The sequence below is a fragment of the Chlamydotis macqueenii genome, chromosome 6 (assembly GCF_036417535.1).
Source record: "Chlamydotis macqueenii isolate bChlMac1 chromosome 6, bChlMac1.mat, whole genome shotgun sequence".
Taxonomy (NCBI): domain Eukaryota; kingdom Metazoa; phylum Chordata; class Aves; order Otidiformes; family Otididae; genus Chlamydotis; species Chlamydotis macqueenii.
In genome coordinates, this window is record NC_141561.1 from 23,755,881 (window position 1) to 23,827,969 (window position 72,089).

Sequence of the window (72,089 nt, forward strand, 5' to 3'; positions counted from 1 at the left end):
CATTCATAAAGAACCCCAAATCATCTTTAACATTCTAAAAATCAAGCATGAGGGCATTATTTTTTCTCAGCCTTTCACCTCACAACTGTGAGCAGTTCATTTGACTAGAGCTGTTATTTCCTGGCTTCGGGTACATTAGGATAAGATTAAGATATCTGAAGTTAGCTGGAAATTCTGATTACATGCAGCGCTTTTGCTGCGGAACCTGGGGCAACCAGAAATGGCTGAGCAACATCTGTGATCACCAAGCGATGTTTATGAACTCCTTCATCTGCAGATTACCCTGGGCTCCTGGAACTTAGGATACAAAGCTTGTTCCTCAGAAGCTGCTGGAGCTCAACTGCAGAGCAAGAGAATGTGGCTTATTTTCTAAAGAAACATTGGTGTTCTGATTTATATGACATTACTTTGACATTATAGTAATGACTTCCAGAAAAATGCTGATAATTGCAAGGTTGAAGAAACAAGTCTGAAGACAGTGCTGCCTTTTAGAACAATTATAATTTCATTAAAATAGGAACATAACTTAAAGATAGATTTTATTCTCTTTGATGATTTACTCATGCAAACTGCACATAAAAGAAAACAGTACAGTTTGTGAAACATGTCAAATGTAAAGACCCAAAATGCTAAGTACAGAAGTAGTGTGACATATGTCTCGAAACGGAATCCATGGTAGTACGACTAGTAACTTTTCTCTATTTGCTGAACACAGATTTTAATGGTTCTTTTTCCAGCCCCACTGTTAAATTCATTAACTGTTTACATGTCTCCCATACATTTATGTAGACTTATTTTACAAGCGCGACAGTTTTGTTATAAAAAAACTCCACTTATATAAATGATTTAAAAGCCTTTGTGTTTAGGAGAACAAATTGTAGTATAATCAATGAGGCCTTATCTAGTCCACCAAACGTACAATGAAAAGTGACTGTATAGCTTTCTTGCAGAATTCACATTTTGTGCCTTTGCAATTAATTTCCTTCTCACAAGAGGTCCACTGTATTTCACCATCCTGGAAACATTCAGTAACTTTTACAGCTTTTTACCTTGAAATTGGGAAAGTAAGACTTTTAAACACATGACGTTATCAACTCAACTTTCTTAGTTTTAAAATACAAAATATTTAGAATCCTTATTATTTTCATGCTTAAAGCCCTGCAATGATACATATATGACTTAGATACTTCTTTGTCCAGTTTTCATTATAGTATGGTTGTATATATATTGTAGAAATTATGATTTTCCTGTGGATCAAATATATTTTTAGATTTAAAACTGAATCAAATAGAAACTTGATGGCACTGATGCTTAAAAACACATAGCATAGTGTGGAGAAGGAAGAGCAAATGAACTACACAACCCATTATAAATGCATTAAATCTTTGTTATATACATAATGGAATCCTGCTTTACTGCCAGTTGCTACTATGCATCTGTTTTTGCTATTATACAAAGTTTTCCGACCTGAAAGCACACATCTACTTTTTTAAACAACTTAATCTATTGTAAAATATTGTACTGTATTTTGAACATGAGTACAGAATCAAAATAGATAATGGCACATTTAAAAAACCCAATATCCTACAGATGATTGGATAATGAGAAAAACTGTACCTACAATCATCTCATCAGAAACAAACTACATCATGGAATGTTAGTTATCCAAGTTCGCACAGTAAATAACATTTTAAAACTGCAATCACCTATCAGCCAGCATCACATTGAAGGCATCTTTAAACATTCAAGCAAAAGACTGCTGGCATTAACTACTGAACCATTCTCACGCACACACCACACACACCACATTATAATTACATTGTTTCCAAGATACGGTAGATACTGATTTTTTTTTTTCCACAAGAAAGGTATCAAAATTTTTGCTACTAAAAGATGACAGTGCTTACACAAGAATTAAGTACAAGTTAGCTTGCAAATACAAGACAATGACAAAAAAAAGTCTTGAGTTGTCTGAAGAAGGATTTTAGGCTTTTCTGGCATCCAAAACCATGAGTAAACTCTTTAGTCTGCGACTCAAAAATCCACAAAATATCAACCTACTTGGGAATACTAAGTATTCCATATTTGATAACCCTGTATTTTACAATATGCTTACTGGTTTCAGCCTAGCAACAAAGGGTAGTTACAGATATCTGTTCTGACTGGAGAAATAAAGCTCTCCTCCTCCCAGAATGAAAGTGTTGGAGGGGAAAAAAACCCACCTGACATCAATTTAAAATTAAAAAAAAGTAAAATCTATTTAGTAATGATCCTCATCTAGGACAGGTATGTGCATAAGAGTACTGTATCTCATATACTGTACTGGCCCTATTAAACAAATTCAAAACCCCAACAGTTAAAAAGCCAACCAAAATGCTATACATAAAACAACCCAAATGTTTTTCTCCCAATGTTCTTCCTCTCATAATGTGCAAAACAACAAAAAGGCAAAAAGACTAAAAGCAAATTTACTGTTACTGTCTTTCTCTTGCCTAGTGCTTTATGACCTTGCTAACGTTACAAAGTCAATAGGGACTATGCAGAACTTTGGTATAAAAATGTCACATAATATTACCATCACAGTCTTGGAGATGACCTTTAGTTATTCACCCCAATGTTTGTTGAAATAATACCAAATTAAAAATGAAATAAACCACATTGTACTGTACACACATTTTACACATTAAGCACAAAAAAAATAACTAGTAAAACTAATATTTAAAAAAAAACCAAAAGTCTTTTGCAAAGAGACTAGAACTGGTGTTCTGTCTCATCTTCACCTGCCAATCGTTAAAGCCAAATTTAAGTTGGATTTTTAAAAAGGAATAATTTTAAGCTACAATTTCTCCTAGTTGGAGACTGGTCTTTTGTTGATTTCCCTTTAAAGTCACAAATGTATATCTAAGAAACTGACGCAATGCAAGTTTTTAATCAACTTCCTGAAGGCTGCGACTGGGAGGGAGGCGCCATGACGATCTGGGAAAGCACTGGCTCTGTGCTCTGGTCCGCCATCTGGGTGAGAACGGAGGTGGCCACCGCTTCTGCCTTGGACGTTGAGCTTACGCCATTGGAAGTGCTGACAGAACTGTGCTGAATAGCTTCCGTGTGTGGACTGCTTGGCACTGATATGTCTTCCGAACTGTCATCTTTATCTGCAGCTGAAGAAGAAAAAAAAAAATAATTTTTTTTTCCCCCCCCGGAATGCACACCACCATGTCCTAGGTAACAGCAATCATCCCCTCAATAATTAAAATTCACAGTGTAACGCAGCACAAATTGCTAAACAATCTTATTTTATTTTTTCTTAAAGAAAATACTACTTTGTAAGCAAAATAATGTACTGCAGTATAGAATATCCAGGAAACAAGAACATTTTCACATCTTCAAAGTCATGATAAAAATTGTCCGATTTCCTGCCTAGAGTCCCACACCTAATTCTAATGATGAATGCTCGTGTCCATAAACAATATTTATAGATTAAAAATTACACCAGAGCTCTTGCTGCTGTATGAATTGGCTTTAGATTTTTAACATACACCATTCACTGTGTTTGCTTAGTAATCAAATGAGAATAATTCTATGTTCAGTAATTAATACTTGTGATCATGAATATGATATCTGAAAAAATATTATTTACACCACTATATTAATTGGACAATACTTCCACAAGTTTTCAACGCACATTCTTTCAACAGAGTGAAGTTCAGTAACTTCTTAGTATACAAATGCCTGTCAGTAAGATTTTAAATTTTTAAAACTGATTTTAATAATATCTTCAAGAATATTTCAAGGGGTCTCCACAAAACTGAAGTGAATTAGCCACACAGTTGCCCCCTCATCTTTGCCTTAAATCACGGAAAAATCACGGTCCAGATCAGAACTGGATCTACAGAAGTAACATGTGCTATACATTAGAAGGCTGAAAATTTACAGACTTCCATCACATGAACTTTCCTGAAGGCTACCAAGTTCTAGACAGGCTGTGTCACAAGAAAGAGCAAGCCATATTGGTGATGGAAGACAACTTGGGCTAGACTAAGCTATAGAAAAGATTTTTAAAATACCAAACAAAGCACAGTGGAGACTTTTGAAGAGGTACTAAAGTACTCTTTTAGAGCAGTCAAACATTGCTGCTATTTGCTTCTTAGCATTGCTCACCAATAGCTTTCAGTAAGGTAAGCAAAGAAAGAGGAATTTCAGTCTTCAGAAGAAAAAAAATCCCATCAAAACCAGAATGGGAGCAGGTTTGCAGGCATTGATGTGTGATCCAGAACTCCTTTCAGTCCCCTGATCATCACTAGGAAGGAAGCCTCATCAGGCCATGCACGGACTATAAAGAGACTCCAGTCTAGAAATGCTCATTTCCAGTGAGCCGGCCTTTGTGAATGTAATGTCCCCTGCAGTCCCTGAAGGACTGTCGCCTGTCCAGAACAGGCTGTACAAACATAGTGGTTTGAGTGGTTCAAATTATTTGAGGTCTGAAACTGGTTAGTCACCTTCTACCATTTCTTTTAAACTAACTAGAGAAAGACCACAAGAAACTCCATTTAACACCACCTACATTACAGCCTCTATTTATCTTCCTTTATATTCGGTTTTGTGGAAGAGTTCTTGAATATTATGATGTCCTTTTGAAAAAGATGAAAAAATACCTAAAACATTCTTTTCAATTTTTTTTTTTTTTTTTTACAACTCTAACTTTCACAATGCATTTTCTTCTCACAGCTTTCCACCTTTTTCCTGCTCCAAGTCCAGAAAAAGCCTGAGAAAATATAGCAGTAGTGGAGAAGACTTTTAGAAATAATCTGGTATAGAAGAGCTAAAATGGAAAATAAATGAACAGCATTTAGATCTCTCCCATGCATGGCACTTCTTCCCACCCCCACAATGTTTAAAGATGCATCCAGAACCAATAGCATCCTTCTTTGGGAAATAAAAAAAGTTTAAACTGGCTGAAAACTCAAACATTGCAACAGAAATTAATCCATACTGCCTCAAAGTGCAATAACCATTTTTCTGGTTTCCCTCTCCTGATGACATCCTCTTTTAAGCAGGCATAAGAATTTTTAAGTAAGGAAAATATGATCCCAAGAACAATCTTAGAAGAAGAAAGGGGTATCTGCACTGTCACACTTTTCACTTGGCCTGAGACAAAAATGTGCTGGGGAAATTAAAAAAAATCTTAAAACGTATGTAAAAGTAAGTGCCAAAAATACCCTGAAAAGCAATAGCTTATTTGTGCCTATTTAAGCGCATCATACGTGAAACCCCATTAAATTGTGGGCTTAGCTGTTAAAACATGGTCTGCATGTATAAACTAGCACTGTGTCAGCAGTGCACAATATTCAGCACTGCAGGAGCTCTGTAATCTGGTGTCTTCTATTTCTTCCAGAGGCAGACTGTTAAACCACTCAATACGTTTTTGAAGCAATTCAAGTTTGATTACTTGATGACCATAATATGTTTACTTAAAAATGAACAACATTTTATGAACACCATTTTCATGAACGTATTAACCGAAACAATTTTTTCCTCTCATAAATTGTACTGTGGGTATGTCACTTAACCAACATGCCTTTCTAACAATATTCACATGGAAATAATGTGACAAAATCCTTTCAGTGGGATGGCATTACAACCATCATTCATGTTAAACTTTTACTTTCAAGAAACTAGGTGGGCTATGCTTCCAATCTTCTTGCTTACTATTATTTTTTTTCTTTTGAAAATGTAGGCTTTTGCCACTGATTAGTATTTTAGTTCTTATTCATTTTGCATTCTTTAGTGAATTAGGAACACTACAGTACTTTTCTGAGTGCAGAAAATAAGCATTACCAAACAGACCATTTGTTAATTCTTCAATGAAGAAATCCTTAGCATGTAATTAGTTTGCCAGTTTAAGACTTACGTTCAAATATTTTTCATGCCAATTCAGGAACACACATGCTCAAAACATTAAAATTCAAGAAGCCTACAGTTTTCTGGGTTTTTTTTTTTTTGTTTGGTTTGTTTTTTTTTTTTAAAAAAAAAAAAACCTTGCATGCATGATATTATCCCCTAGTAGCTTCCATATGAAATTATGTTGTTCTGTCAGATGGGAGCCATAATGGCCTCATCCCTGCAGCAATCATTGTTAATATAAATCCCAAACATATTTCTATAGTGTTCCAATTTACTCCAAGATGCTATTTTCTGTCTTGTCAAAATGACTGGAGATCAAAGGACCAAGATTTATAAGCTCAAAACTGACAAAATCAGTATTCTAAATATATATATGGCAATAGAGAGTTGCTAAACCTCCTGAATCTTTTAAATTAAAAAATATTGCCCGTTCTGATGAAATTGCTTACAATGACTACAAGTAAAGATGGTGGCCATTAAGTTTTATCGCAAGCACCTGAGGATCTGTTTGCATGCAATACAAAATGTTCCTTTATTCTCCTGAATTACTGACACTGGCAAATTAAAATGAAGTGGCTACATATGGCAGAAACAATCTTCACATTTACAAATATCCTGAAATATCACTAAATCATAAAAACGAAAGCTGTGGGTTATATATTATGAATGTTGCCTAATGCATTCCCAGCTCAGTTATTTGTAACAAATTTGTGTACAATGGACAAAATTGGCCATTTATTCTACAGCAGCAGCAGCTGGTTCGGGCACTGTGTATCATATCCAAAAAGGAAGTTACAACTCAGGAATGCATAATTAACCTTTAAAATGCTGGAAGGATAAAAAACCAAATAAGCAAATTTAAGTAAAAATATCTATTCGGAAAAAATGCTACTGAAACCTCTCAGTATTCTCTTCAGTATTCGAGCTGCTTTTTACAATACCCTTTTTATAGAAAAGGAGTTGCTTAATGTGGAAATCAAAACAATCTAGAAGACACTGTACAGTAGGAGCCATGAACCTGCATCTTATTATTTTAACAGCTTGACTGATCCTGGATGTTATGGTAAATGAGGACAGCTGTTATATTACCTCTACTGAAATCTCATTACGATGAAGGAAAAAAAAAAACCCACAAGGACCTTTCACTGTACTAGGCTAAGATAAAGTATAAAAAATGGTTTATTATGTGCTCTCAATACTTTAATTATATTTTCCAAAGCAGGTGTAGTAACTGATAGTCCTTAAATGCTAATTATCATATACATTTATTAAACCAACATAAAACCTTCAATGTTATGCAACACTTAAAAATTTATTTCTAAATATCACATATTCATTCTTGTCTTTCAATAACCTTTGAGATTGTTTTAAAAAAAAGTATCTTTAGTGTAATATTAGAACTGCACTTCTCAATTTTAATGTTAATTCAGTTCACTTTGGCAGTATTTCACTGATGCAGCCTACGGCTATAGGTAATGGAACATTACTCACTATGATAGCCAGATTTCTTCTGCATGGCAGTCACAGGGCAATCTTTATGAGCCAGAAGAAGCTGTTTCAGCTGTGCCACTTCATTTCTCAGCAGGGTGACTTCATTCTAAAGGAGAAGAAAGTTATGTACTTTACCAGGCTCAAACTGCACACATTTTGAAGGTAAGTATTAAGTTTTACAGGATTTTCAGATGTTCATTTAGGGGTAGATAAAATACAAGAAGTTTCCATTTGGTATATATTGCAAAAATGTATACATTTCTTTTATCTCAGAATATGTAAATACTAGCTGAAACTTGGCTAACTTTATTTTATGATTTTCTTAAACTAGGAAATGCTTTTTTTTAAAATAAAACATGTTTTCCAGTTTGCATATGCAGAGTCTACATAAAAGTCTCATTCACATGATCCAGCTACTGTAAGACTCTTCTGCAAAGTTCTGTGATGAATTCTAATCAGAGTAAACCTACATTTAACTACCCACATTTTAACAGATGCCAAAGCCAATATTAAAAAAGGTAAAAAAAAAAAAAAAAGAAGATAAAAAAATTAGCCAATGCAGATTTATTTTTGCTGACTGTATTTATAGTTGGACTCAGAAAATCTAATGTACTGGAAAATAATTTAGTAAATGTTTGCTGATTTCCATATAAATTTTCTCTTTGGCAGCCATACATAAACATGTTGTGTAAAGGAATCATTGATAATAATGAAAAAATCCTGAAATGTCAGCTTGTATCACTAAAAGGGAGTATAATCTAGGAGACAGCACCTGCAGAACCTAGTGACTGGGTTCATTTCCAGGCTGTGCCTTCCCACTATTGGGTGACCTTGAGCAAGGACATTATACTTCTTTGTGCTTCAATTTTCCCATTTGTAAAATGGAGGACAGTGATACTTACCTTCCCTGTAAAACACTTTGATATCTATAGATGAGAAGCACTACATAACTGTATTATATGTGACAATCCAAATTAAGAATGGTACGGCATTTTGATAGACCCATTTTCACTTTAAAGAGTAGAAAAATGTTTACATATCTACAGAATAAAGTTATCCCCATATCCTGCCAGAATATATGCTTTTCATGGATTATTTTATTTTAAATATAAATCCTTCCCATTGATACTTGAAGTTATTTAAACTATAAAGAACCTTTGCACATTAGCATAATATACCACACACATTACATAATTGTTTGGTAAATACATATGTTTATGCACTTGAGAGCAAGTTAAAGAAAAAACAAACACAGGAAAATCGGATTGCAACTAAAATTATTTGGAAAAAATAAAACACAAGAAAGTCAACCTATTTACTTGTATTCAGAGAAGAGATGAATTGCAACCAAAGGGATTCCAAAGTAAGGAAAACAAATTTTAAGAACAGAATTTATTAGGTTTAATTACACCAAGTAACACACTTTATAAATACTGTTAACTAAAATACCAGATTTTTAAAAGAAAAGCTCCAATTTGCGTCCTTTACATTTAGAAGACAAAAAATTGTAAGCCTTTATACTTGCAAAATCCTCTTAAACTATTAAGGACTACTATTCTACTCAGTCATTTTATTGTGTCAAATATCTCTTTTAGAAACTTTATATTTAAAACAAAAGCAAGAACTGAAAGAAAGCACAAAATCTGACTTCATGGACATATCTAATGAAAGAAAAATGTGATTGCAAACAAAAAAGGTTGCAATGAAAAAGAAACCCAACCAAAAATCCCACAAATTCTCTTCCAGCTGACATTACATGTCCTGCAATCTGGGGCTGCTCAGAACGCACACTACTTCTGCCCCCAGCTTGCAGTCTCCCCTTAGTTCACCATGTTATTTACTGAGGAGCCACAAATCTGGATGCCGAGCAGGCAGCTGCACAGAATTGACATAGCTGGGGAAAAAATAAAAGTGCTGATGTGGTTTTGAGACATTTCTTGATAATCTACAGAAGCAGCAATGTCCAAGAATATGAAATATACTTCTGCTAGTTTAAAGGAACGCTGGCAAATTAAGTGATCAAATTGGGAAAAGGTTTTCAGCAATTTTCTACCTTCATCTCCCACATTTTAAGGAAGAATTTATACACAAACAGCACATACAAGTATGAAATCATTGTTTATCAGTGCAAGTAAAACTAATGTTTATGACAAGTTTTTGAAAATACTTTTTTCTGAATACATAGTTTAATGTCAGTTGTATTACAGATACTAAGAATTTTGCTAACAGAAATAGAAAAGCAAACATATTCTCCTACATTAAAGCACGGAGAAAAATGGAACAGCATTTCTATACTAAAAAATCCAAAAGCTGAGGTATTCTTATTGAATACATAGCTAGCATTGTTATTAACAGGAACACTGTATGCCAACAGCACTATATGCCATGCACAAATCAGTCCTGAAAGTAGAATAGTGTGTGTCTGCTAGACACATGGTACATGGAGTGTCACAGAAAGGCAATCCGTGGTTGTTATTTACATATTACCAGTAAGAACCACTTCTAACTGGTAATAAAAGGGAGGTTGTTAGAACCAACTCCCATACACACTGCAGTTTCTTATCATGTGTGCGACAACAGCAAGTTTTTCCATCTCATTCCAAACATGTTAACATGTGGTAGTCATTAAACATGTGGTTAACATGTTTGGAAACAGACTAACAGAAACACAAGGAATAAACACTTCAATAGCTGGCATGAAGAAAGATTATTTTGAGTTTTCAGACTGGAAAGGTCCTCCTCATTAATGAGATATTAGGTCAAGTGCAGGCATGAACATTTCTTTAAATAAGCATAAAATATACCTTATATGCTGTCCAGAAGAATTTTTATGTTCCTACATCTCAAAATGCTAACATTAGAAAGCAGGTTTCTGGAAGAAAGTGTATCTGTTTTTACCTGCACTCTATTTTTCAAAAGATACTTTCTCTTCTGTATTCTTATGAAGCTATACCACATAGTGTACAGCATGTTCTTCTGTATCTGCCTATTCCTCCCCAGATCCAAAATGCATATGTAATAGTGGGATCGGATTAACCCTTCCTCAGTAAGGAAGGTGTGGGACAATATATGTGAGATAAATTTACCAAAACTTTCATCAGAGACAGGTAGATGTGATTTATGGGGACAGGGTACTGTCTGTGGCCGAGTTAAACACTGCTCTTCCTGTTTCTTATGTCAACTTATGGGAAAGGACCTCTACTTACGGGCATTTCTTTCATAATTTAGCCTTCCTCAAGCAGCTTCTGCAGCATTAGTACAAACGACCACTTGATTGCTGATCCTTCCTTGTAAGGAAGACAGGCCATTATTCTACTGATACTTTGCCCTCTAAGATTACTAAAGCAACAGCAATCAAATACAGATCGTATAACGAACTTCGGCGTCTGATCCTGCAATATGATCGAGTGGCCACTGGGGACACACTGTCACTACTGCCTTAACATCTTACACAGCACACCATACCCTGCAGTATTGTGCAAAGCACAGAGGCAACACAATGTGGGATAGAAAACTTAAGATCAATAAACAAGTCAACACATTAGTGGAAAACACAGTCCACAAAAAAAGCAAACATAGTAGAGCCTCTAGTAAGGACAGCCGACCTAAATATGTTACTGGCATGATGTAAGAGATGGAAATTTTCCCTTTAGCAAAAATTTGAAAAATAATGCTTAAAAAGGAAATCGCATTAAAACATTTAAAAGAAGAAAGCAGGTAGAAGTTAATCTACAGAAAGTTGAAAACTACGGAACAAAATATATACGTCAACAAAGTAAACTTCAAAATCTGTATGTACTGTTAGAGAGTTTCCACAATCTTAAAAACCGTGACACTGACATTAGCAGCTTTGACACAGACATTACAAGAAAGCTACTAACTGCACTGAAAGAAGACAGAATTGTTAACGTGAAGCAATGCAATGCAATGTAGTCATTTTGATATTAACCTGCTTTTGGAAATGTGACATCTTGGTAAATTCAGCTGAGCAGGTCACTTAGATATTAAACAAAATATGAACTACTATATGCTAACGCTCAGTCTATAAAACTGTACTAAGGCAAAACTCCAAACTTATTTAATTTACTATTAAATATAAAGTAAGTAATCATGGGTCATTACTGCCCACCATGCTGATCAGCTGTGTTTGCCTGTCAAGTGAAGAATTATTATGGAAATATAGGATTGATTAATGTTTTCACATAAAGTACAGTTTAATTATTTCTCTGACATTCAATTTTCTTTACAAGTCATTCTGTTCTTCACAGTTAACGGTTTTGCTTTTGGCAAACAGTAAGAAAATTATTTTTCTTGAATTCACTATTACTGAGTTAACTCTTGGAAATCTGGAAATCTTTTGGTTATCGTACTTACATCGTTTTGGGTTATAAAAAAATGGTATGTATAAGTTAAAGGCAGTTCACATAATCCCAAAAATTACTTTCACAAAAAAAAAAAAGAAGCCAATTTTTTGTTCTTTGTTTTTCTTCCTGAAGATCTACCTTAACTTGTTCCCTTAGATTATTTAAGCTATAGTGAGTGCTACATACCATCTTGTAATTAATGGAAGTGAAGACTGTAACTGCATTAAAAAGGTGTCTAAAGACTGTGAATAGGTATGAGAAGACTATATAACTATATATTCCCAAGAAATTTAACTAATGCTGGTGCACAGTGTCATGATTCTTGGAACACAGGAAATTATTTCACATGGTGTGCTTAGGTAGGAATTTCTTATACTTTACAGTCTGGGATGCTGAGTATTTTTAAAGATATGAACATGAAGATGACTGATAGACTGTAATTTCGATTACACGATGAAAATAATCTCAACATGCCCTACTTTCACTGTTGGTCAAACTGGGATATCTTCTTTATTAAACAGCATGAAAAGAAGTTTTAATAGTAGGGAAAAGATCTGTGAATATGAGTCAGTGAACAGCTCTGATGAAAGAACAAGAAGTGAAACGTTCATATATCAAAATACTTCCATTGCATTTTCTAAATTAATGCTTCATTTAGGAAATGATATAATTTTTTTTATTTTGAAACAATACTTTGTGCCAATTCTCATGTGCTGCTGGAAAACACGAAGAAAGAATGCTTTAACATTTAACAGTAGTTTAAACAAAAGGGTAATGGATTGTTCTACAGGGGAGAAAGTGTGTTCACATGACAACTTTCCAAGATTTACAACCTCAGATGAGGTGTAAAATGCCTTGCAACATACACCAGACTACTCTCTTACAGTATCCTTCCCTCACTATAGGATTTACGCACACTGGGAGGGCAGTGTGGTGAAATTTGCACTGCCACTGCCTATGCTGTACCTGTTCTGTGGACAAAAGAGGCCTTCAGTTCCCAGTGATGTCAATCTGGCACCTTTCACGAGCACTACATTCACTTTAAAGGAAAAAAACTGATGTTAAAAAGAACCAAAGGAAATCAAACCAAATATTATTTAAATAACTCAAGCTGTGATACAAATTATTACGAGCAAGATGTTTTTCAGGTAAGGCTATTCTTTGCTAATAAGCCTTTACTCCAACACATCTTGTCATCCTTGTTTAGTATCACAGTCTGAAAGTTATTTAAAATGGAACAAAGGACAAAAGGATATGATCCTAAAGTTTACACATCTTGAAACCTGAGTATTCTCATATATTCTTATTTTACTGATATATGCAATTAGTGCTGAATTTTCAATTCTGACCTGAGCCACCAGTAACAAAACCATTTATATTTCAGATTTCACAAAAAGTTTAAGTTCCATCGATCCAGGATCGTCTAAGAATGGAAAAAAACTTACTCATTTTTACTTGAAATAAAAAGTATACCTGTAACTGGCCATTTAGCGAGCTCAGGTCCTCGGCTTTTTTCTCCAATGACTGCACCCAGACTTTCCGTTTCTGTCGGCATCTGGAAGCAGCAGCCCGGTTGCGCTCCAGAAACTTTCTTCTTTTCTCATCAGGGTCTTCATTGGCAGCTCTTCTTCGCCGACCACCTGTATTTGGTGTTTGTGGCGTGGGCTGAGCTGGTGATGCCTGAAAACAGTAAAAAGTATTAAAGAAGTTAGCAGTGTAAAACTATTCATGACTTAACCTAGAGTACTAGTATAATTACGCATCACATCCTCAGAAAAGCATTCAGAACACTTCTAAATGTATTCAGGTCATATAATTTCTTTTGTGGAAAGCTATGTCATTTAAGTCTACAGCTCTGTACTAAAACTTATTACTGTGTGTACACTCCTTACCATGTTACATTAACATGTTACCTTTTAATCATGGCTCTAGGTTTGGTTTAAAATTGCACTAAAAGAAGCCACTTACTTCACAGGGTTAAATTTATGACACTTACATTTGGCAACTAAATAAAGCCTGGAAGCAATACTTCTTTAGATGGACTCTCAGAAATTCTTTTATGGATTCTGATGGCACAAATATTTACAAAAGGTAACTTTAAAAAACTCTTCCTCTCAAAATAGCTTTTAAAAGTTACATTTAGCAGGAAACAAATTTTCTACTTTTGACCCTTTCCCAAATACTCTTCCCACAAACCTACTTACAACCAAAATACCACACAAGTGTTTATGTGCAATACATAGAAGCTGTTTCACAAATGCTGTCAGTGCTGATACTCACTGATCCCTGGATCTCCAGATAGCAATTTCCTACTTGTTGACGTGTTCCCCACGACTGCATACCAATTTCCCTTATATCCACCCACATATTATGACAGGATCAAAATATTTCAGTATTTTAAATTATACATTATATGTCTTTCATAGCTGTACACAACCCTAGGCAAAGATTTAATGAATTACAATAACAACATAACGTATCTGAAAATCCTTTAAAGTGATAGACAGAACTATCTACATGACATATTCACGGATGCACTTGCACATTCAGTCTAGCACAGTAAGAAAGTAACAAAATAACCAAAAGAAAGTCACAAAATAACCAAACAGCAAGCTTTTAATCTTAAAAATTCTGCTATGTGATATTTCAAAAATATTATTTTAAAAAACTTAAGGGAGCATGGGAGAACAGCAGTCTTAAGAAGGATATTTTACAATAAGTAATCTTTTTCCCCTTTTTGCTCCAAACGTATTTGTTTTGATACATTATTTGATTTCACTGGTTATTCTAAGAATCTGAGTGTTCTGGGCCAAGTATCTAGCTTTTACAAAAATGGTATTATGCTATGAATTCTGAAAATACTCTGAGATTTTAAAAAGCATTTCGAAAACACATTCCAACAAGTTTTTTTTTAGAACTAGAACAGCAGCAATCCTCCAGGATTCACCCAGGGAAGTATCTCTTTCCTCCAGCAGCACTCCCACTTCCATTGTGACTCAGAGGTCTTTGCCTCTTATTCCCCTGTTCTCATCTATGATCCCAAAGGGACAGCACACCATTCCTAAACTCAGAGCTGCCCTTTCAGCACCTGGGATGACACAGTACACTTAAATCACACAGCTGAAACTCTTTGTCCGGCAGTCCAGACAAGATCCTTCAAGCAAATTAACATAAGCATGATAACTGATGCAGTTAAAAAAACTTCTGACAAGTGTTTATGATACAAAACATTAAACAGATGCAATATAAATACAAAATAAAAGCAGTTAGTTTTTTTCCAATATATATTAACCAGCTGTACAATTTTCAGTTAGCACAGAATTTCCTGTTAACTAACTCCAGAAATCAGGATTTAGTTCTAAATTTGAGCAGACAGGTAATACCTATTTTGAAATTATCATCTTGGATAATATATTTTAGAAGCATTCAGAAACATGCAAGAACTATAAACATTTTACTGCTACAGAACTGACTCTAAGAGGAGTCTGTAGCAGATGTTAACCTCTATTTTACAAATCAAGAGTAAAGAAAAGAGATTTTTTTTTTTTTTTTTTTTTGCATAACAAAGAAGAAGGTAGAAAGTACACATCCACTCGGTTGTCATACCGGTGTTTCAGTCGTTGAAGTTGCAGGTTGTTGTAGTGATTGTGGTCGTGGTTCCTCTGACTGAGTCCTAACCAATCCACTTGGCTGTCCCTTGGCAGTATCTCCATTTGTTACCTGAGGGTGCTGCTGGGTCAAAGCTGCTTTCAGTCTCTGAAGGCAGGAGAAAAAAAAGAAAAAAAAAAGGAAAAATTCTATCATGCTAACTCAGAGTTATTAATTCTTTATATTACTAGTTACTTCCACTTTGGAAACAGGAGCTCCAACTCTAAAAAAGCTGTTTCTTTTTATAGGCTGTCAACTGTTACAGCATGCTATTTTACATTTAAAAATGACTAAAACGTTTGAAGCTCTTCCTTTATTGTACACAGCCTCTATGAAAAACAGTAACTTCAAAGTTAAACTGTATATAATACATTCAAAAGTTACCGACAACTTCATAGAGTACTTTAAAGCATTTTATTGACTACCTCTTGAAAATTATTTGACTCAACTTTTGGTGAAATCTATTAAAACTATAACAGATAATATATTCTATTTACCACAAATTCTTAATATTAAGTGATAAAGGGTCATACCAAATTTCAGTAGATAAAACTGCTTATGAGTCCAGAGTCTTTCTTAAAATTTCATTAATATTGTGTAATTTATCATGAAATTTTCAGTTTTACTGAAGAATTTACCTTACCAGACAAGTGGTATTTAAGAACGTTTTTCTACTCAGCACTGGATTTTTAAAGAATCCAATAAAATTTTAATAAAAGAATAATGACTTAATACATGACAGTTTATGAGAACTGATAACTCATATCATCATATTTTGGAATATGAACAAAGCATTGTCAAGTACTAATACTAAACAGAATGTCTTAAAAATGCTGGCACTAGTCTGCATTTGGCCAGCTCAAAACAAGAACAAGACTTTGCACCTATTTATGTAGATATTCTCTATAAACTGTAGTATCCGATGTCTCTCAGCAATTAAGTCATTGGAATATAGTGACAGCTCTTTGCTACTGTACATGATGATAAGTTTTCCTGCATCCTGTTCTACAATTAGAACAACAGATTGCAGATTACCCCTGTCAGAACTGCAAAAAATCTTCAGGTCTGCAATACGGCAAGTTACCTCAAATATCAAATCCATACAGCTGACAGTAGCATCTAATCACCACCAGCAGGTATCCCGTTGGAGGGTGACAAAGAGAACTGAGAAACTTCAACATTCCTCTGCTGGCTTGCTGTTAATGAATCTTTAGTCAGTGACTTCTGTCGTAAGTATTTTCTGTAGTGTCTGCTCCAGACTAAATAACAGCACACATTACCCCAGAGAGGGACCCTTCAAGGGTATATAAAAATCTGGTGTTAATGAAGTTCTGTTCTCATTTCTGTATGAACTTTGTAAGTTTCTCAGAATGAAGAAGGCGCGTTCAGAAAAGTACACAAAATAAACTTACAGTAATTTCCCCAGTGCTCAGCTCTAACAACAAAAATTTAGGATAGCTACAGGCATTAGGGCAGGATGACACAATTTTTTAAGATAATATGCCCATGATTCTTAGTATATGTACAGCACTCTGAAAATCCTAAGCCCTTAGGTAGCTGTTTTAACACGCACTTTACAGCACTAAAACAAACTCAAGAATTAACTTGCACCCACCTAATTCAGTTTGGAAAAATAAGCCGACAAAAAACTTTCAGTCCCTTTCTCCAGCTAAAAAAGTGCAGAAAGGCCTAAGTGTTTTCTAATTGTCTAACCAAAATAACTAAGAGCAAAAACGCTGAAAAGATTGAAAGGTTGATAAGATGATTTCCCCCTCACTCTTTAAAATTCTAACAAATTCTGGTGATTAAATGGTAAAGTTTTCTATACTATGCTGAGGACTACCAGAGAAACGCATCACTTCCAAACCACTTTTTAAAAAGTATTTTTTAAAGAAAGTAGCAAGTATTTACTGTTAATATGACAATTTTATCCAATATATTTTCCACTAACATCTGATTTTTCATAATGTATTTTTATTTATTATCTGAATTACTTTATAAGTATTTCTTGAATCATAAACCTGCTGTTATGATTAGCGAAGTTAGGTTAATTAGCAAAGTTAACCTAAAAAGAAAGGACATTCATGCTATTCAATCTGTATATTTCACATTTAATTTGAAAATGGCAGTAAAAAGTGAAGGAAATAGCACGATACCATCTATGTTATAGAAGATCTATCATCAGGCACAATGGATGTGCAACAGCCGAAGTAGGACTTAACTTTCCCTAGTGTAATGCTAAGATTTACAAATAATTTTGTAGATTTATAAGTAAATAAACTCCTTTTGAAAATTACATTGTTAAATGCAATGTACTATGGAAACAGAAGCAGAAAATAAATGTTTTTAGTTTTATGTTCCAGAATTTAAAAGTTGGAACTCAAAGTTATGATTAAAATGATCCACAAATATTGTGAAAATCTGAGAAATAGCTACAGATTTTCACAAGGAGATATCCAGCTCATTTCAAAAGGCTTAATAGTTCAGAAGGTAATGCTGGAGTAAAATACTATATGGGTGTTGTGACTCATGTGAGTAGGGACACAGTCACCCCAAATACTCTCGAGAATCTCAGTTTTAAAAATCCAGTATATTGAAACAATTATTAGAATAAATGTATATAAGCATTATTATCTGGGGAAACCTGATGACAACCAAGGTTTGTTTGATATTATTTGGTTATTAAGGCAAACTAAAATTGGTATTTCAAATAGCTTTATAGCTTTTAAAGTCTTTATTAGCAAGGTTTTATTGTTGATGTATATCCTTGAAAACAAATCCTCACTGCATCTGTCAAAATTTGGTAGAACTAGATCATTCCATCAAGAGCTCACAGAAACAAGATAATATTCTCCAGAAACAATTTGTGAAAAACTCAGATCCATATTTCATATCTGCCACAAAAGCTCATCAGAGTAATAACCCTCCTTCTCCTGGGTGTTATCCTACCATCTGCTGCTCTATTACTTATCTTTATTTTGCAACTAATTAACAGCATAATCTTCTAAATTCAGCAAGTTAATTATCATTATTGTGGTCTTTGCAGCATCATCAGTCCTTATGAAGTCTTGTCTCTCCACCCCGAGAGAACATAGGAAAATGAAGTAGGTTGTGAGAGGGTCTGTTTCTTTAGAGTAGGCTCATTAGGTGTTTGCTGATTAGCTCGGCATGCAGAGAGACAGGTCAGAAGAATTCTGCTGAACACAAGGTCCCATGCCGGGCTCCAGCAAGTTAATGTTGGTTTCTGAACATTTGCCAAGCTGCCCTCTGTCACTTCTCAGTAAAAACCTCCTGCAGAAAGCCTACTGGTTGCCCACTGCGTGCAAGGTATTTCTCAGATTGTGACAAAAGGTTTTATATGGGTAGGAGGAGACGGAGGGAAACATTCAGTGTTAAGGCAATTTTTAAGTTCCTAGGAAACGTCTGCAATCCATGGAGAAGGATCTCAACATTAAATTTGCATCCACAAGCTGTACACTCAAAAAAAGGATGTTTTACAACTAGGAGTAGTTCATGGCTTGCATTTCATGTACAGAAAGCATACAATTACAGATCTTCTCACAAACAGATAAGTAATTCCATAATATGCACCCTTATCTTAGTGAGGGAGTCTTTTTTTTTTTTTTTTCTCCTTAAACACAGCTACTGCATCTACTTCTAAGCCTTTTTAAAATACCACAAAACTAATTTATGCATTTGATTTTACTTAAGTACGTGGAAGTTGGTTTCTTCAGCATACCAACAATTCCGGGTCACATCAGAAAAACTGGCAATTTATATTATTAAGTGTGCCACGGAAATCTGAAACTCATTTTCACTCCTATTGAATGTCATTCTCAGTACAAGATATAAGGATATTTTCAAAATAATAGCAGTAAAAGATATCTTGTATCTGGGAAAAATCTCTAGTCATATTTCACTTCAGTTCGATAAGCAATAGGAGAAAAAGGATTCAAGAACGTTCCAAACTATGGTAACACTGCCTTTCACAGCTGTAAATGGACCACCTATGTTCACTGCAGTAGCTTCAATACTGGACAATAAAATTAAAACGCAATCTAATTTCATGTAATTATTCCATAGCACTGAAACACATACAGCAGTGCATGTTTCAGTACTGAAGCAGACACTAAGATTGTGCTTTACACACTCTTCCACTAGATTTCAGCTGTTTCAGTCAAAAGCATCTTGCAATAATGTCACCAATCGTAAAGATTTGGCTCACTGCATAGCCAATTTTAAAATTTTTGTCTCTTATGGCTTTTATATATTTTTCTTTTTTTTTTTGTTTACAACTTTTGTTTCCTCCCTATCATTATTCCTTGCAGTTAGTATGCATTTTTCTATCCGGTATTTCACTCACTGAACCTGTTCTCACATGCAACTGACCCTTTATGAAATTCATGTGATCATTTAGTGTCAGGTAACTTTAATGGTAACCAGAGAAAAAAGCATTTCAGCAAAGAAGTAACAGAGTCCTAGAGGTGACATGTCAGTAACTCGCTTCACATGAATAACCAAAACTGCCATGCTGAAGGAGATTGACACTTCAGACTGAAAACTTTATCAAATATAGAAATAAATACACAGTTCTGATTATTATGCATTAAGATTTGCCACTCTGATCTAAAACCACTTTCAAATGTCGTAAGAGAGCCCATTTACGAACTAAAAAATGTCTCCAAAAGCTATACATTGTGGAAACAAAATACCCAGCAAGTGTATTAGTTCCCTTATCTTTAAAGGGGTTCAAGACTTCTAGGACAGCTGAAGAAAAATTTTAATTGTGTTACAGGAAGGCATCCTATGACAATTAGCAAAGACGTCTTCTGCCAGTTATTTTAAGCTTTAGCTTTTAGAAATCAAAAGGTCAGTTTGTTTTACTAAAGTCCATTCATGCTTTTATATAAAGAAGTATATGACGCTCTATTTGTAACTGGGTATATGCAACTCATAAGGAAACAACAGGTGTTCAGCAAAATATTAGAAAAGTGTGTTGCTTTAGCAATAATAAAAACATAAAGTTCCCCAAATCTATATTTAAATAATTACAATCCACAGCATTAGGAAATAATGGCATTAAAATCTCTAATTTAATTTTTATCAAATTAGTTCTCACTTTTACTTAAAAAAAAAAAAAAAAAAAAGGAAATTTACACAACAGTAGCCTTGTGTAAGCAGGTAAGAGAGAAATGAATGATTAAAATGAGGAATGAAATCAGAGCACAAAGTACTTTTCTTATTACAAAACTAAAATTCCTTGAAATGTCATGCAAGAAATGAACTACAGAAATAGCCTCTGTAAAAGAAGGCATAAAGCACAAATGAAGGGAAGCGCCTTGTTCCTGCCTTGGTTTGTGAGAAGTATTTAATCCAAAACATAAGGATTTGTGCCATCTACACAGGACAGATCTATATCTGGTAACAATTCAGCAATTTGGGGATATTGCGTCTTAAAGTGACAAAGTTGCTGCAAACAGTTCTTCAAGAATTTTACTCATCCTCCGACACAGGGAGATCTGTGTCAATTAAGAATACCTTGAAACAGCATTGTCATACATATGATAGTAGAAAATGCAGACCATATTAGGAAAGTATGGTCTTTGAATAAAAGAAAGATTCAGACAACAATGGCCAAAAGCATATATGACCAAACTCTTTGGAGATAAGAAAAAACAGATTAACTTTCCAAATTTTGCATCTCATATACTACCAAACTCACTTTAATATCTGATGAATAGTTCCAATGTTAGGAAACTATTCGAGCACATTTTTATATTTGCTACATATTCTATTTCTACATTTTATAATGCAATATGAAAAAATCCGTGAGACTGCAAGATCTCTCTATAAAGAAAAACAAAAAAAAAATTGTCAAAATAAGGAATAACAAATAAAATAAAGCAACAACCAAAAAAATTCCAAAGATCTGTAAAAATTCTGACTCCTGTGCCTTGACTGTTAAGAAGGGAACATCACAGCTTCGGCCCCTCACCCAGCTTTCTGTCCAAAAGACATTAAGAATACCAGGCTGAGATACTTCACCCCAACATGAAGCAGAAATGTGGCTATGACAGGAAGTGTTCCCACTGTTCCGCTAACTTAAACATACCAAGACATCCACAAATTGGCGTATATTGTTAATAGATGAAACATATATTATGATGAAACATACATTGTTCACTTATTCAATTTCAGTGTAATAACTTATATTTCAACTTTAAATGTGAACTATTAATGAGATAAAAAGCAAACAAGTAGCTGTAAAATTAAATATTGTCTTCTACCTTTGCAGAACTTAGTATGTAGCAAGCAAAAATATTTTCAAGACATGCATGAAAAATACAGGATTTGGCATCACAAAGACTTAAACTCAAAAAATTAAATGGAACTTTACAGTTAATAAACCATCACACATCTACCAACAATGTATCACGTGGCACATGAGTTAGTCTTCCTATTGGAAGCTTTTCTACATAAAGTTTCTCATTACATTGCTTTCGCTTTAGGAGTGATAAGAAATTAAGTTTTTTATTTTTGTGAATAGGCACTATATAAAAGTAAACCAGCATAATAAATATACATAATTCTGATATTCTTGAATTCTGCTCATGTTTTATATTAAGCCCCAAGAAAGGAAAGAAGAAATACTGCAAATACCCTTTTTACAGTCTCACTTAAAAAAAAAAAAAAAAAAGAAAAAAGAGATAAGCAATCACTGAAGTGCATATATTAGCTAAATTCTAACGAGAAGACTAATGAGACTGTTAAATTTTAAGTCTAATGATCTTTGTTTTTCTTTGCATCTGAATGATTGCTTCATCCAACATGAGATCAAATTCTTCATCACATACATGTATTTCCTTCCCCACTTTAAAGGTTTGTAAGAGCAAATCACTCAGTAACATGCTTTAAAATCTAATTTCTTGCACATGTAAAAAATTGTTTGGAACCATCTCCTCCTGGATTTCACAAAACAGAGTTCAGTGCATGAGTTTCCTGACTGTTTTCACTTTCTTACATTCCTCTCTCCTCGATTTAAGATAAATTTGTCTCATCAGAGCTGGTTACATTTAAATATTTCCTCAGGTATTAAAAGATTCCTTTTCCCACTCCTAGGGGGACTAGGATGTACAGAAATAGATCTTCTTCTTTCTGTCTCTCTCTACAGTATTTTAAAAGTAACTGTGTTCAACAGAGGATGAAAACGAAAGGAAGACTCGACTGCATTAGGAAAAGTCAGGGCACTGGTGACCAGTTCTCCACAACAGTTTCAGTACTTGGTAAATGTGGTGTAGTGTGCCCACTACACTGGAATCTCATTAGTCTGGACAGCAGAATAATTAGTATTCCCACACTTGCTGTTTTTCATATTGTGGTTTGAGGATAGAAAATGGGAAAGGAAAGAAAGCCCACAGGTTTAGGCTGGGAGAAACAAGGTATCAAAGGATGTTAAGGGCATCTTCCCACTTATCAATACTGATGTACAAAAATGTATTTTATCTAGCAAGTGTTCCTGATTCTTTTTTAGCACAAAGCAAGAGTCAAAAGAGGAACACTACTTCACGAGATAGATAGTGTTTACAGAGGCATCTTTAATTACTGTTTAATAATAGATTTTCTGTTGCTTTAGAACAGTTGGTACAAACAAGACAGCAAAACCAGAGAAGCAACTACCTAATGTTGCAGAAAATTTTTCAAGAAATCAATTAATTCAAACTACCACCACAACTGGATCACTAATATTAAAAACAAAACAAACACTTTCTTCTGCTTGTTTTGCTTGTGATTTTCCCAAATAACCCCTAAACCACCCAAAACTACCCTAAGACAACAGAAAACTTCCACACAAAACAATGTCCTAAGTATATCAGTAATATATATCTAATTCCAAAATTCTTGCCAAATGGACTATATTCAGTTGAGATGCTGAAAATGTTGTTAAAAAAAACCCAAACTTTTTTTCTTTGCCCAGTTTTTTTAAAAAATATCATATCATTTGGGAGGAAAAACATTCTGCTTCTCTGAAGGTGATGTTCATTGTTGACACATTAATAATCTTGTCTTTCTTCCAACTAGCATCTCCTGTCCTCCAATACAGGGAGCAAGAAGGAGTTTAGTCAAGAATCTAGTTCATTTAAAAGAACGATTGAAAATAAGATCAAAATAAGACCATTAACAACAGAACTAATATAGGCTGGAATTGGAAATAACTGAAAAATAAACACAGCTGTTATTTTTCTGTTTTTATTAAATTTGTACTTGCAGAATTTAGACTAACAAAAGAAAACTAAAGAAGTTTTAAAAAGCAATAGAATTTAAATAATTTCTCAAGTAATTCTTCTTGAGGAATAATGGAGTTTTTCACTTACCAATTTAGCCTCAGACTGCACTGGCTGTGGGGAGGAAGGCCCTGGGATTCCTGGGATACTAGGCACCATGGTGACAGGTCTAACAAGCTGACCAGATAAAGTATAAAAATGAAGAAAACCTGAGTATGTTATCATAACAGACAGCATATGACAGCACTACCCTCCGAAGCCAAAACAGCTATCAAGCTGCTTAAAACTAAGTTCTATGCTGCACTTATGCAAATCTGCTCCACTTTCAAATTAATATAGCATCATGCTTACTTACTGGAACTGCAGCAGGGACATGCACATTAGAATTTGTGATAGATGCAGGAATAGCAACAGGCATGGTTTGTCCATTAGGAAGATGTAACAGCAGAGGAAAAGGACCTGGAACTGGACTGAAAAAGGAATGAACTATATAAAAGAAAACTTACCCAGAGAAGAGAACAAGTTTACACATGATTTTGAATTGGTTTGTTTGTTTACAGTTGTAATGTAATATTTATCTGGACATCAAAAATATGAACTTAGTGATGTGGAGAACATGGAATTACATTTCACATGTAGTGCAAGTTGTATGTTTCATATGTACTAAACCCCCACATTACACCAAAGCATCTCAAATTTGTACATTAACTGCAGAAACAGTAACTTAAGTGAACAAGACAGATTGTAAGATTTTGTAAGAAAATGTTTACTAAGACTTATGTAACTTACACTATTGGTCTGTTAGAGGATGGAGCCTGGGTAATAACAGTACTAGAAGTCGGTGATGGTATTGCCTGCTGAATAATAACACTTGAGTCAGAACTCGTAAGCAGTACATTAGGAACCTGTAGCGATGCTGGACGAACTATTGTTGATGTAGGCTGTGCAGTCTGCTGCAGTGACACTTCCTGAGGAAAAACAAAGATTAATCGATTTGTAAAATACAACTATAGACCATTAACTTTGACTATTAAATGAACACAGTTTGATGGAACAAATCAGAATTTCTATAACATTATCCAAGTAGAATCAGTTACACAATTAAAAACATTTTTTAAAAATCCCCTTTGGATGAATCATTTAAACCATTCAAATGAAATTGTTCCAACAACAGTGATTTTAGTTTTACGACAAATCCCCAGCTCAATTTATGCTAATGCTACTATTACTTATAATTCAGTTTTGCTCAGGTTATTAGGTCTTCTTTGCCAAGAAACCCATGGTGCTATCAGCACCATCATGTCTACCTACACTCTGAATAAGGAAAACATTTTATGGTGTCCTTACGTACGTTTCAGTTTCAGTCCATTGTTTGGATTTAAACAGGAGAAACAAGAGTTTATGGTCAGTAAGAAGGAAAAAAAATTTTTTTTTTTAAGGCTTCATCCCTTACTGATGTACTTCTCTTAACTAGAGTGCTACTAAGTTAAAAATACTTGGAATGTTACATTTTGCTTTGCAAAATACATGTGTATCCCGATGCAGAAGAGATTGTTTGAGAACTGAAATATTTCCTTAGTTGCAAGTAAATAGTAGACAGAATTGACAACAGTTCTTAGCTTAGCAATCAGGTAAAGTACATGACCAATTAGAATGTAGTACCTGCACTTGCTGTTTCTGAAACCCCAGAAATGTCTTATTGTAAACAATGTCTTCCTTCTCAGGAAATCCTTTATATTGTCACACTTCAGATTTACCTTCAGACAGTATTTTTGCAAGTTGTTTACTCTTTTGACACTAGCTACTGCCATCAATGGCACATAAAACTACACTCTTAAGATCAGTAGTCTTTAGTTGCTCCACTGTCAAACCGTAATTCAAAGAGAACATCTCGTACCTGTGTCATATGGGCTACACTGACTACCATTTGCTCTGAATTAAGCTTAAGTTTTTAAAATTCATCCACAAAGCTTTAAGTAGTAAGATCTCAGCTGTCTTACAAATTGTTTTTCTTTTTATCTATCCACTGCAAAATGTTTGTGCTCCTCTGAGCACTTCATAGAACTGTAAGTGGGTTGGCAAACTATAGGCTTTAAAAAATAAAGGATTTTAGATTATGACATTTTCTCCTTTCAAAAGCTCAGAGACTAGATTTGTCATCAGGGTTCGTTAGTTCAGTCAGGCTTTTCCCCAAGTGATCTGAAAGACTATTTACAGTGAATGAGATTTTTTTTTTGAGAATAACAGTGAGCTGTATTGAGGAAAGAAAGATTTTTTTCTTTAGTATCAATCTGGTGTATTTTTAAATGTTATAATATTTGAACACAGTACCTAGGAATTACAGATAAGCATTCAGTCAAAAGAAGAAAACATTCAGTATGGAATTGCAGAAACAGAAAAAAAAAAAAAAATTGAGACGAGTTGACTAATGCATGGTCTTCGGAAAGGATTAAACACTCCTTTGCAAATAAGGAATTTGGTGTAACAGCTATACAGCTCTTTTTCAATGAGAAGAGCCATAGGGAAATCAAAGGATACTGAACTGCTTGACTGTGGGAAATTAGAGGAAGGCATAAGGGGAGAATACTTGCCTTGATAATCTCTTGGCAGTGGCCAATTCAGAAATTAATACTGTGTCATTCTTCACTTGTTTCAGCTTCACCCTTTCCTGCCTGATATTTGCCACTATTACCTGTCTTGTTACTATGAGCAAGAAGGCACTACAAAGTCCATTCCCATTGCAGGGATCTGACACAGGAACACTCATCTTTGCCCCTAACAGCCAATAGAGGCGTAAGAGCTCTTTTTCTTGTTCTTCCTTTTACCTCAAACATCTTCATACGTGGCAACGACACATGTAAAAAAGTATATGTAAAAATGTAAATTCAGATGTATGAACAACACAGAATAAATAGCTATAGCAAAGTAATTATAATTTCCATTAAAAAAGGGAAAAAGACAGTCAGCTAACAGCAGCCATGGGGCTATACATATAGCTTTAATACAAAAAAGGTAAACTAACCAGATATTCACACATTCTCAACAACAGTAATGCCATAACAGCCCCTTCTGTACAGGTTTGTGCCAGTGGCTTCTCTAAGTACCTCTGTGTGCTCACGGAGAAAAAAAACTACCAAAATACAGAAAGCCAAGAAGGGAACTACTGAGAGGCAGTGGGTGAAAGTCTCCCAAGAACAGATAAGCTCCACAGAAAACCAGCCCTGTTGATCTTGCAACGATTCATTAACTTAGAACACCAGCTGAATCTGTATGCTAGCACGACCATGCTGTACAATTCAGACAAGATCCAAAATCACAGTGGTTGTTATACGCAAACATAGACTACAGGATTATATATATATACTTGAGGAAAGAATGGACCCTTTGAAGGGCTTTCATAGAATCACAGAATGGTTGGAGTTGGAAGCAACTTTTGAAGATCATCCAGTCCACCTCTTCTGCCATGGGCAGGGACATCTTTCACTGGAGCAGGCTGTTCAGAGCCCCATCCAACCTGACCTTGAACACTTTCTCTACACCTACCTAGAAGGTGCTGACATGTCAGCACAACCTTCCACCTCTGAGCAAGCAGCTAGGATTGGCCTCCCAACTGTTGCTGAAACCAGGTAACTAGGTATGGGTGAGTAAGTTATGGTACTCTGTAATTACTTATTGGCTATTAGCAACAGCAGCTTAATTAACAAGCGTTCTAATAAATAGTGACTGTAAAACTGGGTCTCTCTCTGGCTTGATCCCCTACTAGGAAAACGGTAATTTTCAAGTTTTAGACAAAGTACTCTACGGAAACCAGGTTTCAGCAATGGTCAGAAGATTAATGTATAAAACTCTGAAATAAATCTATAAAATTCTGAAAACAGAAAACTCACATGCACACAATTAATTCTGTGTGTTACTAAAGACAGCATTTGTGCTTCATTTAAAAGATCAGAAACAACCCTCAGCCATTAAAGGAATAACACATTTACTGACGAGTGTGTTTATACAGTTGAAAATCAAGTATTTTCAGCTTCCTCTTTACTTCTTAGACTAACTGACAGAAGATACTAATTGGTTATCAAAGCATTGAGCTAACAAAGTATAAATTTTTGTCTGAAATAATATAGTCTGTAAATATATTCTGATAAAGAACAAGAAAAATAGAGATGAATTTGCAATTATGAGATTAAGCCAAAGTGGTCTTACCTTTACAAGAAAAAAGTTTAAGTCTATTCAGAAATATTAGAGACTTATTGAAAGTACCTCTCCAACTCTTTTATTCTTGAAAATAAAACCCACTGAATTGGAAAATATTTTACAGAAGACAGTTACTTTATCTACAGAAGTGTTTTCAGAGATGTATATTTGCAAGTATTTTATATCTAAAAGCAAATATAATGCAATAACTTCCCAATGCTATCAATGAACAGACCGAGTTTTTTATATAGAAATGTAGATGGCCAGAACTAATGCTGTAATTGATTATTACTATAAGAAAACAAGTGGTTTAAAAATAATTAAGTTAGGCAATTAGCTATCTGACAATAACTAAGCAACTCGTGAAACTATTGAGGGTCACCCTTTAAAATACTGTTAATAAGAAATTATAATGAGTTTGAAAGCTCTCAAAGAATAAATCAGGTTTCATTTGCTTATTATTTTAGGGCTAAAAGGCTTTATATACTTCTAATAATATCTTGGTCTATTCAAAACACAATATCAGTTCTTACTGAATCCTATTAGAACTCAGGGACCTCTCAGAAAACTAGGAAAAGAGTTAAGTATAGTTCTTTAAGAGTCTGTAAGAAATTCTTTTGACAGCTACAAGGAAAATTAGAACTCTCTTGCACATACATTAACAGGCTGTAATCATTTAAGGCTACTAAAATATATTCAGCCAATGAAATAGTTACAGTGGCATATATATTTTAAAATCAGCTATGCCCTAAAAAAACCCTTCCCTCCTTCAATACATCTATAGAAGGAGAATACAAAAATCTAACTGAGAAAACAGCAACACTCTGCTCACATTTCTCAACTTCTGCAGGCCACATTCAGCAGCAGCACACTCCAAGCAGCACCCTCATCCTTGCTCAGCTTGTCTCTACAATCAGACATCAGAACAGCATTGAGCAGCAGCAGCAGCTTTTCACTTCAGCACTGTTAACAGTGACAACACTGAAATTACATCATGAATGAGACAAGTTTATAAGTACTGCCAAGCACTGAGATATAATTTTCACTTGTAATGATGCTAATGAGATACTGAACCACTACTGTACAAAGACATTAATATTATCTCCTGCCAAAATTAGAGTACTTAGAATAAGTATTCGCAGTGAAAAAAAAACAAACTAACTTCTGAAATAAAGAACAAATTAAAGAAAGAAGACTTAAGATTTGCTTAATCTAAGTAGCTTTTTACGTGTATTTCCTTAAGCTACTTTTACTATTTTTGAAACTAATGATTGCCCTGAGTACCTACGGTTACTCATCCTTTCTAAGAAAACTCAGTGAAGCTTTGTAAAGATAAATCTGAATTGAAACTCTCTCAAATTTCTGTCACACACTTAAGGCTCTTCTCACATCGGTGCCTGCTGGCAGGATAAAAGAATATGTGCAAGTTGAAACCAGAGAGGTTCAGACTGGATCCAAAGAAAAAGACTTTCACCACAAGCACAGCCTGGCATTGCCATAGGTTGCAGTGAGAGGTTGTGCAGCCTCCCTCCTCAGAGGATTCAAGACCACACTGTGTAAAGCCCTGAGTAACTTGGTCTCATCTCAGAGCTAACCCTCACTTTGAGGAGAAAGTTGGAACAGGAAATCCTGCAGTCCTTTCCAACCTGAATTACCCTGTGATCCTAAAATGTCCTTCTGATTTTGGGGAATAAAGTTGCTAAGCCCCTCAAATGCAAACTAGCCACCGAAGATGCACATAGAAAAAAGATTGACTAGAACAATCATATTGCTTTATTATGTTCTGCTCCTAATATTTTTATTTATTGAAGTAGGAACAGAAATAATTAATTCATTTCACTGATTTTGCTTCGTGTTGTTCAAGAGAACCTATCAAAGTTATCATGACTATGAAACCATTTATTTCTTCTTTAGAGCAGTAGTTCTAGAACTGATTTGACTGCAACATCCTCTAGTGACAGACAATACCTCAGTCTTCTATGAGTATTCTTGTAAACACTAAACAAGCAAATGGCTGAGATCACCACTTTTAAACATATTGCTATAGCTTAAAGAGTATAAAATTTGAACCAAAATTATCTGGTGCTTAGCTTTGAAAGACAGCCCATTCATCCCTATAGATTTCTGTAGAACATCCTCTGCAGTTCTACAAAACAATTTATAGTAAAACAGGATACACATAAAAATGTACACAAGAAGAATTGCAAACTGTTTACATTATTTAAAAAAAGAAACAAAGAAACTGAAATTTCTTTGCTTTTTTAATGAATGATGATGCACAAAACAGAATAAAGAGCTTCTTCAGCCTTTTCTAACATAGCATGAATATTAGATTTGATTTCCTTTCTAGCTTTACTAGATGGCCATTGTGAGACAAAGAAATAATTGCGGTGAGCAAAGCTAACTAAAGTATGTATCCACAGGAAAATTCTATTCCTTTCAATGAGCTAAGTAGTGTGACTATTATCATGTACAATAAATTTACAGATTATCTGAAGATTGAAAAATAAAGTTCAAATACGGAAAAAAAAAAGGTTCTGACCTTTTCATCACTGGTAGTAGACTCTGGATGAGGTAAAGGACTATCTTGATGAGTTGTCTCTACAACGGAAGGTTCTTCAATTTTATTTCTTATAATTGGTGTTGCAAGAGGAGACAGATCTAGAGGCATCTAAGAGCAACAGAGTAAAACAAAATTACTCAATGTCCAAAAATTAAAATATGCAAGAAAATGTAAACAACTAAAGACAAGTATCAGCCTTGTAACAACAGAGAGGTGCTGATGTCTGGAAGATCTTGATGCAGATGCATTACTAGTCAAGACTATTTTTCCAGCATCTGCACAAACACCAACCTTCAGTAATACTTTGTCTTTCAACACCAATGCTAGACTAAGTATTTTCTTCTTGAGAACTAAAAACATTCTTAAAGTTTTCCTTTCCCAAGTGTCACAGGAAAATTATAGCTGAGGAAGGACTGTGCTACACTTAAAAATTACAGTTAAAAGAAGGTATTAGTCTTCTATAAATTATTGTACCACATACCACAAAGCACAAAATCCCAACTACATTTCCAGATTAAGAAAGCTACTTTGGACAAATAATTTCAAACTTATTGCAACAAATAATTACTGAAAAAGCAAGTTTTATACTACTACAGAGATAAAATCCACCAGGACATCTGAAATGCCACAAAGAAATTAAGTTACAAAAATATTTGACGCAACACTATAGATTTGAAAACCTATACTCCTGTCTAGTCTGCTATCCAAATACTTTCAGAAGAAACTTCCCCTGAAGCTCATCTTCTATTTACTTTCTTCCAGATGCTTTTCTCAACTCAATTCCTAGTTTTCCTGTGGAATATATTACTAACAGGGAGGGAAGACTGTTAAAAGTGGAATCTCTTTTCATACCACATCTGAATATGAAATATTACAGAAAAATACTAAATTATCAATCCCCTAAATAAGTGTGCTACTATGGTAAAATTTTCCACTCCTTGCCATGATGGCTTATGTATGTTCACCAACACAGAGGGCAGCTTGGAAAATTAGTATCAATTAAATAAATTGTTGAAATGTTTAAAATATTTTGCAATACCCATAACCTCCTCCAAGGCAGTGGTGAATTACACAGAAAATAGTTTCTTAGTAAATCCAGAATTGGTATTACCATGTGTAGTGTTCTAAGAATAGTTAGCATACACCAGTTAAAACAAATTTTTTAAAAATAATGATTTGATATAGTTGCAGTAACAAAGCAAGGGTGAGGCTTTGTCAGGAATGGATAACAACCCATCCTATTCACAAGTACCTATTAAAATCTACTGAAACAAAGAAAACACAGATACTGATTCTGCAAAATCTGTATACACGAGTATAAAAATATATTTTTTTATCACTTCTTATGGAAGTCAGCCAGGTAATCAACCAATGGCAAAGAGGACATTGAAGAAAATTTTTCATTTGCAGAAGTGTTTAAATGTTTATGCCCCTAACCAGTTATGACTGGGAAGTACTAAAATAAATATTAGAAACCACATTTATATGTATGGGAAGTTCCTCATAAAAACATTATGCTAATAAACACATACAGTCCAAATTTTTCTTGTATTTCAATCTATATATTTTAAAAAGTAGATGTTTAGGTTGTGATCAATAATTTCTAGGCAAAAGGATTTCAACACATAGTGAATATAATTATAACCAAATTCCTGACACTTCTTTAAATTTAGTCTGTATTTAACTCTCATTATCGTGACTATTGATTCTTAGAATAACACTGGTATTTTAAAACTAATCAAAATAATCAGCATTTACATACTATTCTTTTCACATGGGTTTCTTTCACACGTTTTTCCTTCTGCAAAAACTTTATTTTTCAGACTTACTTTTTACTTATTCAGGGCCTAATGAAATTTCAGTCAAAGCTAATGATTAACTCCAATAGATCTAGACCAGATACTTAAAGAACTAAGACAAAGTCGATGTGTTCCATTATCCATGCTAACTATGCAAAATTAATCAGGCAAACTAACCTTCAGAAGAGTAATTTTACATTTGTATTCTCTCCATACAACACATGTAAGCAGCTGGCAAATGATTACTGGTATAGTTTAAAAGGCAATAATATATAAATCTAAAGTTTGCTTTTTTAAACAGAATTTCTGATATGAAAAAAAAAAAGTAGAAACTCTAAGAAGGAAAAAGATTTGAACGTACTTTCTTAATGTCATCTTCAGAAGCCTTTTTAAACTCATTTTCAAAAGGACTTGCTAATTCATTGAATAAGCCTACTTCTTCACAGTTCTTCAAGAATCGAGTTGGTGTTGGTGTCTGATCTGAAATGAAGTGTATAAAAAGCCCACAGTTTTATTTTTAAAATACCATTTATGAACCTACTTATTGAAAATATCTTTCAGAATAAAAGCAAACAGAAAGAGATGACGTGGTTAAGAGCGCTCTCATGCCTTGCAAGCAGGCTCCCTTCTGTCTTGCCGGAGGCCAACCAGCAGGCACACTCCACCTGCTGGAGACAAGCAACTGAAGTTTGCAAACCAGTAAGCTCCTTACAGTGTTGGGAGGCTATCAAAGCATTCTTCTGTCTGTGTCCAGAAACCAGAGAGCGCTATTCTCAAGTGCCTAGAATAGCATAGCAGATCACTTCAGTGAGTAAGCACGCTCTGTTTTCAAATGGAGATAAGGCCTACATGGAGGCTTTAATTAAGGAAAAAAGAAAAAAAAAAGTGCACAGCTCACAGACAGTTTGCTTCTTTCTTCTCGTATTGTGAAAACAGTAGTGATTACTTTCAAGAGCATGGAACTTCTATAAGGAAGTGTGATACTGGACACAAGATCGTATTTGAGTCCTACGATGCCTGCATAGTCATCTGGAATCATAGGATTTCTGGCATCTGGTTGACTACTGCATGAAGCAGTTTCAAGAAAAATCTTTCAAGAAAGTTTTTGCTACCATATAAATTCCCCTTATTTCACTATTACGACCAGGTCAAAATTAACCACATTTACTACAAAGTTACCTGCATTTAAAATATTGTCAAGTGGTATTACGTGCATCTTACTAATGTAAGCTGGCTTTTACGACTAACAGTTCATACACTGGAATGTGGCTGTAAAGAGACAGACACTGCCATGGTTTTGTTCTCAAACACCTGGTTACTTGACAGGTCTCCCTGTTGCCGAGGACAACATTTAGAATTTTAAAATGTATAACCGCTGGTTTAAAAGTAACTTTTTTTTTTCTGTCTGTTTGTCCTGACAAATAAGCCACTTATAAGGAAAAAAAAAAAAAAAAAAAAAAATCGGAAATGTCTGAAAGCCTTTGTTAAGTTCATTTAGGCTGTTCCACCACTGAAAAAAACCAGTCTGACTTTAACTTCAGAATAATTAGCATGTACTATCTTCATTCAAGAACTTTAAAATTTATAATGCAATCAGTCATCCATTGGTGATTACTTGCGATCCTAGACAAACAAAATTTAGTTACAACTGACCAAGAATATGCCATGAGTTCAGAGGTGGAAATACAGTAAAAGTATTTTGAATTTAAGCTAAAATTAAAACAAAAAATGTCTATTCTTATGTATCTACGACATGATTTAAAGAATAATAATTAGCAAGTCATTCTTCTAATGTCACCATAGTAAGTAAAAAACACCACAAAATTTAAGAGACAAGTCATATCAACAAATAATTAAAACTACTTAAACACAGTTTAATTTAGTTACAGATCCTGTTAGGCATACCCTCTATTAGTGTGTGTTTTTACTGAATGCTTATTACATAATTTAACCATTAAAGAATCATCAGTTGAAAAATATTTAGATTATATATCACATCCAAATAAAAGTCACTTATGGATAATAATACTGGCTTCAAATTCTCATAAAAGCTAATTACATATGCAAATACTGCCTAAGCACACATTGCAGACAACTACAGTGAAGAAAATGTTTCATATTGTCTTAACATAAGTCTATGCATTATGTACAGAAAATACATAAAATGGATGCCCATTCCAGCAGAAAAGTGAATAAACTAGTTATAAAAGAATATACTAACCAGCCACAATGACACTATCATTACGAGCCGGACCAAATTTCAGTGTCATCTCATGTTTATGTTTATGGACAGCCAAATGATCCTCATTGGTAAAACGCTGTAGCAGAAAGTTTTAAGAAATAGTTGTAATTTTGAATGCGAACAAAGCAAATGCAGTTCTACAGAAAGTAATTTTTACAACATTTAAAACTCTCATTACCACATCAACAGAAAACCCTCTTAGGCAGATACACATTATTCCTTGGTCAAGAATACCAAGCAGAAATATTATAGAACTCAAATGCTGTTCACAGTAACTAAATAATATTGATATTAGGGAAATGGGAGTGTAAGTACCTGCATTCACCCAAAGTCCAAGATAAAATTTCAGAGTGCTGCAGACTTCATAAACCATTAGCAAACAGCCATTTACTACGCTAATGGATCTTAACAATGTTTAGTAATTGATTACCAATACTTGATTTCTGTATTGTGTGTATTATCACAATAGTGAGAACAGATCTGTGATCACAAACACAGACTTCACCTTTATTTAACAGCATGAAAACAAAATGAAGTATAGCTTCCGCCCCTGACCATTTACTCTACAAAATAAGAGGCAGATAGAACGGAACAATGGAACAATGTGACCTCAGACAACTGAAATGTGTGAACAAACTAAACTTATCAGCATTTTAAATCTCTCAAATTTTCAGCACTATGCTAGTTTCAAGTATATTTTCCGCAAAATTTGCAGAATTTACATTCTATTAAAAAAGCAGTAAGCAGAAAAACTAGGTGCTGTAAAACAGATATTATTATTTTTACTAACTTTAAGTTTGCTATGTATCTGTAATTGTGGGTAAAGTTACGTGTTTCAATTGAGATAATCTAAGAAAACGTTTCCCAAGATGCAGGTTTCCTAAAAAGAACACATTTTACAAAACATTCAAATTCTTACTTTTTTTTGTGAACTTTTGAGTCACAAATTATGTTTCTGAATATTCCTCAACAATACAAGTCACTCCACATATATCTTGTAACAGATACACACCAAGTGTCATCTCTCAGAAAACAATACAGAAAGCCTAGCTGACCTCAGAGTACATTCATCCAGAATATTTCTGTGAGAAAGGACATGTACGTGTGGAGCTAAGAAGCAAATTAAAGATGCAGGATCACTGAAGACAGGGTGATACAGGCCAGGCACTTTTTTTGTTAGAACTCTGTTGCCAAGGTTTCCAAATACCCAGCTCTCCATATGTGCCTTATGTCTAGATACAGCCTAAGTCAGAAACCTTGGTGTTCTATCACACTAAGACACTTAAGTACATCTTTTTGTCCCCACTGTGTGATGGACAAGCTCCTTCGGAGGAACAGGATCTCCACATCCCGACTCCATCTCTCTATTCTATAGTATGAGCTGGCATCTGGAGAAGCCTTGCGCATTCTCAGGGATATGAACTTCTCTGTTCTCTTTCACTGGAATCAAGGTTTGCTGTAGCATCATGATGTGTCTTCTGAGAGATTTAGTTGCCAAAACACTTCTGACAGAGCTTATATCAAAATGAGATTCAAACAGGATAGGAGCAAACATGCTGCTTAGAAGAAGGTAATCCCCTTGTGTTACTGCTGATGTCTCTGAACATATTAGACACAATAAGAAATCTTAGTCCTTTCCTGCTTTAAATAAAGAAGGCTCAATTATCGTAACATTAATGTTGTCATTCATCATAAAAGCTAAGTTTTCAGAATAAAAATGAAAATATTTTGAACTTAAAAATAAAAAACCCAAATGCATTAATATAATGAAAAAAATCAGCTTGTTTAAGAAACTAATTCCATATAAAGGATGCAGGTATGTCAATCTCATGCAGCAGATAATGCAAATTCATTTATTTTAGGTTACTAAAAGTGTTAAGACAGTTTCATTTTAAGCAATCATCTACTAAAACACTCAGTAATATTTTTACTGTTCTGCTCACATTCAGCTCTTCATCTACTAATGCTATTTAAGACAATACATTAAAACTACAATAGGAATTGAAATACATTGTGTGGCATGCACACTGTTAGCATATTCCTATATACAAAATATACATAAACAAAAATTATGCCATTAAATATTGCAGTTACCAGAGTTGTGAAGATTAATGATAAGCAAGCTTCACAATAAGCTCCCCACTAACATTGAAATAGCTGAAAAATACAGGTTACCCAATACAAATTAGGATGTTCCTTGATCTTTTTTTTTAAACGAAAGCAAATAAAGCAGGGTTAACAAATGAAATTGTTTTCAGCACAGAAAGGGTAACTTAATTATTTTTTTTTCTTCTATGGATGCTAAAAATTCTTGCTGTCATCTGCTTTTCAGCAAAACGTAGATACTTTCTACCAATTATCACAAATCTCCTTTTTTTTTGATCCCTAGAAATATCTTTCACTGTTTTACTTTTATTCAATCAATGTTAATAACTTGAATCAGACCGTTACCTGGCCACATCCAGGGGCAGTGCATAAAAAGGGTTTGTCATCACTCATATTCCACAGGTCGTTGTGCTACCTGTATTAAAAAGAGAATGGAATAACTCTTACAAATATTGCAACAAATTATCAATACATCAGCATCCACAAGATATTTTAATATCCCATGAGCAAGAATTTCTGCCTTCTGGCTACATTAAGAAGCTAGATACCCGGGATTCAAACAGAGTCTGGATTCCAAGCTCTGTGAGGAAGGTACACAAAACCCCATAGGGGCATAGTAGGTTTTGAACATACATCTCAATCAGAAAGTCAAGTATTCATATGTAACATGACTAATTGCAAAAAGTATCTGAACCAACAGTAAGATAACTTGTTACTGAAATAAAAATACATTGTAGCGATGATCCAATTTCCACAACTAAAAAAATAACAAAGCAGCAGACAACGTCAAGTAGTGAAGGATACAGTGCCAATAGATGAGAAAAAGTGGTTGATTCCTTAGTCTTTTTATAAATTTTAAAGCTCACCTTTAAAGACAAGTCAGCAGATAGCCCTTTATGTAAACTGTTACAAATTTAACTACAAAAACACATACTTTGGTAATGTTTGAGCTATACAACTAAATTACCAATAGGCTAAAAAATATTTAAGAAAGAAGTAATAGATATTAATTCTATTTTGTGCTATCTCGCATACTCACCACACATACTAATACACATACCTGGCAGATTTCACATATAAACCTGTTTCATATGGCAAACTATCATATCCTCCTTTTCATGGCAATGAACTGTAACTGAAAGAAGATATTAATTACTATGCATGTTAAACACGTAATAATACATGATTTTGCAAAGATAAATGATGTAATGGCCACTATTCACCCAGGAAACACAACAGGTTTTCAAACAAACAGTTTACTCCAATACATTCTCTCATTACTTATGCCCTCTCTCTGACAGAGAGACATGCTTCTACTCTCTCATCCCGCAAGCACAGAACAAACGTCGCAAGGTAGCATCACTCTGCTTCAGCAAGGGAAAGAGGGACAGAGACGGGAGTAAGCCAACCTGTGCCGAACAATGCATAAGACTAGTTTGTGGATGCTGTGACATCAATGACAAAAATAATAAAGTTCTGGTACAACGAACATATAAAATCAAGATATTGTTGTCACATCACTAAACCCAGTAGTGAGTAACTAATCTCAACACTAAAGTTACCTCATTTGAAGGTCAAGTAACAGGGTGGGGAGGAGCGGGGGGGAAGGATGAATGTATCAAAGTAGCTAATTAGCCAGGAGATGACAAGCATTCTCAACCCTTCTGCGGCTTTGTCCTGGAGGAAACACATTAATCTTTAAATATGAGTATTTGTACGGAGATCTAACAATGTTAGTTCTGAATACTGCTTAGCTTGATGAAGCAAAGAAAGATGAATATAGACGTGATTAAAGATCATGAAAAGTTGCAAGGCTCCTGAAACCATCCTGAGAATGTAGATTTCTGGTACACTATAGACACAAGACAGATCAAGTAAGTGTAAGCAAATAATTTAAGACTTAATACCTCAGAGATCTGTAAGGAACAAGTTAGCAGATCCTTTTCCCTTTGCCTGTACAGTAAAAAAACACTGTATAGACTTTTTTGGATACTACTTCAAGGAGAAGAGACCCCAGTGTCCTTGGTCACAGGCATCAAATAGCAAAGAAGGAAAGCATGGAACTGAGGAGATTCCAAAGGGTCATTTCTAAATATATATATTCAACAGAATAAGGAAACTGACCTGAGATCGTAAGCCAAGAAGAGATGAATGCCTGCCAGAAACTTTAGTCTTTGGCACTAACAACTCAAGGAAACATTTATGTCCCAAAGAAAGGATGCCAAAGCAAATCAGGGATGGAGATTGTTCCGCTGTTCTTTCCTAAGAGTTCGTAACCTGTCTCAAGTTTCTCAATAGATGAAATATTTCTCAAACTGTTCAAACTATGAACTTGGTACTGTCACCAATAAAGAGTATTAACAAGGTTATGGGCAAGTCTGAATATCCATGACTAAGGCTTCAACGTAAAAAATAAGGCCCTTATCAATGCAGCTTTAGGATTACATTCTTATATTATCTAGAACTTCAATAGACACTTAAAAGCTATCCCATGAGCTTATTATCCTTGTTCAGCTATGCAACAGTCAATTTTTTTAAAAAGGCAAGTTCAAAACTAACGAAGTCAGTCTCCTTTAGATCTCAAAAGGAATTGGCTTGGTTAAATCTTGATGATGGGACACCATATAGTTATATATGGCTACAACATGCACATCTGTATATATACTATAAACAGAAGAGTTATATTTGTATCACAAATGTCTGAAGGTGTCAGAAACAATTCTAGGGCGTGGGTTTTATCCATACGATGAAGACTTTGATTAACAAAAGTGCATGCGGGGCACTTTTTCCACTCTGTTACTATAGCTTGTTGTCAGTCTTTGACAAGTGCATAGTATCAGCCACAAAATCCACTCCATCCATACTGCTAGTATTTATCTTAGGTCATAAGCTGTAAAAACTAATTTTTCAAGTCTACTCCTTTTCTCTTTTAAAGGAATAATACCAAAACATGTATTTGCATAGGAAGCTATTATCTAGTTACATGTTTTGGTCTGTGAATCCTGAGAATTTTGAATGCCTGATTTATAGACTAAAAATCAGTCCTTGCAAAAGAGAAAGAAGTAGTGTCCTCCTGGCAAACTTACTGGAAAAACGTTGGAGATAAATTCATTTCCTGATCTTTGTAATATATTCAACTGCAGGCCATAAGGAATTTTGTGAGGTAATGCCTTGAGGAAAAAAAAAGTATCCCGAAGCATTGAAATTTATGCACTTAAAAGAGAAAAGTTCACTCATGCATTCCAGCAAGACCTTGGGCATTGTAAATCTAAACAGAAACTGGATCTGATGGGATGGGAAAACAAAGGGCTCACATTTGTTAGTGTAACCAAATTAGTAAGGATTGTATTTACCTATTACAAAGACAAATGCAAAGCTTGCACATAGAATGAAATAACTCCACGCAATGGTGCAGGCTGAGGGCCAACTGGCTGTCAAGCAGCTTTGGGGCAGAATCTGTAACTCCTTGTGGACAGCAAACTGAACACAATTCAGCACCACGTTGCTTCCAGCATCGAAAGCTAACATTCTACTGGGCTCAATTAGCAAGAGCACAGCAACCACATTAAGAGAAGTGATTATTTTCCTTTATCTGGCACTCATGAGGCCACAGATGGAGTGCTGTGTCCAGTTCTGAGCCCCTCAAAACAGATGACATACTGGAGAGAAACCAGCAGGAGCCCCACCAAAACAGTTAGGCTGGACTATTACATACAAGAGGAATATCAGGAAGTAAAGTTTGTTCAGCATCAAGAAGGAAGGCTAAGGAAGGATCTACTTGCTGTTTTACAGCACCTAATATATTGCTACAGAGAAGACAGATCCAGACTCTGGGTAGTGTAAAACAAAAGGATGAAATCCAACATTCAAAAGTCACACTGAGAAAGTTAAGAACAAGTATAAGGCGGGGCGGGGAGGGGTGCGAAATTAAAAAAAAAGAAAAAAACAACAAAAACCTGTCACAGAGTGAGGGCAGCTGAACACTGGAACAGGTTGCCCAGGGAGGCCATGGAATCTCCATCCTTGGAGATACTAAAAATTTGAGTGGATGAAATTCTGAGCAATCTAAAGTAACTTTGAAAGTTGAAGTACACCATAAAGACATCATAGCTAGAAACCAAGGTGAACGACAGCAAAAGACAATTCAAACTTGGGTAATGTTCTGACAGCTTTAGAAGACTTTGAGGGGTTAACTTTACAGCCCACCAACTAAAACTGTTGCTGCTAGGGAGAACAAACAAAGTCCATTCTTTGCCTCTTCTTTTCCTTCTGTATTGCTTGTAGCCTGATGGGAATAACAAGACTAACACAAAGAAGGCATATTTTTAGAAGAGAAGTTTGCGATTGCCACTCTTGATTCCAAAAGGCTATTGGAGATTGACTGCTCTAAGAGAGAGTATCACAGTAAGAAAGGAGAATTTAGAAAATATTCTTCCCCTGAAAACCAGAGTAACTTAAATGCCATCTGGACAAAAATGTTACTCACCCAACCAAATGCGGAATAAAATACGTAAACTGCTAATCCAGATGAATTATAGCCACCTTGGATTGTTACCCAAGCAATAGCAAACACTTTGTCCCATAGAAAAAGATGGTTCCTGGAGCAATCCAATCTGAAAGTGACACTCCAGCCTTAACTCATCTCTTCAGATAAACTGACTAGGTCAGTGAAATTATTCTTACTACAGTCCACTGAACTGCAACTTTCTTCTCTAAGACTTTCAATCCTAAATTTCTTTCAGTAGCATAAAGGAACTCACACACGGAATCCTTTTGAACAACACTGAGAAACAGGATCAGAGTTGAACATGGGAAAACCATGAAATAATCTCAGCAGTATAATAAACTTTCGTATTTAAATCAGGAAGTACTCTCACTTTTTTGGTGTTCGTTTGCTCCATATTTAACGCAAAGGTAAAATACTTTCACATGACTCCTATTTAAAATGTCATAAGCCTCTTTTATCACTTTTTGAAAGCAAATGATACAATAAAATACCTAAATAAGTACATATACATATTTAAAAATGCATATAATACAGAGACTTAAAAATAGGTTTGCAAGCAATTTGCTAGTATTTAGGACAGTGTGCTTATTTGAAAAATAAAGATGTTTCTATGAAATGTCACACTAACATTTATCTAAATGTGCTACAAAAATTTATCTAAATGTGCTACAAAAATTTATCTAAATGTGCTACAAAAATTTATCTAAATGTGCTACAAAAATAGCTTCAACAATCATTTATATATTTTTGTAAGATTTTAATTAAACATCTTAGGTATACTTTCTGGAAACTATTACTACATACTCTGATGCTAGCTTTTAAAATACCTTCCTGTAGACAATTTTTAAAGGAATAGAATCATACACTGATTTAAGCAATGTCTTGTTCACTTATTTTAGTGGCAAAGGTTCTTCTGTTTCCTCTTAATTCCCTACATACAAGAGCATGGAAAACAAAACTGACACGTCATTTCAATTTTTTTTTCTATTAAATATTTAAGTATCTGTTTAAAATGTATAATTTCTCCAAATTTGCTGAGAAAAAAAAGAATTCTTCACACACACCTAGTGAAGTTTCATCAGACTTGTAGCTAAAGCTTCTGAACACTTCACGTGTACAAAGCATGCTGTATACCAAAAGACCTCTCTGCACTAACCTGCCCATGGGCTGCGCAGTCTTACCTTGTAATCACTTACTCTAAGCACTGTAGCAATACAGAAACTGCCCTCCTGAACACAAAACAGATGGACAACTATAAAAATACAAAAAACCCAACCAATCAACAACAACAAAAAAACAACCAACAACCCTTAAAACTTTTCAATTTCAGTCTTCCTCTACTGGCCAGCAAACAATAAGAGATGCACATTCTCACAAGTGTGTCACCCCCCAAAACTGGACAGTCCATAGAGGACAACCTGACACTCTGCCAGCTACAGCAGCAGCTGATTTATCTACTACTGCTTATATGTAATGCAAACCCAGTTCTGCAGCTGGACTGATCACTCGCATGTGGCTCCAACTCAAGAAACATCTGTACATTCTGGTTTGAACAAATGAGAAAGTTGGACAAAAATTGTATTAGGCCATTGAAAAATCAGAATTATAGCAGTCTATCAGCATCAAGTCTCCCCTGGGTCTGTACACTACAAAAATACTTAAACAGTATCAGTGATGTATTTTCCTACGGATGTTTGCATTTCCTCAAGACTGATCATGTCTATTCAACATTTCCTTTTATTCTCTACATTTGATGCAGGATTGTGCCCCTTTTCAAGACAAAATACAAACTCCTACTGTATACAGAATTATTAACTCTTAGTAAGCTTTTCTGCAGGTCTCATCATAGTGTGTAATCCGTTTAGGTAGCATAAAAGTTTTAAGATTCTACTTTAAAGCTTCATTTTACAATAGGAAGCAAGCAAAAAAAAAAGGGAAAGGTCAAAAGTTTTCAAAGTCTTTTCAATTTTAAGAGTTCTACGTGAGGTGCACACTTTTTCAAAGTAAAGTCAAGTGGACTGAATATATTTGCCACAGTAAAGAATAACATTTTCTTAACAGTTACCTGAAGAGCTGAATGTAAGGTTTTGCTTGGCTCCATACAAGAATTTGAATAGATAAGCTTCTTTAGATGAGGAAAAGTAGCTAATTTTGTTTTTCAAATTTAAATACTTCAAAATTAAAAGAGATGGCTTTCTCATGCAACCAACCAAATAAATATGAATCAAAATGAACAAGGCACCTTTTACACTTTCAATACTTGCATACAGCATTGCACAGTATAAATTTTAATCAACTCCCACATTTGAGTCTATCTTTATTTCCACAATTTTCTGTGGAGGCAGACTCGCAAGTTTTGCTTTAATTAAAAATCAGAAATTAGTATGTAGAACACACCACTTGCTAAGAAGTATCATGAATAAATAAAATGGAAATTTGTGTTTTAAAGGAAAAAAATCATTGCTCCACTTACCTGGAGGGAGCGGAACAGCTATTTTTTCAGTTTCCTATAAAACAAAAGAAGAAAGGTGAAGCAAAAGTGGTGTAATTAATATCTGACAATTAAAGTCCACTTTCAAAAGTGTTCTGACTGACTGTATTTGTGTAAAGCCATAGAATTTAGCATTCCTAAAAAATAAAACTGAACAATTAAGAGAGTGGAGGAGAATGTTTTTACTTTTAAATCTTTCTTCCTTACAAAGAAAGTGGTGTCATGAGAGAGTAGCTCAGTAGATTCTGTAAGAAAACTATAAGCCATAGTCCAGAATATTTAAAGGTTGTAAATCTCAAAACTGGCAAACAGGAAAATGGGAGCTCCTTCCTCACATTTCACTGCTTAGTAGAGTAGTTGTGCTATTTCCTAGAAGACACATGACCTGTTTCAGAGAGTTCTGGGCAAGAATAAGGAAGAATGTAATGCCTGTAGCATAATCCTCAGATTTTTTTCTTTATAAAAGTCAAATGTTGGGCACTTTTTGCAGATGTTATTAGTTAACTGCTTGTAACTGATGTCTAAAGTGAATTCCATACCTTCCTTGGTTTGTCTAAGATACTACAAATAAAGGGTAGAGCATCTGGACAAAAAGAAAAAGATGTGAGAAGTGAGAACGACTGACTTAACAAGTTCAAATAAGAACAAGATAGCCAGCTGGACAGACAGTCACATGTACAGAAACAAAGCAATTAAGTTACTTCAATTTTGCTGAAAGAGCAGGCTTTTCCCCCCATGAAGGTACATTTCTGGTAAATGGAGAGCACTAATGGAATAAAGAAAAGTCCTTAGGCCTAACACTTCCTGTTGGCTAAATATGGCAGCTTCCAAGTCAACCCTCTCGCTTAAGTATTTTTCAGAGGTGCCTCGATCTTTCTTTGACTTACTGGAAGTCCATGCTGTGTGAATACAGCTCTTGTAAATAAGTGAAAAGCCAAGGAGCCTCAGAGAAGAAGTATACAGGGGTTAATATTCCACTGATCTTTTCACAATTTGCTTAGAGAGACATTAGGACTTACCTTCCTCAGCTCATTTATCTAGGTTTGAGCCTCTTAACATTGCCCATCAACGTAACAAGCATTAGAAATCCAATCTCCTTTTACTACATTACTTTCAACAAATAATTAAAAAAAAGCTTAACAAAAAGTTACTTCACTTTTACATTTTTCAGATTGCATCCCTCAAGTATAAAATTGAGCACAATAACTAAGAATTTATTTTAAAAAAAAATCTTTAAATATATCATAAATATCCCACTACAGGACTCCCATTGCTCATTAAAACAGAATGATCTTTTTTTTTTTCCTGTAAACAATAATACAAACGACCACTGGCATTTACCTAGAAAGGGAAACAGACTATGTTGTTTGGAACAACTTACTGAAGAGAAGCTCTTATCTGAACTGAACCTAATGGAAAAGTTCTCATGCTGAGCTCCTGCTAAGTGAAAATGACAGAGAACAAGGTCGGAAACAGTATTGCATAAACTTGGAAAAAATATTTATTGCATAATTATTAAATATTGACTCATATTTCTATCACTAACTATATCCAATGCCTCCTTAGAGTGCACATTACTGATTTGAAACAAATGTAGTTAAGTTATGCAGGAGGACAATGACAACTTAAAATCTATTCATTATTCCAAAAAAGAAGTTAACAGTATTGAATCGTATTTGCTCCTCTGAAAACTATTAATGCATTATTTTTATATAGAAATTCAAGATTATTTTAGGAAATCATAACAGATGTTGAGATTAGAAATAACATAAACTTTTAAAGTCAGTAAAACTTCCTGGAGCTAAAAATGCTCATTTATGAGTTTAAACTAATTAATAGTGGAAGAAAAAATACAGCTGATGATAGAAAAAGAATTTTAGGCCCTAGATATACCCAAAATTTAATTAAACAAGATTCAAAAGAATAATGTATGTCAGGCTGCTCAACACTTTATCACAAAACAGAAGAAGTATGATAACCAGAATTATTTATAAAATTAAGTATGATCAAATTTAAGACCCGAAAGCACCTTCTGTTAGACGCTGCATAGTCTAGAAGTTTCTGGAAAAAGACATAGCAAACATGTTCATATTTCTAGTATTCAAATCAGGATAGAAAAATCAACTACATGGTAAAGAAGATCAAGGGCTCAACTAGCTGATTAAGTATTAGCATGCAATATCAGTATTAAAACACAAACTCATAATGCATTTTTTAAAAAGCTGCTTCACTCCATGTACACATTAAAGTTTTTTTTTATTATTTCACATATCTTTTGATGTATTAAACAAGAAGCAGTCCCCGACAAAGTTATTGCTTTGTTTTTCACTAAGACATCTTTCCCATTTTGATTCTAGAATGCAGAATTATAAACATTAAGATAATTCAAGTGAATGTCTAACTTGACTATAGATTCTCCCTCTGAAATTATCTCTGCAACTGGAAAGCCATTAACAGACAGTAACTTAAGTTTCAGCAGAAGGATGAAGAAATCACATCTGGTACACTTATGGAAGACCGGGACCACAAGGAAGGCTCCTCCAAATCCTAACAGGTAGTGCTGGACCTAACAGTACTACGACCTTAACGTCAGGAACATTTGTTTTTATTAATTCTGCCTAGCTTTACACTTTGCAAGAGCTTGGGACATGGCATTCACTGCCATGGGTACAATATGACAACAAAACAAAAATATTATTTTAAAAGGTGGAAAAGGAAATACACTTTGGCCATATTCAGGGTCACTATTTGGAGATTAGTGGATAATTCAGAATTTCCAGCTTTATTAGAATGTCCCATTCTAGTGCAAGGTAACAGGTGACACTATCACTATTTGAAGATAAACATCTCCGGGAGAAAGCAATGTAATGAAAAGCAAATGAGTGACACAGAGTGCACAGAAAGGACATGGAAACATACTCATGGATCTCACTCCAAGAATACGGATGCAAAAAGATCGTAGAGTGAATAAGACTGCAGGACCAATATGGCAGCACACATATCCCCTAGCTCCAAACATCAAGTTTCATTGTGGCATAAAACATTTGTGCCTAAAACATCATGCAGCCATCACTGCTTGAGGGTCTGTGATATGTTTTTTTTTTTCCACGTGAAAGCTTCAGAGACCTTTTATTAAGGCAACTCGAGAGGTATAACACACAATAACAAGCAAAGCTAACTGGTGCAGAAGGACCACATCCATGGCCAGACCCCAGGCAGGCCAGCACCTCTTTCTGGTGCCGAAAGGCTGTTCTTACTCTCCCCCGTGCCCCCCTCTCGGCACTCTCTGCACCAGCCCCGGCTACGGGCCGAGATCCCCCTTCAGAGCAGAAGATGGATGCAGGGAGAGGCCTCCCTGGAGCAGAGCTGAGCTGGGGTGGAAAGGCCAGGCCAGGCCTGGCTGCCCCCTTCCTCCCGCCCTCCCCGCTGCCTTTCACCCCCCGCCCCTGCCGCGGGCCGGGCCCGGAGCAGGTACCGGCGATGCCTCCGCGGGGCAGCCGGCTTCCGGATGCGGGGCGCGGGGAGCTGCAGCCCCCTTCGCCCACCCGCCTACCCACCCCGCTCCGCTCGCTCGGGGCGCCCGCCAGGACCCCTACCTCCGGGCGGGCACCGGTCTCCGCGGCGCCGGCCGGGCCGTCCCGCCCCGCCCCGCCCCGGCTCTAGGGGCGGCGGGAGCCGCAGGCCGCGGTGGGGGAGGGGGCTGCCGTGGAGAGGAGCGGCGGCGCCATGTTACTGCCTCCCGGGTATCCCCCGCCTACTGCCGAGCGGGGCCGCGCCCTCCCCTCCGCCCCCGGTGCGCGCGGTCGCCTGCCCGGACGCCGCAGCGCGGAGGGAGGAAGAGGAGGGGGAGGAGGAGCCGCCGCCGGGCCGGGCCAGGCCGCGCTGGTGTTTACAAACTCACCCGGGAACGCGGGCCGAACCGCACATTAAAGGCCGGGTCCCCCACAGGCTTCCGTCACTTCTCGCGATAGCTCAGCTGACATCTCCGTGGGCAGCGGGGAGGCGCGGGTCACGTGGCGGGGAGGGGCGGGACGGGGGACGGCGAGCGCCGCTGGTTGGGCGCCGTCGGCGGGGCGGCTGGGGACGGTGTGGCCGGAAGCGCCGAGTGCCTGGGTGCGGCCGGGGGGAGGGGGCTGAAGCTAAGCAGGCGCTGCTCGGTCCGCCCGCGGATGGGCGACCGAGGCGCTGCCTTCCCGTGTGACCAGCGAACGGGGCTAACGGCGGCTCGCGCGTCGGCAAACGCACGGGCTCTGCTCCTCGCTGCCACTACCGAACCTCTGCGGCCAGCGAGGAGCGCGTCAGTCCCGTTACACGGCTCCCCGCTGTTCAGAGCGGGAACACTCCCCTGCCCGGAACCCCGAGCAGATGTGGCTGGCTGAAGACTTCACTGGCCACATCTGGGCAACACATCTGCCGCGAGGGCCAAGCTGAACTGTGCCCGTGCGCGGGCCGGCACGGCGGGCAAAGCTGCTGTTGATGGAGGGTTTGTGCAGCCATGGCGGATGGGGAGCCCAGAGGAGGAGGCGCTGGTTCCGCAGGACGGCGGGCAGCAGCTGCTCGGGGAAGGCAGCAGAAAGCGGGTAGAGACTAAACCGCTGCAAGGCTTCGCTCAGTGACAGCGCTTCATGCGCTCGTCACACCAAACTTTTGGAATAACCGGCCCTCCAAACCCCTGTACTGGCTATATTCCTGTGGCTTCCCCATCTCTCTACGCACCACAGCGCGCACAGCAGGAGCTAGGTGGGCACCTGAAGCCATGGTTCTGCTGAAGATTCACCTTATTTAACATAGTATCAAAAATGTTGCAGCACCGCACAATGAAGGGAAGCACCTAAATTTTACACAAAGGAACGAGAAGCATTTTGGATGAATTAAGAAAACATCATAATCATCTATGGCAAGCCAGTTTAGCTAGTATGTGCTCTGAATCACAGATGAAATTTTAATTCTGTGGCTGTGTATCATTTGGAAATGTCTTGTTCTGAGCCCAAGACTGATCTGAGAGTATGAGACTGTGAGTAACAAAAAAAAAATATTTCTAAAAATGCAGTAGTAGTTCCAGTAAATTACATTTTGTCTGATTTTCCCTGAACTTGCAAAAGACAATATGGTAGGTTTCATTTCTTGTAAATTTTTTTTAGTGGGCACTGTACAGCACCTTTGCCAAGTACTTTGAGATAAGGGGGGATTAAAAGCAACGGCATAAAAGTACGCTGTTTACTCAAAGGTGGAATTATTCTTTACTGTAAGCATGTTGCAAAGGGCTCAAATGTGAGTGCAAAAAGGGAGGAATAGACATCTTGTTCCTTTCTTCACAGAGCAACTAAGAGCTGTATTGGAAACAAGTATTTTTCAGTGGTTTTGCTCTACCATGACATGTTAGCATCAGTCCTGAACCTGAGCAGAAAACTGAACTGCAAGTTACTCGCCTTTCTTCAGTCTGAAATTGGTGCTAAAAATATAAGCAGAGAGAAAGCAGGAAAAGGAAAAAAAAAAAAGCAGGATGAAAAGGATGAATCACTTTTACCTGCAGCAATAACTTAAGAGTGTAATTTGTAACATAAACATTTCCTTCATCAGGATAACATTCTCATGCACATCACTGTCAGACGTGGAATGACACCTGATCTATTGGCACAGCAGGCAGAACAGTTATTCAGAGATGATGTGATCTCTGCTTCAGCTGGCTTCATCTTCAACACTGAAACATGAACACAACCTTTGGATCTGGAGAACCTACAATATGAATTGTCATGAGTCATGACTTAGACCATGACCTCTAAGGTCAGCATGGTCCAAGCAGAAGAAACTGAGAAAGGCTTAAAGGAAGTGAAGCCTACAGGATCAACTCATAGAACTGTTTATCTGATTTCTCTGACCTATGGAAAAGATTTCTTGATATAAACTCTTATTGAGAAGATAAAGAGTCCTTGATCTGCTGCTGCCTAATCACCGCAAAAAGGCTGGGGTCGGTTTTTTCATTTTGTTTTGTTTTTTTTTTTGTTTGTTTGGGGTTTTTTTTGTTGTTGTTGTTTTTTTTTTAAAAAAAAACATTTAATCTTTTACACATTTATAATTGTCTCTTTTGTGAGCATTTTAGAAAAACTGAGAGTATTTTTTTGTCTTTGTAAGACCACTCAAACTGACCAAACTGTTAAAAGTGCTCACGTAACCACTGAAACAAAACTGTTTTTCAAGAACGGGGAAAATAGAGGAATAGAGCAAGGGAGTCAATGTTCCCTGTGATCATTCAGATGTGAAAATCTGCCCATCACTCATTGACTCTAAGCCCCTTATTGTCTATAAGGAGGATAATCCTCTGTGTGAAGGTTTGCTGCCATGTTTTGGAAGTCCTTGATTAGTCTTTATCCATAAGACTGAGATATGATTCTTTCAAGACTGGCATAACCAACTCGTCATTTTGCTTGGGTTTTGCTCATGTTCACCACTCCAAGAGCGAGTTAAAAAGAAACAAGCTTGGGGAGATGTTACTACTGAAATAGACAGGCTTCACATCCATATGCAGGGTCACCTGAGATGTCTGCTGCCTTTCAGACAAGGCTGATCATAGGGAAAAGAATACATGTTGAGAGGGTGAACCACATGGGAAAAGATGGGATGTAAATCCACAAATCATTATTCAAACCTGATTCAAGTAACTCATGGTGACTCGGGTGGCTTTCTTACTGAGGTTATGGAGGAATAGCTTAGCCAGATCTTCTTTCTACACCAAACACACAATCACAACTGAACAGAACCATTTTATATGCAAACAATAGGTAAATACAATTAACAGAGCTGGAGCTAGACTTGACCAAGACAGGTTTGAATATCCTTGTTCAGCCAAATCTCAGTGATCTGGAAATCTGAAGCCTGAATTACACTAGTCCACTAGACTAGTCCACCATATTAGTAAGTATGGACTGCCACCTCAGATGCCTGCAGAGATCTCTACAGTACCTAAAGAACAGAATTAAGTTCTTCACCTACCAGGACAGAAATACACAGATGAGCTCTAGCCTAGAATTCTAGTAATCATTATCTACTTTTCATCCAGGGCAAGCACGGTGTATATCAGCTCTGTAACAGAATGGCTTACGAGAATGGATAACAGCAAGTTCATAAAATAAACACTGAGGGAGCACAGACCACATGGAGGACAGCTGCAACATGCTTTACCTCTTACCCTTCTCTCACCCTTCCAAAAGCCCACTTCCAGACCTAGTCACATAAGGCACTTCTAACTCTCTGCTAGAGCTAAATGTTTAAAGATTCCGCATATTCTACACTCCTATACCTCACATACATAATAGGACACAAGAGGAAATGGCCTCAAGTTGTGGCAGGGGAGGTTTAGATTGGGTATTAAGAAACACTTCTTTACTGAGTGATCAGGCACTGGAAAAGGCTGCTGAAGGAAATGGTGGAGTCACCATCCCTCTAAGTGTTCAAAAAACATTTAGATGTGGCATTTCAGGACGTGGTTTAGAGTACATGGTGGTGTTAGGTTGATGGATGGACTTGATCTTAGAGGTCTTTTCCAACCTTAAAGATTCTGATACTCTCTGATTCTGATACTATCACTGTCTGTGAATTGCTGTATTGTATTGTATTTAGCTCCTTCTATCAAGAGATGCCAGAACATCTTATGTGCCAGCTAGCCTGAGAAAAAACAAGTTGTGCACAGAAACAGCCCTGGCTAAGTTTGAAATACAAGTGAAGAAACAAGGCCAGCAGTATAGCCTTTCGCATTTAATCTGTGTATCCTTTGATCTTTCAAAGATATACCACATTAATTTTAACAAGCAAGCAACATGCCCATATACATTAATAAATAAAATGTCTGACTTGAAGTCATTGTTTGAAGGGTCCTATGTGGTATGTCACTACCAGGAGAAATCCATGGTGACTGAATGACAAGATGCTGTCTTCCAGATAACCTACTGAGAAACATAATAAATGCAGGCAACAGGTTGACAGTTAAAGTTGTTATCTTTAATGAAATGACTTTGGAAATAGCATCAATTTCCATGACACCAACATTCTGGGAGTCCCATAAAATGCAGTTACATTCCAATGCCAGTATTACAGGCAGATCTCCTTTCACATGGCAAATAGGATCAAGAAAGCAACCATCAGACAGAAGAGACCCATAGCTTCAGACAGGGCGAATCCGAGGATAGCATATGAGAACAGCTGCTGCTTCAGAGAAGGATTTCTAAAAGAAAGCGAAGGTGTAAGACCTTTTTATCTTTACAATTAAGAAGTTTTTCATACATCTTAATGTATCTGACAGATTCAGAACCTTATAATTCCTTGCCACAGATTCCGTAAAAGGAAAAGCCAGTAAATCCAAGCAGAAGTAATTTTTAGCAAGGATTTAACTGGAGACAAACAAGTTGGCTATTAAGACTAGATTCAAATTATGCAGATTTCATATGGCTTTTCCAAATGAACACAGTTTTTGTGACTACATTCATATATGCTTTCAAATTTGACTTCTCTGCATCCTCCCATGCAGGAACTATCAGCACTATGCTTTATGAATTTATTTCACATCTGTGACATTAGAACTATATTCCAAGGAAGTTTGTGTCTAACATTTTAAGTAACTCTCAAATGAATACAGGAACTGAAACCACCTAGAGCAAAAAAAAAAAAAAAAAAGAGAAATACACTGCAGTTTGTTGCAAAAAAGCAATGAATTATCCCTCCAAGAAGCGTGTGGGGGAGGGGAGAAAAAAAAAAAAAAAAGAGAACGTTCAACATAATACTATGAAGTAATGTTCTACAACCTCTTATTGACATGTTCATGCCAAATTCAAAAAAAAAGGAGACATTAGTTTTGTACTGAAAACACTTGTTTCTTCAAGTGTAAAGTGAACTTGTCTTCAGTAAAGCTGACAAAAACTTTATTAAGAAGTAAGACTTAATGGTTGAAAGAGTAACGAAAAACATGAAACATTCAGTCAAGCTTTTTTATGCCTGTATGAGTTCTGCTCTTCCCTGATACCTTGTGAGCTATTCCTACAACAGGAACACTGTAAACTTATCTGGGCAAAGTTCATCCCTACTATAAAATCCCCACTCTCACTCCCTTCAGATTTCTAGAAGGAATGATTACTCATTCAATAAAGTAATTACATATTGTGAGATGCAAAGCTGAATGTGTTAGAAACCTGAATTAAGCATCCATTTCTAAACAACAATCCTGACTACAAAGTCTAAAGCATACAAACTCACATTACTGATGACCAGTTTTCATACAGTTTCTCTTTCGGACTTCTCTCCTCACCTGGGAAAAGATCCAGGCTAGATTTTTAATTCAGTTCTGGAACTGAATACTGTAGCATTGGACTTCAGTGATCGAAACACTGACCAAGTCTAATGATCTCACTTCTCTGGTGTCTCTTCTCCAGGGAGAGTGTACAGAGTTCTGAATTGAACAATAGAGCCATCCTGATGAATATATTACCATTTCATATGATTCTATTTAGGTATGTTTATCATTAATAGTAATTATTAACATTATTACAGTGCCATCATCCTTACTACAACTTAGCTTATCTGGGGATGCTTTCTCAAGATACACTTGCATGCAATTCAAGAGTTTTAAAAGAGAGATTGATTACCTGGCATAACCAATGATTAGACTACCGAAGACTGTTCCAATACCAGCACCAGAACCAGCCACACCTACTGTGGCAGCACCAGCACCAATAAATTTGGCAGCAGTGTCAATGTCCCTGCTGATAGCACTAGTTTGAAATTCTCTAAGTGCTAGTCGGGAGACAGTATTTTGGGCCCCATTAAGTGTTGAGTTGCCCTAAGAAAAACAAAACATGAAAAAGCATTATGTTCAGACACAGACCATTTTTTAAGACCACTCTGACAGTGTTATTCTGCAGTTTTTGAAGTAAAATTAGATCCAATGTCTAGTTCCCTTTCCAAGTGATGAGACTATAACTAAGAGTTAAAAACTTCAGAATGTTACCTGTTCCACCTGAAAGCAATTAACTTTAAACATGAGAGAATTTTCAGGGGAAATAGCAAGACAGCAACATGTATTATTAGGTGTTTGACTTAAAGCAAGTTTCACACTATAGGTATCTGAGTTAGTACAAGTGAACTCTAGGTTGAGGACATTTAGGCTCACCAGGTAATTTAGGAAGATACAGAATTTTGTTTATAAGGTACCTCTCCATTCTTGACCTCTGGCCTAGACAACACAGATGCCGAAATTGGTCTGTACGAGACTCTTGATCCAACACGGATCTGCAAGAGGAGTAAAAAAGCTATAAAAAAAAAGAAACATTTGATCATAGCTGTTCCCCTACAATAGTCTAAGATTATAAGACTATTGTCTACTAAGCCATTTGTCTTACTTGAAAGACAGCAATCTTTGCATAGCTTAATATACAATAAACGATACAGAAGCAAACACTGCTATGCAATTTGATAGCAGTTTTCAGGAAATGTTATTGAGAACAGCTACTTCATTCAATGAACCTGCACATATGTTATACTGACTGAAAACGGAGCAAAACAGTGACAAAAAAGCCAGACAGACCAGCCAGCAGCAATATACATTTTGAAATGAAAAAAATAAAAGTCATCAAAATGAATTCCGAAGTTGTTAAATGCACAGACATAACCTAGGCTTCTAAATCTAGCAAGACATAAATGAATGAATCCTTTTTCACAAGCGGCCTGCATGTGTCCTTGGGCTTCCAGCAGTCTAAGGTCATATCGGCTCTTGCACAAAGCTCTTCCTGCAGGGGAAACCTGTGCCTGCGGCATGCCAAATGAGACGTTTTGCAAGCTACAGAGGACATTTTCAAGCAGGCTAGTCCCTTGTCTCTGCAAGGGCAAAAAAAATCACGGTCTTGTGCAGGGCAAGCAACAGGCTGGAGTTTGACCTACAGCAAGCTGCAGAGCGCACCAGGCCCAAGAGCTTTTTGCTGCGTTGCCCTTTCCCTTCACCGCTCGTGTGGGAAGGCCCCTTACCTTGGCAAAGGGCCCTGGCCCACGCCAAGGAGGCGGGAAGGAGAACCTAGCCCTGCCGCAGCTCGCTCCCCCTCCTCACTCTTCCCGCTCAGGCGGGCGGCCCTCCGTACGCGCTCGTCCCAGGGACCTGCCGTGGGGTCCAGAGGCCCACTCGACCTGCGGGCGCCCCGCGACCGCCGCAGCCCCCGCTGCAGCCCAGGACGCGACCGACGAGGAGGCCCAGGCACCCCCCGCGGGCCCGGGCGCCCCCACTCACCAGGGCGGGCGAGGTGGCGAGCTTGGCGCAAGCAAACATCTTTAACGGGCGGCGTTCGGGGGCCACAAATCGGTGTCTCTGCGGAGAGAAGGAGAGAGTGAAGGGGCCGCGGTGGCGGCGATGGGGACGGATGGCGCGGGGCCGCCACTCACCCGCTGCGGCTGCCGCACCTCAGAGCCGAGGGGCTGGGGCGTCTCTGCGCAGGCGCGGCGAGGCCGGCGGCGAGCGCCCGGATGCAGCGCGGCGGAAGGGGGTGGGGCGCGGCGCCAAGGTCACTTTGTACCGACTCTATTGGCAGCGGCGGGGGGCGCACAGCGCGCGGCGCCGCGCCCCGCCCCGCGTCGGCGCAGCTGCGGTGAGGCAGCGAGGGGGTGTGGCGAGCGGTGCGCGCGCTGGCGCTGACGTGGTGGCGCTAGGAGGGAGCGTGGCGGGCAGGCGCCCCGAGGACGTGCGGAAGGGGAGCGGGGCAGCGATTCGCGGGGTGGGGAAAGGCCGTTACGGGGGGAGCTTGAAGGAGCCGGGGCGTGTGCTCCGCGCAGGGGACGGAGGGATGACGGCACCGCAGCGCGTCGTTGGCGGGGAGGCCTCCCCAGCCCGGTGCAGAAGGGCAGAGGAGACCCCCCTGTCCGGGAACGTCGGTGCCGGACGGGAACTGCTGCTTCTGTCGAGGTGCGGGGCGTTCACACACTGCCCAAATGTCCCCGAAACGCCGCAGCTCCCGGCGGGGCGAGATTCACGGACAGAAAAAAAAAAAAGGGAGCCTGCGAGAATAGCTGAAGCGTTCAAGAAGTCTCGACTGTTTGAACTAAACGTCATTTGCATGATGAGCAGGTTCACGGCCAAGTAATGAAAAAAGTCTTTTTCAGTCAAGCTGAATCAGGGCGAGATTATCATCACAGAACTGAGCATGTGTTCCCGAGATTCCCGCTTTAGTCACCTACATGTTTTTTTGATGTTTTTCACTTGATACGGGGGATCATTATTTTATTGGTCATTTACCACTGTTGGTAGTATTAGTGCCAACTAGGAAAAGTGCTGAAAAACACGTATTTTGGGTAAAACCCTGGGAAACATATTTAAGTTGTTGCAAAATTTGTCTTTGATACACTCTGTGCCATAAAAATACATTTAAAATCTAAAATAGTCTGTGTGCTACAAACTGTCCCTGAAGGGACGAGTAAGAAGATATGTGCGTTATATTTAGGGATGGGAAGATCGCGCAGTCTCCAGGAGTTAGCTGCTGGCCGCCTGCAAACTTACACGGACTATTGATGTTGCTGTCACTGATTAAACCACAGGTGCCACACAGCTGAGACATGCTCCAGATCAGCAACTTGAACACCCACCAACAAACATGGTCGATAGGCAGTTTCAACAGCTGCATACTAATGTTAACGATAATGTTGCTTTTATAACCTACAGTGTAGTGTCTTCTGATCCTTAGGTACAGTGGCGTTGTACTCAGTTGTAGGTCTGAAGGTGAGAGACAGCAGTATGGTTTGAATTTCCCAGCGTTCTGCTCCCTGCCTCAATCCCAACAGCAAGCTTGGATCGGTTCCGGTGTGCGCCCAGAGTCTTAGCAATAGACCAGTAAAAAGGGAGTCTATAAAGGGCAGCAAAAGAGGTTATAAGTTGATGGCTTTTTTCTTTTTTTTCTTTTCACATCTTACACCACTTGTTTGGGAACTGAGGTGAACAGGCAGATCCACAGTGCCTGCTGAGTGGTTCTTCTGTAGACAAACACTAAGTAAGAAATAAATGTCAGTGTCAAAACCCTTTAATGGTTAGGCAGAACTTTTCACTTAGGAAAAATTTTCGATCTACATGCTACTGTGGTAACAAATATTTCCAGCACCATGAATAGAACCATAAAGCACATGTGGATGCTGTACTGGTGGGATGACCTAAATGTAACTTGTTGTTGTACACTAACATATACAAAGTGTGCTATTTATGAAGTAGCCTACTTCCCTTAGGAAGTGTATCAGCGAGCAGGCCTCTTGCAACAAAGAAATGTGCTTGTTCATGGAAGGAAGCACAGTTAGAGACCTGTTTTCTTGGGAACTTAGTCGTGTGGACCTTCAGGTATGAAACATCTCACAGCTCTCGTGAACAGAGAAGGAAGTGAACATTACACTTGCGTATGTGCACAGCGCAAAGCCACACGGCTTCAAAAAGGTGTTAAATGGAAACCCTCTTCTTTCATAAGAAAGTGCCCTCTTTTGTCATGATTCTCACCCTGAAATGTTTTACAAAAAATGCATTCACAAGCTGTTTGATCTGAACAGTGTCAAAACCACCATTAAACACTGTTGCTTTTAAGGCATGACAGCTGATACTGTATTTTACGTACAACTCAGCTATTGCATTGAGGAGTTAGAAGAGCAGTTACTGATCTCTGGGGACCATGTTCAGTTTAGTTCAAGCAGTTCTTCATAAAAAAAAGACTTCTGTTAATCTCATACCGTTTCATGTCTGGTTGACCTGCTGCTAGGTTCCCAAGGAAGTGCATCAGTGCACTGAAAAGCAGTGTAGTTTCTAATTGCTCACCACATTTCTGAATGTCTATTCTACTTGGAGTTTTATCTGAAACTTCCAAAAATCTCTTAGAAGAGGTTCCCAGTTTTCCAGCTGTCTCTCCCAGGCAGGACCAATTTTGCATGTGGGCAGTAGCGAAGGTTGCCAGAGCCGGTTTCCTCGCTGTTTTGTCTCTGGCAAAGAAGATACAGTGCAGCTGTTTGAGCAATACATGGTGCTTAAAGAGCTGCTCCACTTCTCTCCCACAGCTGCCTGCTGCTGAGCTAGGTTTATATCTGGGCAGTAAGAACAGCAAGTAACCACTAGCTGTGGTTCACTAGTGTGGCCTTTTCCTTTCCCAGGAAGAGAAAGATATCCCAGATTTCCTGAGCCTTCCGAAGACTTCCCCTGAAACCATAAAGATTCTCCCACTCATTTAATACTTATTTTTAGAGAAGCAACAATCTGTTTCATCATTTCCCAGGCACACCATGTAATGGATCAGTCCTACAGTGACATGTCGTTTCACTTTGCAACCCTGAAATGAATTGTTATCTACACATGTCAGCCTGTGATTATTACAACACATGAGTATCAGCACAACAGGCGTTGCGTACAAATGGCTTTTTCCCAGTGATGACTTAAAGAGGTCTACCAAGCCCTATATCTGTTCAGTTTGCCATCCAGAAAGCAGCAATAAGGAAACTGGGTGCAGTACCTGTAAACTGGCATGTCTGCCCAGTAGATGCTGGTTGGTTTTCCTCCAGGTACAGATGAATTTTGGCAACTGCAGATTGCTGCAATTGAACAAGTGAAATCCTGTACAATGCTGCAGAAACAAATATATCCAGAGTGCTTTGCACTAAAGAGTCAGTCAGAATTCAACATTTATTATTAATAACTTACAAAAGATGAATGTCTGTTCTATATTTACTGAGGGAGAAATCTTGCCTAGTCAGGAGAAATCCTATTGTCTAAGCCTAAATAAAAAGTTCACCTTTTAGATCAAAACTTATTCCTTCAGGTTAAATTTTATCTCCCAGCAGAGCATTATTACCTCAAAGCATGTCACACACTCACACTAGTCTTTTTTTAAAAAATCTGTTTTGAAGAGGAGATGTGTCTGGAAAACCAATATATTCCAATAACCCTTAAATGTTGGAAGAGCCCCAAAGGATCAAATTGGATCAAAGGCCTCCTGAGATTGTCCTGATGTTTGTGAAATGTTTTAAATCATAAAGTGGTGTTATTACCTCAGGGTTAGCTCTCTAGAAATTCCAGATTTATGATGTACTTTGCAGGGCATTGATTGATATTGATTTACAAAGTCAGGGGTTTTCAGTGTTTTTCACAGCTTGGGCCATGTTTCAGTCTGGAGAGTATCTTGCACTCCTGCCTCTTCCATTCACAGCTGTGTGGTTGAGTCTTCCCATCCAGGACTGCAAAGGTCCTCTCGGATAACTGGAGCAATGGCTTGTGGAAAGAAGGTATATAGAGCAGAATTAATATACTTCAGAATATTTAAGCCAATTTAGCTCCGGAAGAAGGAATGAAGCCATTATTAGATGGCTCTGCTTTGAGTAGACGTTCTCTTGGTAACACACTCTTAATAACTGTTTACCTTCTTGATCATTAGTAGTTGGCAAATCTTGACATAAGTAATGTTGGGAATTTTAATTGCTGAGTTGGCTGGATTGAAAGTGATGCTTTATAGGAAAGCAGATGATTGCGGTTTTTCTCATCGTAGTAAACTCTTTTACAGGGGAAGGAGAATCTGTTTCTTGAGTGATCTTTGTCCCCCACTAAATACCCAAGCTATTTTTTGCTAAAATTACTTTTCTTTTAGTCTCAACAGCTCATTTTAGTAGAGAGCTGAAGGCAATTAACAAAGTAGGGCTAATTTAGGCTGTAGAGCATTCTGCTCAGCATTCCATTGATTATTTTAACACCCGAGTCCTAGAAACGGATGACATATTAACCACAAACATCATACTTAGCGAGATTCTGAAAGTATGCTAATACTGTTGAGACTATTGATGCAATTTGAATCAAAAATCACGATAATCCTTGTCATGTCATTTTTGGGTCTCTAAGACCTGCTTTAAATGGCACAATGTTTATATATGCAGGGTCTAATACACCCCTAGCCATTATACATTGAAATGGGATGTTGTGAAGAGGAGAACCATTCTGCTATAGCAGAAATTCAGCATGGAAAAGAGGTGTTCTCATTTTCATCGTAGCTCCTGGATTCTGGTGGAAAATGAGATCAAGGCTGCAGGGCAATCTTGCCAGAAAAGACTGGTAGAACTGCTCTCACTCTGGATAACAAGCCCTATTGTCCAGCATTCAGGTTCTGCTGGTTAGCTTCAGGATGCTGTACAGTAGTGTAAATATGTAAAAATACAGACATCCTTTTGTGAAACCAGCATGTCAGAAGGCGGAAGGTGTTCTTGTATTTTTAAAATTCATTTCATATGTCAGCAAAAATTATAAATTGTCTAAAAAATTCTGATTCCATATTTTAATGTAATATTTATTTGTATTTGCAATATAACTCAAAGTGAAAGGAAATGTTAGGTTCATGAATAGTTTCACTTTATGCTTCACATCTATTACACTGTATGTGTCAGGATTGCCACATTCAAGGTAAGCTTTCATGTATTCAAAAATCATTGTTCTGTATCTACCCAGTATTTTCTTGGAATTGATTTTTGAGGAAAAGCAGCAATAAAACAATCCACTGATGTTTAATCAAAGTCATTATTATAAATATTAGAGCCAATGTTTCCAAAGGTATCCATAAGGTTTTGTTGCTGAAGTTGAAGAAACTCAAAATGGAGGGATATTTGTTAGCCAGCTCTTCTGCAAGCTGTTTGCGCAGGTGGAATTACAACACCAGATTCTTGTTTTTTAAACAATAGTACCTAAGCTATTGTTGTTAGATTTTTTTTTTTATTTCTGTTTCTCAGAATCATGTAAATGATCCTAGCATGTCTTTTTGGGCAATATATTTTGGCTGCTCACAATCTGAAAAGAGAAGTGGGACAGGTAGCTGTCTTGTGCTCAAAAAACATAAGAATTACTCATTCCTGCTTGGAGATTAAATTAGTGTTTTGGATAACTGACCTGTTATGGCTATTTGTGCCATGTAAAGAGCAAAAGCAGAGCGTGCATGTATCTGCCAGGATTGTGGCAGAAGGATTTTGTCTTCCTCCACCCTCTCTACAGAGAGTACAGTTCCAGTTTATAATGGAAGGAGGAACTATAGCCCGTTAATACATGCAAGATTTATTTGCTTAATTGTAAATGACGTACCTTCCAACTGTAAGTTTAAATTCTCATCCACTTGCAAATTGCTTTGAGATCACTGCCGGAAAGGTACTGTATAAATGAAGAATGTTCATTATCGTCTGAAAGCTCTTCAGTCTGAACCACTCAACAGAAAACCTGTGGAATCATTTTGACTCCGGTGCACAGGTTTTGCTCTCTAGGACCTGGTGCCAGTCTGAATTCAGAGAAAAAGTTGTTCTAATTCAGGTGACTACTGTCATGCTTTGTGTGGCTCAGATAAGCTATTTTTTAATTACTATAATTAATTTTGCTCACAGTTATAAAAGAGATCGTATATTCTTATATTCCATACCTAAAATACAGAAACTCTGGACAGCCTGCCATTTCTAAATTCTTGGAAAGGACTCTGTCCCTAATATTCAGGCTTGATGAACATACTGGTTCTCTGGCATGCCTGCATTCACTCCCATCTGTTGTGCTGGCATTGTTCCCACTTGGAATTATCTATGCCAATTTCAACAGGACATAGGTGCTAACCAAACATGGTTTTAGAGGGACAGCCTTCATAACACAGCGAGTGCCATCTCTTTTGCCAGGAGATCCTGCTGTTCGCAAATACTTCCAGCTTAAGGCCACATGCTTCATTACATGGGATCACATCTGTAGATGCTTGTGGACATTATAAAAAAAAATCAACAAATGTCTACTGTATTTCTCTTTCACTTTGGCTCAGCACTTGGAATTTTGCATGTGGAGAATGAATGCTCTGCACTTTGTTAACAGGAGAGTGCCATAGGCCGTTACATGCTCTGAGCAGTCTTAACAGGTTTCTGCATCAAAGCTGGGGCAACAAACTGCAGAAGTTTACCAGAGCTGCACTGCTTTTTCAGGTGGCCCTTAATTGCTTTGTGTCTATGGTGTATTCTGAGGAGAGAATGATAGAGCATTGCCTTTTTGCATCCCAGCTTTCACCTTTCCAGATTCTGAATGGATTTGTGTATAAGGCGTATTCTGTCCCCACCGAATTGTGAAGTGGCATATATGTACAGCAAAATTAATACTGCATATTAAACTTAATATTCTATATAATGCTCTATGTAAGATACATAAATATTGTCATAATATATAATATATATGGCATTAATGTCATATTAATATATTATAGCTGCACTTGACTCTTGTTATGCCCCACTGAACAGATTACTTGTGTTAGCAGAATTACTCTGTACTGTGTAAGGCTAGAAATGGCTTAGGAAAGAGCAAAACCTGTTCACGAGCCTCACCTGGACAGCCCGCTATGCTCAAATTTAACGTATAATTTTGTAGTTAAGCAAAATAATATTTTGCCCAGAATATTTCTTTAAATAGAATATTTGGAATAAAATGAGATTGCAGGCAGATAATTTCCAGCCATACGTCAGTTATGATTACTGAATTTTAGATATTTTGCTGTCCAGCCAGGATCTGTGGAAAAGAAACAAAAAAACACAACCCCCTGGACATTGGTAGAGTGGTTACAGTAGTACGCTTGCAGTATAGCACTAGCAAAGACCATGTTCACCTCCTGCATGGAAATGTATTTTTGCAAATCAAGAGAGGTATTTTCAGTTTTTTCTTTACTAGCAAAGCACTTAAGGCAGTTTCTAATTGTATTTTACATCTCCATGAAATAATACTTAGTTTAAGGATGTGCATAAGAATAAAATTTTTAAAGATCCAACATTTTCAAGGATGCAGAGTGGCACATAGACATCTGTATATATTGGAAAATTCTGTTGAGAATCAAGGCCTAAAATTAACAAACATTTGTACTGATTGTACATTTCAGAGTAATAATGTGTACATTTCTGATCACATTATCTTTTTGTTTAGCATAACTTCATGAAATCAGGCCAGTTAACAAAATTTCATAGGCTTTGAAGCATACTTAATGCGCTTCTCCTATGCTGTTGAAAAGTCGAACATCAGAATACTGTGTTGAGCTCAAGAAACAAAAATAACTAGTCTCATTTCACAGTACATTGCTGTATGAGTTGTTCCTAATCTTTATCTCTGCTCACCCTTCTGTCCTTAGTCTTTTTGGCAGCTAATCTGACCTTCTGGCCTGTTAGCACTGATTTATTTTCCATGCCACTTGGACTCAGAGATACTTTTTTTTTTCCCTTCTCCTGGCTCCTAAAAGTACTCCCTCATGATAATTGTATTGTTTGGAAACCGCCTATCCCTCGGGGAAAGGAAGAGTGTCAGAAGAACAATGTTATTAGTGCCATAGAATGAAAAACCTCAGGGCAGATCTTTAAAGGATATGGGGTTTTCCAACCCAGATAGGTCTTGAGGGGTGAAAAGAAGGTTCTTCTCCAGCACAGTCAGATCAGGAGCTGCCTCACATGGGGGCTGTTGCGGTTTTGGGTGAGCTTTTATTTTGGTTGTTTCTTACTGTTGACAACAGCAGTTACAAGATGATAGTCTGGCTGCCTAGTAAGAGTCTCAGCTGTGAGATGTTGCAGTGAGCAGCCAGTCCATCACCTCTCTATCCAAACCTCAAATCTTTCCCATAAAATATGAAGTCGGCCGTGGTACTCTGTTAGGGAGCACCTAACAGCAGCATAGCCAGGGCAAGCAGTAGAGTAGTTGTAACAAGTGACCTGTGTTTGTTTAGGCAGCTTGGAAGCCTTGGCTCACTGAAACTGCTATCGCAAGTACACCAATAATTAAAGATACATATGCTAGCTAATTTGAAAAAGCCATGGCTGAATTGTTCTGATTCAGGGCTGGATTGTATTTTTAATGCCTAATAGGGTGTATAAATAGTGACATCCAGTGTTCAGTTAGATCAACCACAGGTCCGTGTTCCATAAGGTCATTCAATTGCAAGATTTATTACAGACCCTATTTAAAATGCCTGGGTAAAGATAGTAGGCTAATTTGAATATTAACTACCTGCCAACTTCAACACACCTCCACAATAAAAATTTCCTTCCTGACTTGTTGGAGAACAAGAATGGTGTTGCTCTTGTATAATGCTTTAACTTCCTTTTTTTATGACAGCAAGCGTCTGATTATTCCCAGGTGTTCTTGATTTCTTCTTTCTCTGCTCCTGTTGCTGTGAATGTGGCCATTAGGGAAGCAGTCATAAAGGATGTGTTCACCACTTCCTTCTCTGTCTGTCTCTTAGCATAGCCACAGGTCCACTGTCTTCTATCCACATTAATTCCCTGAGGTATCCACACAGTATTTGTGTTGACTGCCTTAATTTTGATCTTCTCTAATCATTCTCTGCCAGATGGCAGTTAAAGTTTAATGGTCTCTGTAAAAATAGTTCCCTTTCTTCTTTTAATCAGTCACGTGTGTTTCCTTAGCTAACTGTTAGATGTTCAGAAAGCATGAAGGGACCACCAACACAATTACTTCAAAATACACATCCATATTGTGATTTCAATGTTATGTAAAACTAAAGGGTTATAGGGTAAGCAAGATTCCTGGAAGTTAGCATGGGCTACACAACCTTAAATTTTCTGTGTTTCTTCAGATATGTTAGAAAGATAAAAGTAATAATTTGTGACATTTCATATAATAAAATGTTAATTATTTTTAGTACCTTCTAGGCTCAAATGTTTGTGTATGCTAAGCTAGAAAATGTATGAGTATTATGCTTTTAGGAATAAATTTGAGCAATACACTTAAGCTTAACTTATGTTATGGCTAAGATAGATACGACAGCCTTGAGCAAGGTACTTTGGTATATGCTTAGTGTTAGGACCATAAATAGTTCTAGTGAAGTTATTTGCCTTCTTACGTATTTAAGACTATATATTGACACCTAATGACACAGAACCTAAAATTCTCCAGTATGTGTTTACTTGATTAAAGCTTACTAGAGGTTTGAGGATTTTGCTGAATCAAAAATTTAATTCAATTGCATATTCATGCTATGCCTAAGGAGCAAATGACTTTAGAGGCAAATGGTTTAAGCCATAGCAGACACCTATGGAGTGAGCAGGTATTATTGTACCATTGAAGAATACGGAGAGCCTGGGAAAGTGGTAGGCTAGAAGTCCAGCTTACAGTACTGCCAGAGAAAAGATCGCTGTGGAATTAAATGGAGGCTGGGTCAGGCCCTGAATGCCTTGCCTAGAGCAATACAGGAAATATATAGCAGAGTCACTAACAGAACCCAGATCTCCTGATTCAAATTAGACTTCTTTTGTATCCAACATCTGTGTACACTGCAACTGGATGTGTCATTGCAGCCTACGCAGGCTAGATTCTAGATTAAAGCTTGCGTGAGAACGCCTACGCATACTGCAGGCATCACACCCACTTGCACATGCCAGTCAGATGAAGCTAGCAGAAGTGTAGACCGTCCTACATTATTCTCCCTGGTGGAAGACTGAGAAAGTAGGAATCCTTCTACCTTTCTCCAAAGCATGTTTTAACAACCATCTTCAAAACGAGTTACTAGATACGACAAAATATGCACTGCAACAGTACTCCCTGCCCCATTTTTGTTTTACATTACAGTAATGGAACTCAGTTGTACAGAACTTCTGATCACCTTAGTGATTTTTAGTTTTGCCATGAATGCCTGTGAGTTGGACAACAAAGAGAGTTGCTTCAGCTCCAGTTTTTCCCATTATGCCTTAATCAGTGATGAGCAATTTGGTTCCAGTGTAAATACCTGTGATATTTTGCTTAAGATTTTGACCCGAAAGGAAAATTTTCTGTGCTTCATCTAGGTATTTTTCCTCAGTTTCTTTTTACATGCAGCTTTTCGGGGTAAAATCTAGGCAAGGGAACAGAGATGTAGATGGGACTGTTTGTATTATGATAATAACACAATGACTTCATTGAGATCAGGCCCTCAGGGTACTGGATGCTGGGGGAAAAAATGTGATAAAAGTCAATCCCTGCCCAAAGGAACATGAAGTCTAAATACACAAGCAATTTTGTAAATCTGGGTCACAGAGAGGTTGATTTGCCCAGTGTCAGACTGTGGCAGTTGCTAGTGACTCACTCTTGATCTCTTGTCTTAGCCAATGGCCTTAGCCCCAGCAGCATTCTTCCTCTCTATTTATATTTAATTAAAATGGCAGCAGAGCCCAGCTTTGCTAAATTTCCATATGTCTGAGCTATAAAATCTGTTAGCTGTGGAAAAGTGGATACACCTTTCTTTCTCTCTCCCCTAGTTTCCTCTCCCGTGTCCGTATCAGAGAAACATGCACTGATTCCTTTCCCTGCTTGGCTAAAGATTGCAAATATTTATATGATCAAAATAGAGCTTGCTGTGCTGATGATGGCTAATAGCAGGTGTCGAAGTGAAGGTGTTCCCCTATGGACACAACACATCACGGTTGGGCTGATGCCCAGTTCATAGGAGGGAACATGAATCTTTCAAATGGAAAGGGAGATAAATTGCATCTAAACACTCTAATGATGATAATGTAGAGAGACAGATGTGCTAACTGAGTATTAGAATCCCTCCATACCCTCTTTACTTCTCTTATACTATCGCATTATATACTATTGACTAATATAAGCCAGATGCAAAACCAGAACGTTATTTGAGTTTATCCTCTGGACTTATCCAGATTTTTATACCTTCCTTATAGACAGAAATATTTTCCACTGGCAAACTGACACAAAAATAATTTTTTAAGTTCATATGAAGGGTGCATTGAGAAGCGCTTGCTGGCATTTATTTCAACTTTTGTTAAAGCATTTGCACTATAAAAATTGAGACAACTGCAGCTCAAAAATCCTGATTCTGGGCAAGGAATTTTGTTCCCTTCCCCCTAGTGTGGCCACTTACATCTTTGCAAAGAGAGTGCCGTGCAAAGACTTGTCATTCAGAAGTGGTTTGGATTGGCTTTACATAAATGTAAAGGACATAATAATTTCACAAGGTGAAAGGCAGCAGAAGAGGAGGTGCAGAGCACTGCCAAGTGAGAGAAGCATGGAGAATATGTAGAAAACACGTAGACCATTTATACACCTGATGTAGTATATACCAGTTGTTAAGGCAGAAAGCCAAAGGTAACGAGCATTGTGAGAATTAAGAGAGCTCCTTTTTGGCCTGGATTCTTACCTGTAATTGAAGTGCTACCCTCTACTGATCCTTCAGGTGCTACTGGAATGAATTTATCCAGGCTTCAAGGGAGAAACAATCCCAAAAGAGTGGAGGAAACTTAATTTACATTATAGCTCTGTGCTAGAAGCTGTGACTCCTGAGTTTTCTTAATAGTTTTCAAAGAAAGTGAAATTCCTAAGTGAGGTTTTGATTTTAATTTAGAAAGTTATTTTTATGTGTGCTGCAAGATGAATAGGAAACCGTAAGTATGTTTATGGAGTTATGTTATTACAATCTATCATGAAATGTACATTAAAGTGTCTTTATTGTGTTAATTAGAATTTTATTTTAAAATATTTCTATACAGTATTGGAAAAAATAAGGCTAATAGTAGCCATCCATGAATATTCTCCATCAGTCTGTACTCTCTCACAGTTTTAATAATAGGCTATTTCTTTTCCTTTAACCAGCTTCTAAAGTACTCACAGACAAGGACTGGTTGTAAGACATTCTAATCTTGTTCCTTATTACCTTTTTTTATCCTAGTGAGTTCCTCCTCCCCTACAATATTGAATTTCAAGATGTTGGTGACTCTGTAATGCTGAAATTTATTTCTATTTTTTTTTCTGGTGGTTTCCAGCCTTGAAATCTTTTTTTTAAAGCATAATCTATACTTGAGGAAATAGTCAGGCTGAGAAATCAAAGACTAACATGGCAATCTTGTTAAAATGCGTGTAGTAGTCAGCTTTCCTCGCCTTCCACATTCTGCCTTCCTTTGTATGTTTTTACTTCAGTTATAAACTGTTTAGGACCAACACTTGCTTTTGCTTTTAGCAGGGGACCAGGGACAATTGTATGATGCCTAAATAATCAAATCTATTTTTAATTGGTTTGGTTTGCAGTTTAGGAATGGAGCATCTGATTTCAGAAACATCCTTCAGAAATGCCCACCTGGGAAAAACATTTCAAAACTTTTAAAGATGAGGTAGTAATCCAGGGAAGCACTGCATGTAGAATTGACAAATCAGAAAGATAAGCAAAATAGTTAGTAAAGCTGTGGAGAACATGCAGGTTTACAGATAACTATAATGCAAAAATTGTTTGCTGATATTTCTGTTGAATTTTTTTTTGGGGGAGGGGGAGTTCAGTGATGTGCTATAATGAAAAGGAGAAACTATCAATTTAATTAGAAACTGGAAATTCAAAATGATGGACTTTACTGCATATTGGAAATGATCAAAACCCCTGTGATTCAGTCATTGAAAAACAGACTGGCCAAAGCAGTACACTTGATTGCAGACCTGCAAGGATGAGGCAGACTGCTGTGTTACTGCTGACATTGGTCTGGGAAGACACATATTTCATAAGTAACATTAAATGCACTATTTCTGTTACAGAACAGTGCGCATAGTTGCTAGTCAAATTATGGAAAGGACTCCCTTTAGCTGTCCGTAACTACTTAAGGAGACCACACAATTTTTCTGTTTATCAGTAAGGCATTCTTTGAATCATTCCAAAATAAGTACATTGGTAGAATTAAAAAAAAAACTCAAACAAAACCACAACAAAAACAAAACACCAAACCCCCCCAAAAAGGAGAGAATACTAAATTATACTTTAATTATTAGTGGAAGTAGACTAACAAGTCTAATACAAAGAATCTTCCATGCCACCTAGTATCTTTTTACCTTGCGGTAACAGTAAGAAAGTTTTATCTGAAGGACATTTCAATCCGGGTTTCATACAGAAGGCTTTTCTGAGAAATGGAAACCCAAATTATTGTATTTGCTGAGAGAAATACAGCAAAGCAAATCCATCTTTCTCAGAAGAAACAATGTTAAAGAAAAATTAGTAGCTGTATAACGTATCGCTGCTTCTGTCGGGGCTGGTAAGTGGAAGTGAACACTGGTGCGTTAAAGTGGCAGCTTACCCACTTTGATTTTACTGTATCCACCTAACTCATAAGAAACACATAAGAATGTTAAACAACTGCTTTTGCACCTGTTATCTTTATATTACACTTTGCATTTTTAATGCTTAGCAGAAGCTGTTAGTGTTCAAAAATCTTCACCAAATGTATCCATGCAGCATGGAAAAAAGCTGAAGTCATTAAACTGCATGTCATACAACAGACTCTTCTTGCATTTAATTGCCAGCTTTCTAAAGCAATGACTAAGTTTTGCCCAGGTGCCTGCCTAGAGGGAAGCTAAGTTTTTCTTCCGTTTTGAGAAATTAGCCTCCGTTGTTTTCTCTGTAGAGGAGTGTGCTGTAAGAGTGCTGCTTGTCATAGGAGGTCGGAAGCTGTAGGATGTTACGCAGAGTGCCTGGGCGCAGGCAGGCACAGTGCGTGTGGGAAGACCTCTCGTGACAGAGCAGGTACAGGTACTGGTTTCACCTGCCCAGCAGGCTCGGGGAAGGACGGACAAGACAAGCTAGCCTTTCTGCAGGAGTTACAACAGAGCAAGCCTTCCCTTTTGGATTGCATATAACTACTTGTTTCTTTACAGAGGAGTCTGTGTCTTTGAATTTTTCTCTGCTTTTCCCTATATGTTCCCATGATAACTTCACACAGAGTAAATATAAAATTTGTTTTTAGCTACAAACAGACATTTAGTAAATGCCGGAAATAGTGGAACACTAAAAGTTTGGAAACAATTAAACAGCAATCATGGCAAAAGTGTGTTAAATAAATTGGCTCATCTAATTTAAAATAGTAAAATGACCAAGTTCAGGTCATTTTACTATACAGGGCTGAGTTATTCCCAGAAGTAATACCATTACTTCACTCAGGAAGCATTGCTCGATGGGATTATAGCTGGAACATTTTCAACCTTAAGAATTCATCTTCAGAAACATCATTCTTGGAGTGCAAAATATCCTGTACCTCCCAGTCCTGGAATAGACTTCTGTTTGTTACTCGTGTTTCTGTGTATCACAAACTTCAATTTGCTCATGAGCCATTTTACTGTTCAAGAATGGTATAAAATGTTAATTTTATGTCAGTAAGGGTTAAGAGTCCAAGGAATTCAGCTTTCTTTGAAATGTGGTGTTTCCCTACACGCTCTTGAAAATCCTGTCTCCACTATTAAAATACTTCACATTTTATCCACAGGAGAAAACTCCATGCAGTTACTTATGGCCTGCCCTGTAAGATGTGATAAAGTACCTCCAGAGATAAGGTGTTCTCCTACCATGAAGTGGGTTGTTTAGCGTGGTCAGGAAAAGAAGCTACTTTTATGTATTCATTTATAAAAAATACCCAGAAGATTGACACCTAATTCAGGTTTGCAAAGCTGCATGACATGAAGAGCTTTGGGGGGATTTTTCCCCTGGTGTCTTAGACACACTGTGGAAATTTTTTGCCTGTTGAGATAAACTAATGGATTGACAGAAATACAAACTCTACCTACCAGGAACTGCAGTAAAGCCATGTCTTAGACCAGAGTGCAATAGTGAAAACATCACTTCCATAGTGTTCTATTACACAAGAAATCAGATTGAGCAAGATTGTGCTAAATTCTACTCATAAATACTGCATAGAAAACTGGCAGTCTTCGAGCTTTTATTATTCTGCTTTAAAACTGATATGAGGATGGTGGTCTTGAATTGTTGGTAAGTATTTGCTTGTGGAAAAACATGTGAAGTAACTTTCATTGTACTAAAAGTTTAACCACAGTTAAACTTACTGTTTCTTTAATGCCTGCCATTCTTCTGTGATTGTGAAAATGTGGTGCTTCCTTGGAGGATTACTGCCCGCATGGAAATTGCGTTGGAATTAGGTTAAAGTAGCTCTTTCTCATGAGAGAAAAAGTCAAGAAACTGCACTATGCTATGGTTTTCATTCTATTCCTCTCAAAAATAAGTCGCTGCTGCTCCTGGTGGTTTTGTGCTGGACTACCAAAGTAAGAATTACGAGTCATTGGAAAGTCTTTCTGTATTTGTCAGAAAACTGTATTTTAATGTTAGTACTTCAGATCACCAATCTAAGCCTGGCTCCTTACCTTCTTGCACGCAACTGTGTAATCAGCACTCCTATTATATCACTACTTCCAGGTGTATCCTTCATAGATCACAGCCATAAATATTTCTTAAGGTAAAAGTAATTTATTAATGGAGATTTCTGTATTAGTTCAGTCCAAAAAGCTCAGCTTAAATAGAGACTATCAACTGAGTTGAAAACTTTTTGCAATGTGCACTGATGTGAGACCAACGAACATATTTCACTTAGGTGCCTTAAGTAGACTCAGATCTTTAGTCTTAGCTGTGCTGTTTCATTTTTCCTGAAAGTTCCCTTATCCATAAAAAAAACCCCAAACTAAAAGCAGAGACACATTTTCTTGTGATCGAAAGGCACTGGCTGTTGGTATTTACCTTCTTCTTTTTAGAGAATAATGAGTGGGGAACATACCTTCCTTGTGTCTGAATGACCAAAACTTACATTGCAATGTGCTTTCCTGCATGTGTAAAGGTACAAGCTGTGTGCTAAACATTAAATTCAGGCTTAGATTCTTCCTTCAGGTGCATGTGTGCAACTTCCGTAGCAGTCAGTGGAAGGTGCATACACAGATTAAATGCTAAAATAATACGGCATTGCATCCATTTGCCTTGTCTGAGAATTTTAGTTCAGAGAAGAGTCAGCAAACTGTAATTCAGTGCTTTAGCTCTTTACCATATTCATACTATGAAAATGAGACCACCTTTCAGTCACATGGTGTTAAACAAAGATTTAGTAGGAGGTGTGGAGAGGTCTTAGATGGGAAAATATATGAATCATATGCACATGCATCTCTGGAGTAAGCTGTTTATTGTTTATATGGTTTATATGTTATATGTTTATATGTTTATATGGTACTCCTGAACAATTTCTGTTTGGAACAGGGCATTGGCTGTACATTCACAGATTTTTGGGCAGAATCCCTCCTGGATGCTAGTTTGCATCCTGATTTTGATTTAATGGTTACTTCAATATGAGTGGTTTTACATAAGGTAGTATGGTTCTTTATAAAAAGAATCACGGTTGAACATGAATGCCATTTCAGTAGCTAGGCCACATTGAACAAATCAGATGAAATAGAGCTCAGACTTACACACAAAAAAATGTGGATATTAGCTAATTTACACATATAAACTGAGAATATTTTAATTTGTATTATGAAACAGTTATAAATCCATGAAGTTGATTGTAATTTTATTTTTCTCTCTCACTACCAGCAGAGGGAGCACCAGCGATTAAGCTACACAAACCTTGGGGGTTTTGTGCACTGATAGGCTCCACATCACCCATATCACCCATCAGCCAAATTCTGTCTGCAAACACCCAGACAAAACTTCTAGTGCTGCCAGCAGGAAAGGAGGAAAAA

The 72,089-nt window shown here is 37.2% G+C and overlaps 2 protein-coding genes across 7 annotated transcripts; both read right to left on the reverse strand.

Annotated features, from left to right (window-relative positions):
- Positions 1-522: 522 nt before the first annotated feature.
- Positions 523-47,554, reverse strand: ATF2 (activating transcription factor 2). 5 transcript variants are annotated; one of them, XM_086750599.1, is made up of 15 exons: positions 47,490-47,544; positions 43,571-43,604; positions 38,153-38,267; positions 37,651-37,725; positions 36,936-37,005; positions 34,464-34,560; positions 32,604-32,722; positions 30,423-30,551; positions 24,476-24,654; positions 24,042-24,156; positions 23,777-23,863; positions 15,363-15,512; positions 13,230-13,436; positions 7,393-7,498; positions 523-3,158 (listed from the first exon to the last, which is right to left on the reverse strand). In XM_086750599.1, the coding sequence occupies exons 5-15, from the start codon at positions 36,981-36,983 to the stop codon at positions 2,932-2,934; spliced, it is 1,464 nt and encodes a 487-aa protein (XP_086606725.1). In that variant the 5' UTR covers positions 36,984-37,005; positions 37,651-37,725; positions 38,153-38,267; positions 43,571-43,604; positions 47,490-47,544; the 3' UTR covers positions 523-2,931. The 5 variants fall into 5 exon arrangements, with proteins under 5 accessions (XP_086606725.1, XP_086606724.1, XP_086606727.1 ...); XM_086750598.1 differs by lacking the exon at positions 38,153-38,267 and having other exon boundaries at positions 47,490-47,546; XM_086750601.1 differs by lacking the exon at positions 43,571-43,604 and having other exon boundaries at positions 47,490-47,538.
- Positions 47,555-51,327: 3,773 nt separating this feature from the next.
- Positions 51,328-55,135, reverse strand: ATP5MC3 (ATP synthase membrane subunit c locus 3). Of its 2 annotated transcripts, none has more exons than XM_086751496.1 (5): positions 55,004-55,135; positions 54,852-54,929; positions 53,786-53,863; positions 53,221-53,414; positions 51,328-51,528 (listed from the first exon to the last, which is right to left on the reverse strand). In XM_086751496.1, the coding sequence occupies exons 2-5, from the start codon at positions 54,888-54,890 to the stop codon at positions 51,387-51,389; spliced, it is 453 nt and encodes a 150-aa protein (XP_086607622.1). In that variant the 5' UTR covers positions 54,891-54,929; positions 55,004-55,135; the 3' UTR covers positions 51,328-51,386. The 2 variants fall into 2 exon arrangements, with proteins under 2 accessions (XP_086607622.1, XP_086607623.1); XM_086751497.1 differs by lacking the exon at positions 51,328-51,528 and adding an exon at positions 51,562-51,806 and having other exon boundaries at positions 55,004-55,115.
- Positions 55,136-72,089: the final 16,954 nt, after the last annotated feature.

Bases quoted from the DNA above. Each gene is read 5' to 3' on its own strand.
- ATP5MC3 (XM_086751496.1), bottom strand. From the start codon at position 54,890: ATGTTTGCTTGCGCCAAGCTCGCCACCTCGCCCGCCCTG. The intron at 53,864-54,851 runs GTGAGTGGGGGC...CTCCTCTTGCAG, and splicing joins TCGCCACCTCGCCCGCCCTG to ATCCGTGTTGGATCAAGAGT. The intron at 53,415-53,785 runs GTACCTTATAAA...TGTTTTTCTTAG, and splicing joins CAGAGGTCAAGAATGGAGAG to GGCAACTCAACACTTAATGG.
- ATF2 (XM_086750598.1), bottom strand. From the start codon at position 36,983: ATGAGTGATGACAAACCCTTTTTATGCACTGCCCCTGGATGTGGCCAG. The intron at 30,552-32,603 runs GTACGTTCAAAT...TGTTGCTCTTAG, and splicing joins CTGAAGATGACATTAAGAAA to ATGCCTCTAGATCTGTCTCC. The intron at 24,655-30,422 runs GTCAGAACCTTT...GTTTTTCCTCAG, and splicing joins CTACTACCAGTGATGAAAAG to GAAGTGTCACTGCAGCAGAC.